Below are 58,004 nucleotides of genomic sequence, written 5' to 3' on the forward strand. Positions count from 1 at the left end.
AGGTTGAAAATCTTGCAAAGAGGAGTTGAAAATCTTGCAAGAGCGTATTTGCTTCAAAGCAGTTCCCCATATGTTCTCCTTGTAGCCAGGGAAGAATCATGATTATATTAAAAATGTTTAAAACCTTGGTTTACATTCAGCCTGCAAAGAGACGGGGAGAAGATCAATGAAGGTGAAGCACAGGGCTGCAAATATAATGTTTCATTTTCTTTGTGAAGGTCTGCCTCAGACTCCTCATGACTTATTTGAAGCTGCTTGTGCTTACCTCAGATATAAATTTGGCTTGTTGACTCTCCAGTCACTAAAAATTGCTTCAGTCCATTGATGAAATGATGAAGAGTTCCAGATGAAAGTTAAGCTGAAGAATGTGCCCCTTCATGATCATTTAAAATCTGAATGGGATATTACGAAATTAAATGGGGCAGAAGGTTTTTTAAGAGGGGGAATTTCAAGTAGAGGATGTGACTTTCCAAGACATTTTTTCCCAGCAGCTGTGAAAGCTCAGAAGAACTTCCTAGACAGGAACATATGAGGACAGTCTTTTGTGAGCCAGTCAGTGGAGACATTTGTGGGAAAATGGTGGATGCAACTTGAGTTCCAGAATATAAAAGGAAAAAGAAGCCCCTGTTAGAAGAGCCTGTCTAATTACTAAGTTGCAGAAATTATATGTTTATTCATCTGTTATTTTGTAGTAGGACCTACAATTAAATGATGTCAGCCACAGTTTAAGAAAAATGGCTATTACAACTGATGATTCATTTACAATACCTTCTTACCATCTAATGCCAGCAGGACAGCAGGCTGCAGTTGTACTAATGCTGAAAGCTGAAAAAGGAGCAAGGTCACTCTCTGGTTAACAGCATGTGAGCAAAGGCTTCAGCCACAGGAGAGGAGGTGGCAAAATAGAAGAAAGGAACCCAGCAAGTGGTAGGGAAAGAGAGAACCAACATCTGTCAGTGGCATGGGTGTGGAGAGCTTGGGAAGATGCCTTGGCTGAGCCAATCTATCAGGTGATGTTCTACCTCACAGTTTCCTGCCCTCAGCTTCTTACTGTGTGGTCCTGACCCTTCCCTTGCTGTGGATCTGGCACTGCTATAATGCAACATGAGCCAGTTCTTCTTGCCAAGCCAGCAGAAGTAGAGAGAGTTACTCTTTTTGTCAGTCATTAGCTGACATCTGTTGTCTGACAGTAGAGAAAAGCTCTTTAGAATGAGAGTGGTCAAACACTGCAACAGGTGCCCAGAGAGGCTTCCCCCTCCTTGGAGTTAGTGCTGGAACAGACAGGGTCCTGAGCCACCTGGTCTGGCTTTGGAGCTGGACTGAATGTTAGCTTGGCTCTGCTGGGAACAGGGAGTTAGGCCAGCTGGCCTCCAGAGGTCCCTTCCAACCTGATTTGTTATAGGAGGCACTCATGATCCCTCTATCTCTTATTTATTATTTATTATTTTACATTGAGACATCTCAGTGCATCAGTGTCCCTGGCTGAAGCTTTGTCTGTCAAACATCAGGATAATCCTGTCACCATTATGAAATTTCAGTGTAGGAATTTCTATGTTTAAATTGTTGTGAGCAAAGGGATTTCAAGAGGAAGTCAGTTCTTTTCAATTATAGATACTGTAAGGTAAATCCTATTATTGCTAAACCAAATATTCTAAAATCAGGTTTAAAGATGAATTTATGCTGTAAAAATTACTAAAGTAACATGTACACAATTGAAGTTTACAAGCAAGCTTAACTTTATGTTAAAGACACAGCAATAATCATACAATAATACACAATGTATTTTAACTGATTCATCTCAGTGGGTGTTAAAAACATACTCAGATCCTGTCTCTGCCTCTCTGAGGCATGCCTGTGATGCAGTAAAGGCTTGTAGATTTTATAGAACAGATAAAAGTTGTTGTTGTGCTTAGCAGTTGGATATTTTCATGGTAGCAAATCATATTTACATCCATAGGGAGGCCTTTTTACATTGGTAAAGGTGTGAAAAAAGGCCCAGAACTAAAATGAGTCAAGGCCATATATAAGTAATTTAAGGAATGAAGGTATAAAATCCTTCAACAACAACAACACTACCAAAATCCCTAGTAACAAATGGAAAAGCATATATATCTTCAAAAAATCCCAGAGTCTTATTCTGTATTACATACCTCACTCTCCATGGCTGTTCATAAGTGGACAGTGTAGCTGCACAGGGTATATTTACTTCCAGTTAAATGTTTCTCAACACTTCTAGAGTGATGCAAAAGGGCTGTATTGTATTAGTTTCTTCTCAGTTGTGCAGCCAGATTGTGAAATGTATAAGCCAAAACATACAAAGACTAAGAAACAAAGCCATCTGGATTGTTTATGGATGATTTGTTATGCCAAGGAGCTTCATAGTTTTTTAATAATTTTTAACTTTAATATTTTTTTTCATTTATTTATACAGACTGCCAGCACTACAGATTCAGGAACATCTGTCTTTTCTGCAATCCATAAGGCACCTGTTTGTTTTTTTTCAGTAGTTTACACAGGTAAGCTCAGGTAGTTTGAGATTCTTGTCTCTCAATCAGACTTTTCAGTAGGTATGTGCTTCCTAATGGCACTTCCGTGTATTTTGATGGGAACACAGCTATAGAATCCACATTGTGTTCAGAGAGGAGAGCAGACCATCCTGTAAATTGTCTGGCACCAGAGATTTGAGAGGTGCTGGACAGGTTATGTATGATTACCCCACAGTGCCCACCAAATGCATGTGTTATGCAGATAAATTTGCCTCAGGGTACTGCCTGCAAAGATTGTGTCTGCCCAGTGAGAATCTGTACCTGTACCACAGGCAGTGAGTGCAACCTGTCTGGCACTACGTGTTCTTTGCTGAGAGTTTTTTTCTATATTCACTGTGAGCTGTTCCAGGAAAGTACACAGCAGCACTTTTCTGGGATTCCCTGTGAGTTCCTGTCTCACAGGATGCCCTGTGACACATCCATTAAAAGTCATAGTCTGTTGCCAAAAGTGATGAAAGATCATCAGGAATTGAGGCACACAGGACCTCCAGTGTAACTCAGAAATTCCAGTTTCACTCCTTGAATTGATGTGTAGGACATCAGTCACCAACCTAAGCTGTGAATCAACCATTCATTCCTGAAACTAGGAATGAAAAAATAATTTTTGTTTGGACTTCATTTTGAAAAAAAAATCCCAATTGTCTCTAAAACATGCTGGGTCTAATCACTGGTTTACACCAACTTAAGAGTTCATTTTTCAGGCGAGGATCTGTGCTGCCTCACAGCTTCTATACTCAGTAAAAAATTATGTCTAAGTGGGAGTCAAATGCTGGCACCAGAAGGCAGGCAATTGCATTTTGGTGGTATTCTACATTTGTGAGTCCCTCTTTTGCCTGGCCAAAGCATGGGTGGAAGAGGAGATTCTGCCCTTAAAGCTCCTCATGGAGCAGAGCCAATAAGAATCTTTCAGTACACAATATAGTACAAAGACACATAATTATCCAGTTTATTTTGGATGATTGATTAATGCGGACATTGCTCACACACCCAGTGTATGACATTTCCTATTACTTGTTCATATCATTGGAGACTTAAAGGATATAAATACTTAGGAATTTCCCAGCAGTTGGGTTGCCGCCTGTCTGCTGAGCACATTAAAGGGGGGAAAGGGTGAGTTGTATTCCATTTATGAATGCTGCAGCTATCTGAGCAACTCTGAATAACATTTCTGACACTGTCAAGGGAAAATTTTCCACAGCAGTCTCAATACAGATTCAGCAATTCTTTCCCTGACACAACTAGACATTCAAAGGATGTTAACAAAGGCAGAGGTAGTGGGAAAGGAGTGATGGCACTGAAGGAAGTTTACAGTGCTCTGAAGCTGATGCTTCTTCCCATAAGACAAGTCACAAAAGAGCTAAGGCCTCTATGTATGCAATCAAAGTGAACATTTAGCAAACATCTATCAATTTCTGTATAAATTCATCACTTCCTTGGTTAATGTTTATACCTGGCATTGTAACAGTTGGTTAATAAATAGCTCATTTGTGTGAAGAACTGGAGAGATGGTAAAAACCAATAAATATCTGTAACAAACACCCATGCAAATTCCCCACCTGCATTTCTTTTTTGTGAAACACCTGTTGAACTGATTGCAAAGCTATTCTGTGGCATGACATCATTCAGTTCTATGAAATGACTACCAGTGGGTCTGCTCACAGCATCTATAATTAGCTCCTTACCTCTAAGTTTCAGTGATTTGAGCAGCACACTGATGTAAATGTTTTAAATCAGCTCCTGGAAATGCCTTTGAAACCAAGCAGCACCTAACATGGGCATCAGCACTACATATGTATGTCAGGCTTTTTCCTGCAGCTTAACCTGGGCCTTACAATTGTGGAAAACACTTGGAGAAAACTCCAGAGTGTTCTATCTGTGAACACACAGCTGTGGATCTCAAGGGATCCTGGAGAGGATGAAAGTTCTGCTTGCTCTGGGTTTGCTACCCCTGAATTACCTCAAAGCATCATTTAGCACTTTTGTAGAGATATGTTCCAGTAGATAAAAGCCAGGAATGGTCTCTCATGGGGAGGGGGAATCTTTCAGGAATTGGTAAAGCTTTAATGTCCACTGCTTCTGGGTCTGGCAGCAGAACTGCTGGACACAGTGCAGGAAAGGGGCACAGACAGAACCACCCTGCACAGCCTGACCAGGAGTGGTTTGTAACACCAGACCATACATCATACATCATATTTTGTATAGTTTCTAAAACTCTCGTCTTAGCTTCCAGTTCTGGGGGGGACAATATAGTCCCCAGTCACAAATTCTAACAGGAAATAATGAAGTAGAAGTTCAAAACAGACCACTTGCTTAAAAACCAGATACCTTGATTTCAGTGCTTCTGTTTCACAGGGTGTGTTTTCTTCTTCCCTTGGATCAGTCTTGTCTGACATTTGTTTAGCAGTCTGGTTAAATTCAAAAGAAAGAATAAGAATTCAGTGTGTGGGTTTTTATTATGGTCCTTTTAGACACAGGGGAAACAAATACACACCCACCCCACCCCTGCCCCGATCTTGTACTGATATGCTTTTTGCAAACTAGTCAATACTTTCTAATTTTGATCTTATAATTTCAGCTAATCCTCCAAATCTTCAGTTGCCACAAATCAATTATGTTTTCAAGTGAGAGATAGTTTGGAGCTTACAATTGTTTTGTGCGCAATATGTGCGTGTGAATGAGAAAATTAGATATTCATGTGCATTTGTAATCAATCTTCTTGGTTGTTAGATTTTTGATATGATTGATTGAGAACTATCTGCAGTCTAACTTGCAAATTTAAATGCCATTTCTTCCAGTGATACCAAGATCAAAGTGAGCAGAATATGCCTGACTAAGGAGTCTAACAAAACTTCTAAGTCTCTCATTTTAGTTGTTACCTAAATTACTCCAAATACCTGAGAAGCCATTCCAATTTGCTTTGAGTTGTCAAGAGAGAAGCTTAGGGGTATTTACATTCATTGTTTAGGTGTCAGTAGTACTTTTCAAGGAATCTGACAAAACATCAGGTTGTGTAAAAGTAGAAAAAGAAATTCAAGAATATCTGCACTTTTTTAGTGGGTTGTACCTGGCCCACCTGATAGGCAAATTTTTGCAAGCTCAGTGAAGTAATATGCAAAATTTTATCAGTCTATTTTTTGAAATAAATGTTTAAAAGCACCATTCTCTAAAACCAATCTACCCATGTGAGTCAAACTGTGGTAGTCCAGTCATGTTAAAAAAAGTGTTACCTGTTATTTATTTTCTTCCTCTGTCATCTACTTGGATCCTTCTCTTCTCCAGGCTGAACAACCCCAGCTCTCTCCAAAGGAAGGGAAAAGCTGGTGGATTTTTTTTCAGGAGATATTGGTGGAATGGGAATACTGGGACATGTCAGGAACATTTTGGGAGCCATGAAGAAGGGAGCTGACAACAGGTTAAGCGGTATCAGTGCTTTTTTTCAGTGTATTTCTGAAACAACCCACTTTTATTTGCCCTGCATGGATATGGATGGGTGAGGCAGGCAGGCTGTCACCTCCCAGGTACCTGCTGCATATTTTCTCTGTTGCAGTGAAATTCCATGTGAATTAGTGTGTATTATGCAGAAGTGGATAACACACACTAATTCATTTACATGTATTACAAATTAATGCAACACTTTTTGAGATTTGATCCCGTAACTGCTGTTCACATGAGCAGTCTCCTTAAATAGAAACCTCATTAAACACAAATGCAAGGCTCATGGGCAGCTACAGCAACACAGGAAATCCAATACACTTAAACAGAGTTGCAAACCAGGAGTTAGCAGGTATGATGCTGACTTAAGATGGAGTGAGCAGTGCAGGCCAGGGCAAAGTGCTGTATGTGATGCCCCAACCCTTCACACAAGGGACAATGGCATTTCTGACAGTAGTCAAGGTCATCATGGAAGTCCTCTGACCCAGTTACAGCGCAGAGATCCAGCTTGCCATACAAGTCCTTCAGTTTTTGCTCAGGCTGTGCAGAAACCTTGTTTATGCCCTTGGACAAGGCAACAGTATCAGACTTAGATTAGTAAATGTTTTGAATGCGAGCACAGCCCATGCCAGAGAATCTGGGGCTGGACAGAAGTGTTTAAAATGATTTTCTGTCTTGTGGAAAGCAACCAGAAATGCTCTTACCAGAAAAGCCAGCTACTGACAGCAGTTTTGAGTGGCTCTAGTAGGTTTGCATATGCAGACATACTTGTTTGCGTAGGACAAAGGGGAGTAGCATGTTGCAAAATATTTTAAGAACCAAAAAAAAGAAAGACACTGAGCTGAAGTGGACTTTTAAACCTCTTGAAAATGAACAATATGCCTTTTTAGTAAACCAGTTGTGCATAGAGATCAATGTACACAATTAAAAGACTAATCCTGCTGTAAGTTCACCTCAAGTATTTCATGAATTTCACATGATCCACCCACTTTTTTTCTGTACCTCTGCAATTACCATATCAGCAGCAATAATTCTCTGTTGTTCAAGTGCCAGATACAACATGGCTCTCACATTCCTGAACGTGGCACATTGTGCTGTTCTGTTTGTTTGTTGTTTCAGAACAAGGTAAAATTTTACTCACTTGCACACCTCACTGAACTTCAACCCACTCTTTGTCATCTTCCTAATCAGTGATTTGTCTTGATCCTTGGCTCTCAGTTTCTTATATTTAGCTTAAATTTTGTGTGAAATCCATGTTAATCAAATGACTTTTTGAACCACTTCTAGTTCTCCCCTCTGATCATACGTGTGAAGTGTAGGATCATCTAACTTATTTTTCTCCCTTCCACAAGCTAGAAAATATGAAATAGCTCCTTTCCAACTGCAGCATGAACATTTTCATGCAATATTTTAATTTACAGATACTCTTCAGCAATATAAAAGCATCATGAGCACTGTCTCAAGATGTTGCTTATGTGGGAAAGTGGCCAGATAAAGCAGTAACTTTTCTGCCTGTGTGTATGCACAAAACAAGAGTTGATTATTCCAAATTATCTTCTTTCGAGTCCATTTTGCTTGAGAAGTACATTTGCAATTGCTAAACAGAAAGAACTCCCCTTGTAGTTGTGACTTTACACATTTGCAACTACAGAAGGTGCTCATCTTGCCACAAAGTAGAATTTAGCAAATATGAGAGTAACTCCATTATCAACATTTAATTATACAGTGTATAGGGAGTAGCTGCAGATCAGGCTTCCAGTGTGCTGTGCTTTGTTCAAACACTGAATTAGGTTTTAAAAACCATCTTTCAAAGAACATTTGTTTTAAACAGAATTTCCTTTTAATCATACCAATGAGGTGATCAATCATTGTACTTGTGAGCATGTGCTGTTCATATGTTTACCAGGTTTTCCAGGTCTTCAGCTGATTTCTCTAATGTAAGAAAAAAACAACAAACCAACAACAATCTGTTATATATCCTAGTTATATAAACAACAATAAGATATAGAATATTAAATAAACTTTTTTTGGGTCACTCCTCAGTGACAAATGCTTTAACTAGTGGGTTTAAATGACAAGTTAAATGTGTTCTCTGCCTCCGTGTGAACAGAGTTGAAATTGAAAGACAGAAATTGAAAGACAGAATTTCTTCTATTTCCAGAAACATTTCTTGAGTATCATATTAAAGAATGCAGAAAAGTGCAATTTCTCTATCAGTTCCACAAAAAAAACCCCAAACCCCAAGGGATTGAAAGACAGGCTGTTCTTGCACTGTCTTTGCCCAGTGGCAAAGGAGTTAGCATCTCTATTAAAGCAATTAACATCTCAGTACATTTGGAAAACAAACAAGAGAATATCTTAGCTTTATCTTTGCCTGCATATCTATAAATGAACTCATCTCAAAGGCTCTGAATCTCTAAAGATTCCATGAATGTATAGTGAAGCAATTTCAGCAAAATGCCTGATACCAAAAGATTGCAAGATTTATTTTTATTTCAGGCAGGATTTCAGAGGAACAGATTTTGAATTGCCTGAATTAACACATTTACAGATCTGGGGAGAATAAATGCCCTGTTGGGATGTGTTGAAATATGAGCACATGGTGCAAAATCACCCTGTGAGTTATATCTCTTTTTTTAGTCACACTGACATAAGCAATGATTTTTAAGCTATTGCCTGATTGCTGAACTCACTTTATTTATCTTCCTCAAAGTCTCTCTGGATCTCAGAAGCACAACCCTTCTTTTAACAAATATTACTAATTCCATCAGGGACCTGCCAATAGTTATTGCACAAAACACTTTGTGACACTGAATGTAACACAAGGTAGGATTTCCTTGGTGGACATCACTATGGTTTAAATGTTTAAACAGCTAAAATCAGTTTAAAATGTCATAATCTTATCCTCTCTCTGTGCATATCTATATATAAATAATATCCAGTTCCATTCACAATTGTTCTTTCTGACAGACTCCCACTCAACTCACAAGTCTGAATTCACCCAGGAGGACAGCAGAGGCAGAGTGGAAAAGCAGAATGCAATGCTTAGTTTGAGTTGCTCCCTGCTAACACACAGATCCCCATAAGTGCTGAGGCAGGGAATTGTGCTTTATCCAGAAGCTGGGATCTCTGCCTCTTACGTGTCATAAAGCAGGATGGGCAGTGTGGGGCAATCAAGTGGGAAGAAAAGATGCAGCTATAACTTTAATTTGCTGGTTAAAAGGATTCTGGCCTTTCTGAATCAGCACCAGGACTCTCTCTAATCTCCTTCCTCCACTCATGTTGCAACAGAGAGTTGCCTAAGCGAGCTATGTTGGCTCTCTGCCACTCAATATTTCCCTTCACCGGGGAAACCCCCAGCTGGCTTTTAAAGGCAGCTTTATGGCCTGAGGACATTGCCAAAGGCAGGAGGAGGCACCTCACCACCCTCTGGAAGAATTTGAAGGTAAAGATGGGGGTGGGATCACAGGAGACAAGCTCATAGCAAGCCATTCCTTCCACTTTATTAGCTGATGTTTGACGCATTGATCATCCCTGATTTTTTACTACATTATTTCAAAGCAGAGTTGCCAGAACTGATTCATTGTTTTTTGGACAAGCAGTGTGCAAACTGCTTTGTCTTTGACAACATATAACCTTATAGAATAAAAAAAAGCTTCAGAAACTGCTTTGTCTCTGCCATCTAGCAAGCATATCCCTCCAAGAGGAAGGTCTGTGATTCAGGGGGAAAATCCCATGACAAAGCCTTCAGCCCTAACAATTGCATGTAAAAGAGATTAAGTCATGGGAAACTCTTGCATGAATAAAAAGAAACATGCAGCAACATGAAACACGCCAAGCTTCAGGTTTCACCGCCAGCTTGAAACGTGGGCTGTGCTGAAGAGCATTGTGTCCTGGGGTACCTGTGAAAAATGCATATTTTATGATTGGCTTTTAGCAAATATTAAAAAAAGAATATGTGTTGTGTTAGAAAGTAATGCTGTATTAATTCTCTTAAGTAGTGTGTTAAATATAGTTTTAGTATAACAAAATGTTAAAATAGAAACTATGCTAGGTAGGATTCTTTTTTTTTCTAAAGAAAGGACTCACAATGAGGTAGCAGCCACAGGACACCTGAATCTTTGAGAAAGAGAATTTATTGCTCCATTATCAGGATGGAGAAACTAACAACTTCCCGCCTGGCTCGGGTAGGACAACACCATTACCATTAGGAGGAAGAAATTGATGATGACCAGACAGAATCCTGTGTTTGATTGGAATTTATGCATGGTGTATAAGGTGTGTGAATACACAACAGGCTATTTTTTTTAATATGTGTCCTTTTTCGGGCTTATGCAACCCAGAAAAAGGTACCCAGACATCCGTAACTCTTTGTTTCTATTGTCTCATATTGTCCTAATTCAAATTGTCCAAATTATTATTACTATAATTGTATTGCTATTTTTATAACCGTTTTATTACTATTAAACTTTTAAAAACAAGTGATTGGCTTTTTTCACATACCTGTGTCCTTCCAGCGAGCACAGGGCTCACTTGGGGGCACAGACACAGGAGGACGGCCTGGCTTTACCTCAGGGATTCCGCAAGAGCCCACATGGAAATGGGGGGAGCTGGGTATTCTCCAGGAATTACAGGCTCAGTAGTGTCCAGGTGGCCTGGAAAATTCGGCTCTGTCTTCAAGACCTCTTAGGGCAAAGCAAGGCAAAAACCAGCAGAAAACTTAAATTTGTTGTTTTATTGGTTTGGGGGTTTTTCATCTAGCCCGTGCTAGGGTGGGAGCCGGCAGCCCTGGCCCCACCAGCCCCTGGTCATCTTCCCTGAGCCATTGCGGTTGCAGCAGAACAGCCGTGGAATGGCGCGAGCGGTAGAGAAAACACAAACAAACAAACAAATAAACAAACAAAACCCAACAAATTCAGTTGTTGCGGGGTGAGGCGGGGGAGCACCCGGAGCCTCCTGGGAAATGTAGTTCGCCCGGTCAGGGAGGTGAGGAGCAATCGCCGTGCCTCTCCTCGGCTGGGCCTGCTGGGAGTTGTAGTTTTTTCTGCTCCTATCAGGGCGGCTGCAAATAGCGACGGGGGCCGAATAAGACTACACTTCCCAGCGTGCACCGCTGTGCCGGCGCTACCGCTCCGCTGATCTGTAAACAAACATGGCAGCGGGCGATGGCGGCGGCCGCGGGCGGCCCTGAGGTTCTGTGAGCGCCGGTGTCTGCCGGGGCTGCGGGCGGGCGGCTCCGCCTGCTCCTCGAGCAGGGGCTGCGGCCAGGCGGATCGGGGCTGGCGGCACACATGGATGACAGCAAGGTAAGGGCCTGCTGGAGCTGGGGGCAGCCGGTGAGGCTCTTGGTGCAGGGACCCTTCTGAAATCTGCTCTTGGCGAGCTCTGCTTGCCGCAGCTGATAGCAAGGAAGGGTTACCCGCTTAGTTCTTGCTTGCAGCGCTTCGGTGCTGCTTCTGGTGATTCCTTAAACCTCCAGGCATGGACAAAGGCTGGGTTACCAGCAGTGTGGTGTGGTGCAGAGCCTCATGCTCCCAGCAGCAGCCTGGGTTGATTATAAATAGCACAAATGGTGAGGTACGAGGGCAGCAGCGTGGGCTGCAGCCTTGTACTGGATGCTGGAGCTTGGAGTCTTCCAGCAGTGGGAGAATCTCCTGAGAGCAGCACGGTGGCATCCCTGAAGGTGTGGGGTTCCTGCTGAGCGAAGATGAACATGAGAAGGTGCCCAAGGAATGGATCTTCCTCCACCCTCCTGCTTAAAGTGTCCCAAATGGTGTGCACAAATGGTGAGGTCGAGGGCAGCAGCGTGGGTTGCAGCCTCATACTGGGTGCTGGAACCTGGATTCTTCCAGCATTGGAGAAATTTCATGAGAGCAGCACAGTGGCATCCCTGAAGGTGTGGGGTTCCTGCTGAGCAGAGCTGAACATAAAAAAATGCCCAAGGAATGGATCTTCCCCTGCTTCTTCCACCCTCCTGCTTAGGGTGTCCCTAAAGCTGGGCCTGCAGGGACAGTGGCTGTGTCTGCTCACTGCAGTGCTGTGCAGGCTCTCAGCTGAGGCTGGGTGTTTCAGCTCCCTGCAGTGCTGGTTATGGCTTACCCACTGGAATTTTACTGGAACAAAATTACACAGCCTATGAAGATCTGCTTTAATTTAAGGCGAGAAAAAATGCTTGACACGATTTCTTAAGGAATAAAGAAATTTAGAAGTGATCAGTAATTTGGCAGTCCACAATCCACAGAATGGGTTGTAAGGCTCTGAAAGGTTTGTGGTGATCTGCTATTTGAACATGTAAATTATTTTATTTTATTTTATAAAGGCCTTGCCTGAAAGCTGTGAAGGTAGTTGGGGGAAATCTGCATCACTGATGTGTCACAACTCTGGGAACTGCATGAAAGTTTGTGTAATTTGGGCAGTAGTTTAGAAGATCCAGAAGATTTAGTTCTGGAGGTGTATATGAGCATTATCTGATTTTTATTTCCTTTTAATGTTCTTCTCTGAATTAGGCTCTTTTTATTACCCAACTTCCAAATTTTCATTTAAAAATAATTTTTGGTCTGCCATTATGTCATGTAGAGTCATGATAGTATGCCATTTTTTTCCTCCTGAAACATTTTTTTGACATATTTACTAAATAAAATAAATCTATTTATCCAGTCAGTAAGTTGAATCTTTGGTCTTTTTTTTTTCTTTTTTAAATTGATGTTGAGTTGAATAAGAAAAATCAACAGAGTGGAATATTCACTCTTCTTGCTGTCTTCACTCCCATGTACAGTTTTTATCATTCATGACGCTGCAGGTCACTTTGAGGAGTTGGTGACTCCATTCAAGAGATGCCATTTCCCTTAGGAGGGCTCTTCCCATTGCAGGTTGCTGTGTCAGGATGAGGCAAGCACTATTTATTTATTCATTACTCATTTTATGGCCACTGTGGTTACACTGGAGTCAGCATGCCCTTGAAATCTCCTAAAAATTCCACTGAGTCATGCTTTCCTCCTTGCTGAGGGGGTTGGCCTGTGAAAGGACTTTCCCTGCAAAATTCTACCAACTAAATTGTGTTGGTAGTGTAATGACCAGTCTGTAACTGCCTGCAGTCCAGTTCAGTGTTTGCCTTCATCTAAGTGACACAAAGAATTTAGAACTGAGCTTGCAGGCTGCAGAGGTTTCCCTTATTCATAGTGCACTTTAATTTAGCCTCTTGTCTGATTTAAGAGGACATTAGAAGAATGGTTCTTGTCAACACATTCCTCAAAATTGGAAGGAAATAGCAAGAAATAAAGGGAGAGGTAGAATATCTTAACATCAGATCTAGAAAAATGTCATGTTTTATTTCAGAAGGATGTTCTTAAAATATTCACACACACACAGAAAACCCCAAAAACTAACCAAACAAAAAACCCCCAAACCCCTCAAACAAACAAAAAAAACCCCAAACAAAACCCCAAACAAACAATCCCAAAGAACCCCCACCCAAAATATGACCTCCTTTTCTTCTGTAGAACTGCTTTTAACCTAGGGGCTGTTCAGGTTCTGGCCTCATTTCTTGCTGTGATTTGAGCTATTGGGTGTGGAAGGGAAGGAATTTAGTGATGGAGCTGTTACTTGCAGTTAATTCATGTTAAAACATCAGTTGTGCATCTCTGAAGTCTTTGGACAGAGGAAAAAGGAGAAGCTCTGTTATGGTGGCTTCAGCCTTTATAGGTGAAATTTCTTGGTTATTTTACAAGGCTACATATAACATATTAAGTATTTGTTATATGCATTGGGAAGCAGAGAGTAGGGACTAGGGTAAGAAGTTGATAACTTGTTGGTCAACATTAAAATACAGTTTTATACAGCTAACTGCAATATTTTGTACTAATTACAGAGTTTTTTACAGGTGACACTGACAAGACTTATTTTGGTAATTACCTTTTCGGTTTACACCCAGAAATGAGAAACAAAAGTTTGTAATGTCAATTTTATTATTCCAGTGAGCTTAAAAACAAGCAAACAAAAACCAGGCCACCACCAAAAGAGGTTGGGGTTGTTGTCTTTTATTACAAATATTCTTGTCTTGCACAGAAAATAGATTATATTACTATATTTGTGGATCCAGCAAGTGTTGATTTCTTGCTCTGGTGTTCATGCAGCTTTCCTTTCTGAGGGAACACATGCTGTTCCAGCAGGGGAAGGCTCTCAGCAAAGGGCTACACCCAAGGAGCTGGGTTGATTTCCACACAGGTCTTAGCAAAACTTCTTTCATCCTTATAACATACATTCAGCATTGGTGAGAACTAACACCCCACTATCCATTTATTACAATGTCCAAACATAAAGCATTCTCATTACTGCTTGCTTGGAAATATAAAACCTTAACAGCTTTGGTTATAGTTTGATAGGAGCAATTTCAAATCATTAAATGTTTGAAAAAGCTCCTGCTCAGCGTTGCTCAGATGACACATCTGCTCATATTTGCAAGGAGCCATAAAAATGGAGGAGATTAAAGTCTCTAAACAGTTTTATTTCATTGTTACATTGGGCTGGGAGGATACACATGGTAGAGTTAGCTGACCCTCCCTGAGCCCAAGTTCTAACAAAGACAGGTTTAGAAAAGTGCCTGGTTTCTGTTAGTGAGAACTGAGAGGATGTGTAGGGCCCAGTGGTGGACATAATTCCTGTGTGAGGCTGTAAGTCCTTCCTTGGGGAAGAGCAGGACTGTCACCTGTTGGAGTGGCAAGGTGGCATCTGAGTGACTGCTGCCCTGAACTTTAGCACTTGCCCATCTGGGTGCCTGCATAACACTTTATGAAAACTTTATTTATCCCTAGCTCATGCTTTTTTAAAACAGACCTTGCAGCAAAGACAGACAGTATTCTTGATGCCTCTGTGCTGAACATGGCATTCTTAAGACATGAAACACTTTGTATGGAGGGAGTTTCAGGATTAATTTCTGTTGACACATCTGCTTAAGACTTAGATTGTGTTTGCTCACTAAATAGTATCTTACATTTTTGGATCATTATCGGATGCAGTTTGTCTGCCAGTGAAAGTAAAAGAATGGTGTTGGGCATATAAAATGTCATGAAATGGAGGAATAACAAGCATGCTCCCTAGCTGGGTTTTGTACTGCTACTGTGAGTGGTATGCTTTGAATTGGAAGATCAGAAAACTTAATCTTTATTAGGAGACTTTATTAGTGACTGGCTTCATTTACTTCTGATTTTGTAGAAATGTTTGCAAGTGGGAATAGATTCCCTCTACTGTAACACAGCACTTAGGTATTATTTCTTACTAATAATTTTTATAGTTTAATATAAATTGTGTAGATGATCACCAGTTCCATGCTGCATTAAATTCTGCAGACCTTTCCCTTCAGCTGCCGATGCATTGCAGAGTCTGCCTAAGATGGATCTCAAGTGCTGGTTGATGGAGCTGCTTGTTCATTGGTAAATAAACTCAGAGCTTCTGGAAGATGTTGACCTGGTCAGTGTGATCAGCATTGCCTGGGCTATTGCTTTAATCTGCTAAATTGATTCAAACTTGCAGATGTCATGATGAGACCAACTCTACCCCAGTCTTCTATCTGAGGGGCTCAGCTCCTCATGGTTGTGAGTGAGTGAGGAGCTGATAGAGTGTAGCTGCATTATGTGTGCATCTCTTTCCTGTGGAGGACCCCTCTGCAGTGCATTCTGCAAGGGTTTTGGAGAGATCTGCTGCAGGCTTCTAATAAAAAAACCCAGAAGTCTGAGGAATTTTCTGTATCAGGTCAAGTAATTGCAGCTATTTCCAATTCCAGGTCAAATAACTTTGTGCCTGAGGGAGGCAAGAATGAGGTTATGAGCTAAGGGGGGTATTAAGAGGAAATTGTGGAGTCACAGAATAGGCTGAGTTGGAAGGGATCAATTGGGATCAACGTGTCCAACTCCTGCCCTGTGCAGGACACCCCAAGAATCACACCATGTGCCTGAGAAAAGAGTTATGTTCTTCTGTTTTCTGAAGTCTGAGTGAACTGAGTTGGAGCTTGGTCAGATCTCTAACTATTGCATGCCTTTATTAATATTTCTATGAAAATTTTTATGATTAATGTTGTTCTGAGTCTTGATTGCATATGAACTCCCTGAAAAAACCCCAAATCTCAACTGCTGAATGCTAATAGATCACATCTCTTTATTAACTGCAGAGGAATGCAAAGGGACAAAAAATATTTGCTTGGTCTGTTGCCATGTTCAGCATCAACTATCACTTCTGCTTTGTCTTCTTTCTGTCACATCAGCACAGAAACTGAGCAGGCAAGCAGGACTAGAAGCCAGGGAGATATAGTAATGCTGTAGGGGGGCAAAGGATTTCTCAGGCCTTTTTTTCCCTCAGCTGGGTTGCTTAAAGTTACAGCAGGAACTTCTAAATATTGGTGAGGAAAAACTGACAAGGATGCAGGATTTGATTAAATTGCTTGTAACTGCTGCCTTTTCAGGGTGATGTGTATTTTTTGTTCACATAGGAGTGTGATGTGTGCTGGGGCCCCAGTCTTGAGTGGCAGCTCACTGTAGTTCTAGAGGGTCAGAACCCAGAGTGGCCAGGGCTTTTTGAGAGAGCTGCACTGTATGTCTCTACAAGACCTTATCTAGCTCTTGAATTCAAAGATTTACTTTGAACTACCTTGCATTAGCACAGAAAAAAGCCTCAGGTGCTAAAAGTCTTTGAGAACTGAAGTGCTTTGGCTGTAGTGTGTATAATGTAATATCCACCAATCTTCCAAGTGCAAGTAATAATAGAGAGCAAATTGTGAGTGCCTACAGCCCCAGCTGGGAAAATTCTGTGTAGTTCCACCTTCTGCTGAGCTGGGCATGTGGATCACACCATCCACAACCAGGAGAGGACGGACCTTGCCATGCCTGAAAGGGGACAGTCACTTTCCCTTCCTTAGAGCTCCTGCCCCCTGCCTTGGCCACATCTGGTTACTTTTATTTTTGAACTACATTCAATTTTTTGAACTAGAAAATCTTATGGGGAGCACCTTGATGAAGTAAAGAATTATTTAAACTGTATTCAGCAGTTCAAGTGTAAAAGAGCTTCATTTTTTTCCCCTTTCCTCTTCTGAATGTATTGTGTTTGTTTCATTATATAGATGTCCATTAAGTACTTTCTGTTCTTTCATTTGCTTATGGTAGGCAGCTACTCCTGAATAAATCAGGAGGGACAATACAGAGAGGGTAGGATTATGTTGGCATGTGATTGTTGACTCACTTTCCAAAGAAAGAATAGGCTCAATTGTATAATCCTTTTTTTCCCTCTTCATTCTGGCACGTCAACTCACTATGTTATTGTTTTTATTGCAGCTTGCTAAGTTTGCAGAGCAAGTGACTTCTTTGAATGTTAAAAATTACTTGTTTTGTAGCTTTTCACAGTAAAAGTGCTTTTTTAAAAATTATGAACTCTGATATTTTAAACACTGCCTGTTAGAAAAAGTCTGTCTGTGTGCAGGATGGTGAAATACTAAGGCAGCAGTGAAATTCTTGTATGCAGGTGTGTGTGTTAGGTGTATTTCTCCACACCCCCTCCAGTCAAACAGTGTGGTCAGAATGCAAATAAAGAGAAATTCTCACTTCAGAGGGAGCTGGGGTGTGTGGCTGATGTAATGTTTACTGGGTGATACTGCCCAATGACCAGTGAACTAATCTTCAGACCATATTTAAGATTTTCTTGTGCCATGCCCCCATGTTAAGAATAAAATATTTGAGTGGGGAAACACAGAGTAAACTGGGGTTTGTTTTTTTAATTTTTATTTGTAGCAGGAGAAGCTCTCAGACCTGTAAAAAGGAGCTACAAAGAAGAGGGGAAAGTGATTACAAAACCTTGTTCCATAGTGCATGAAACTAGAGAGTTACATTTGTGCAAGGGAGAGTTACATTTCCAGACCTGCTAGAGCACCAGCTGTTGGTGATATGAAAACAATTTCACTGCAAGCTGATTATGCCTCCTCAATAACCAGATGCCCTCATAGATACCTGAAATAGTATGTTCAGTTCTGGGCTCCCCAGTATGAGAGAGAAATAGAGCCGCTGGAGGGAGTCCTGAAAACTTCAGAGCTCAGCATTCTTATTTCCTCTGTTGCTCCGGGATGGATATGCAAGATTTTATACTTGAGACTCCTAATGTTTACTGTCTCATGGTTCCAGCATTACCTTTGCAGAACAGGATCTTTACTGTGCCCTTCCTTTCCAGGTGGTTGGAGGCAAGGTAAAGAAACCAGGCAAACGAGGTCGTAAACCAGCCAAAATAGACTTGAAGGCAAAACTTGAAAGAAGTCGTCAGAGTGCAAGAGAGTGCAGAGCCAGGAAGAAGCTGAGGTACCAGTACCTGGAAGAGCTGGTTTCAAGCAGAGAGAGAGCCATCTGTGCTCTCAGAGAAGAGCTTGAAATGGTAAGGAACTATCATTTAACCTAACCCTCAGTATTGTCTGGGACCTGTCCTCATAAACACTTGTTCTCGGTACCACAGTGACTGACAGTGGCATTTGGCTGGCCAGGAGGTATCAAAACATCAGATGCATCCAGCTGTTTGCCTGCTTTGGTGTGTAGAATACAAACTCATATCACAAGTTATCTGCTGGTTCTGAGCTGGAAGCAAGCAAAGGAAGTGCCATTACATTTGAGTGTGTTGTCTTTGAAATGTCTGCTTTTGAAACACCTTTGACTGAGGTAGATTGTGGGAAGAGGTGTTGAAATATCAAAGGGCAAGCATATATCCACAGAGTGCCATTGCTTCTCTGTTGGGGAGGAGGATTCTTGCAGCATGCTCTCTGTGTAGGTGATTCTAGGATGTGTAAGATGAGGGTTTTGGCCAAAAGAGCGGCATTAACCAAAGAGAACGTTTCATCTGGAAATACAGACACAGTGTTGCCCTGTTTTTTTAAGATTTTCTAAGTCTTCTGATGCTGACATTCTTGTAGAGAACTTTCTCACACGCTTTCTGTAAGTAACTCATTGTTTTGCATTCCTTTATGGAGGAGGAGAAAGTTGATGGACTGTTGGTCTGTCCAGTGTCATTGGAGAAGTGGCACTGTCACCCTCCAATCCACTGTCACTCTTGGAAAACTATAAATGTTGGAGTCAGAAAATAAACTTTCTTTTTTTTCTTCACCTTGAGAACTGCGGTGTGCGCTTGTGTTCTTTTGTGTCCTATAGTGACAACACAGTGGTGCCATTGAAACATCACCAACGCTGAGAATGCTCTATTGACCTGACTTTAGGTTTGTTTGAATGGGCAGGGCTAATCACTACAAATCAGCAGGTTTAGGATCAGGTGAAAAGCCAGCCAACTGTCCACAGTTTTTTGATGTGCCTCAGGGTTTGGCAATGAAGGATTTAAGATGAGAGAAGTAGGAATAAGGCACATGTGCTTCCACTGTGCTTGTGCAATTGGAAAGGACCTCTCAGTAGTCCATGAGCCCCAGAGTCATGTGAAATATTTGTTTTTAATAGGCCATGAACTGGAACGGTATTCTCGCATGCCAGCAGCGAGAAATCGCACAGAGTGTTCCATGTTGTTTAATAATTACAGCATTCTGTCTGGGGCTGCCTCTGAGCAGCAGTTTATTGACTGAAAGAGGCTTTGCTGGGGCCAGGTATGCAGCCATGGCCACGTGCTCAGCTCATTAGGGCTCTGCAGTTTCGTAAGAGGCTTCAGCTCAGTACGTTCAGACCTTCCATGAATGAACAGGAAGGTAAAGATTCCAGCCCTGGTTTGTCTGCTAATGTGATCCTGGCACTTTGCTAAGGCCTAATGTGTTTGCATATTTCAGTACAAGCAGTGGTGCATGGCCATGGACCAAGGGAAAATCCCCTCGGAAATAAAAGCCCTGCTAACTGGAGAGGAGCAAGGCAAAGCACAGCAGAACTCAACCAAACTTGCCAAGGCTGCAAAGACAGAGGCAAACAGCAGCAATCCCTGTAAGTATCCAGCCTGTGATTAATTCCTGTTTTGTTGCATCTTTTGTGGTGTAGGAGGGTGGCTGTGGTGTAGGAAGAAACATAAGGATGTGCTTTTGGGAAGAAATAGTTGATTGAAACAAAGAGCTTAGTGGGTGGTACAAAGACTCTGTGTAATGTTTACATGGACAACACAGAAATTCAACTATAGAGGAAGCTGGGCAATTATTTTAAAAGACTCTCTGTGTTTCACCAAAGCCTGTGGAGACCTGTGAAGACCTTAATTTCTTACAGCATTTTCTCTTTTTTTTTTAATGCAAGCTAAATGGAGCACATTAAACATAATTGAACTTTAAAAACTTTACCAAGAAAACATTATTCTAGCTGCAAGCACTTCAAGAGAGAAATGCTGGACCTGGGATTTTCTATGGAGTCTTCTTTCTGACTCCTTTGTGCTTGTGCAGGGAATGGAATAGGTTTCTTCTGGGAATTGGAAAGTGAGAAGACCATGTGATATAAAGTCATATTCCTGATATATATATATATATGCAAAGGGAGAGAATTAAGGTATAGCATGGGCAATTCTAGATCTTACTTCTAATTTTGTAATAGTTTGTGCTACAGGCTAAATTACACTTCACTGATTTTTTTTTTTTTTAAAATAGGAGTTTCTAGCTTTATGTTTTTAAGGATCAACATGAAAACCACTTTTCCAACCATAACCATGTTCTTCCCCTGTGCTTCATTCTCAGGAGGCTGATGCAGAACCTTCCATGCTGCAGCAGAGTTGGCTTGGGAGCTGGCAGGAGGAAGAATGCTGTTCTGAAGAGTGGCTGCATCCCCAGGTGCAGGGGGAAGGATCCCAGGCTGTTCTCTTCTCTTTGCTCCTCCCCACATGAAATTCTTTGATTATGGTGCTCCTAAAGCTTTGTGGGTGGGACTTTTGGAGCAGCAGGTGTTGGTGTAAGTGGAGCCTTGTTCTTCCTTTCTCTACACTGCCCTCCCCAAATACGGCTATGGCAGCTTTGGGGTGTTCCCAGCACAAGAGTGAGGCTGCTTTTATGTCAGAGCCCAGAATTAGGCTGGCTTTGTGTTTGGTGGTTATGTGGTTGTTAACTGTTGTGGGAGTGTGGGAGGTTCTGTAAAAGAAAACCAAGAGAAGGGTCTTGTGACAGCTTTGCTGAAGCCAAGCCCAGTATTGTAGGTTGAGGAGAAGGAGCTGGATCAAAATGTTTCAATAAGATTGATAGTAATGTCATTTGTAACCTAAAGGCAGGTGTTGCTCTTGTCATCCATGTTTAATGCAGCATGTCTTTTGTGTGACTGGGATTCTTAAAGAGATACTAGATACATTTCCTGCTTGTCCTGGTTTAGGGCAAATTTGGGAGGAAACTTCCAAATTGGTCCCTCTAGAAAGCAGATTCAAGCAACCGCTCCCCTCAAGATTTCCTTGGAGAAAAGTGGAAAAATCTGTTTATTTAACAAGCAAAGTATTCACAAGCATAAAAAATGAATAATATTAAACAAACCTCTCCCTGTTCTGAAGAGATGGCAAATTCAGAAAATCCTTTTCATGGGGTGTGGTAGGCTTGCTCAGTCTCTCCTCCTGCACTGGAAAATGCTGCATCCCAGGCCATGGGGGGCTGCAGGCATGAGCTCCTGGTGTTTTTCTGGGTTTTCAGTTCAGAGCAGGGCCAATGAGTTCCACGAAAAAGAAGCACCACAGTGTGGGGAACTTCTCTGCCTCAGCTAGCTAAAGAAGCTGACTGAAGGCAAAGGAGAGCTCTGTCCTGCTGTCCATGCTGCAGACAGCACAGTCTGTGAGAGGCAATGAGGGGAGCAAGTGCAGTTTCTGCAAACAAGCTCTGCTCTTCTTCTCCTGCCCTTTGCTCTCAGAACCAGTCTTGAAGGTGCAGAACTTAATATCCAGCATAAACAGAACAGACAGCTGGGGCTCCAAGCATCATAAAGTCACCCTAGGGCATCACTTCTGCCCATCCTTCTTCCAGCGGGTGCATTTTCCACACACTGTGCTCCTGGGAAGACAGTCAAGGCATGTCCCTGCAGCCTGCTTCCAGCAGGGGAGCAGCTGCCATTCCCTCTCACCCACTGTGCCCTGATACCTTTCCATAGCTGCCTACATTTTGGGCCCTAGTACCTTTCTGGACAGCAGCTTAATGTGAATTCTGCTCTGCTGTCCTGGTTTCCCAGCCAAAGACATTGCCAGGAACTGGTAGCAAGGAAAGCAAGTGGAATCAGTTTGGTTTTGTAGTAAGAAAGGTGATGGCAAAACTCTTGTGGGTTAATGACCAAGACATGTACTCATCCCAGTTATTGACAGATAACCTGCCACTTTCCTCAGACTGCTCTTTCTCCTGGATATGCTTTTTGTATTCTCATGATGCAATGTGGAGAGTGGAGCTCCTGGGGTTTTCAGAGGGTGTTTGGCTTGCTTATTCTATTTTGTTTATGACAGTGTCTTTCTCTGTATTTTATGCAATGCATGGAACATTTTTTAATCTTCTATTTTCAGCATTGTTTCATAGAATAAATATTATAATGAATGACTTTGCTAGACTGAGTATTGCCTTTTTTTATTGAACTAATTGGGTCTGTTTAGCATTGTGTCAGTTCAGGATGGGGTGAAAACACTGAATATAATCAAGTACCATATTTCAGTGTACAGCGCAATTGTTTTCAGAATTCCATCCTAAGCACCTATATGTTGAACCTTAGCACATGATTTTAGGTTTATTCTTTAGACCCTGCAACCAGGCACCCAGCAATTGCTAAAAATGTTGCACAGACACACAAGACTATTAAGAGAGGTTGAGTCTCACTGAAGTAGAGATGGGGAGGATGTGAGAGTTCATATTGTGTTGTCCATGTCCTGTCCTGCCCAACCATCCCCATCATCCACCCTCTATATCTGAAGATCTGTGCTGCAGTTTGTCCTGAAAGATAGTGATAAAACCAACCCCTACGTTTGGGATTTTTGTTGACGTTGAATCCTTACCTGTTCGCTTTTCTGGATTTTCTGGAGGAAGAAAAACCCTGAGCCAAATATTCCGAACTATAGTCTGCCAACCTTGTGGTTGGACTTTATAATATGATCATACTGGAAATGGATTATTTTGGGTTAGAGTTAGTGTTACACAGTCCACTTTCAGATGTAAACAATGTCTTGTAATTAAACACATGTTTCAAATGTTATGCAGATGCTTAAGTGTCTTTCAGAATTAGGAATGTAGAAAACATGGCAGAGCAGTCGTGATGTGTGACCAGAGCAGCTCTGCCCATCACTCAGTAACGTGACCAACCCAGCTCTGATCTTGCCAGAAACACCCTGCTTACTTTCTTCCCTCTTTGTTTCACATGCTGTGAGACCAAACAGGAAGCCTTTCAGCAGAAAGGTTTCTTTTGTGGAGGAAATGGAGAGTGGGAATTTCTCATTGTGGTGAGCAGCAGTTTCTTCTGTTCCTTGTCATGGTGGCTCCTGCATCTTGGCTTAGTCAGCACTTGACATTACAAGGCTGTGTTTGGCAAGCCTGGCCCCAGCTCTGTGGCACAGATAGTGGTGGCCATGTTCTGACAGGTTTCTTTGTGCAGATGGACAGGAGGTCTGTTACTGCCTCCATCATCCTTGATTGTCTGCAAGCAAAAATCTGTCACTCATAGTTACAACTCTAACTGCACCTTTTCCATCTGCACTAGATGCTGTAGTCCATTACCAAATGTAGGATTCCCAGCAGCAATCATTCATTCAAGTTCTGTGGCTTCCATCATGTAGCAGTTCATGCTGTGTTATGCAGTTTTTGGCCTAGCTGGGTTTCTGGGAGTCCTTTATTTTCCCCTTGAAAACCAGCAAGTGTTTGTGGTTCATGCTTGTTTGCTGCTCTAATGCTCATACTCTTCATCCTTGTTGGGGTGGCTCCTAGGAGTGATACAGGCAAGTCCTCTGGTCAGGAATCTCATCTAATTCCCTAAATAATGGAGGGTGGTATAGTCTTACCCTCTCTGTGTGTAGGCTGTGTACAGCCTTTCACATGTTTCTCCTCCAGTGAGTAAGCACAGCTGGTTCTCTCTCACAAGCACTGAAGAAAGGAAATGAGCCTGGAAATGCCTCATTTTCCCACTTACCATGGAAATCTAATCTTCAGCCAGACTCATTCAGCAAGCTAAAGGTGGGTATCTCTTGGAAACTGTCCACAGTCTTAAAATATGCTGTCTGTACTATTTGGTGTTTACACCAACCCCAGAACTCCTGTTAGGGTTAAGTGTAGTAGGCTGAATTCGATAGATGATGATGGACTAAGCACTGCACTAATCCTTCTGGGGAGTGTAAAGCAAGGATAGACCAGATAGTGGCAGCTTCATAAGAAAAATGTGCAGCAAGTCTTGCCTTTTTGTTTGCTGTATATGTGCTGCATGCACAGAATCCTGCAGTGAAAGGGATACATTTAATTGACTCATCACTTAACTGAGAACATTTTGTAATTATGTGTAAAAAAAGAAAAAAGAATGTAATCACGGTCTCTTTTCACAATCTGATAATAAGTGTTTGTCAAAGAATCAGTATCATGCTAAGTGCTTTTCAAATACTATCTTAACTTATATCAGGGGTTTATTTTAATGTAGTAGACAAATTTCAAAAAGCTTCTCTCTTTCTTGAAAGCTGAAATCTGGCCAACTTTGAGAGTGCCTGTGACTGCTTGTTTTTCCTTTTCTTTCCCTTTTACATTTTAGAGTGAAGATTAGCCTACATCAGTAATGAATCTAGTTTTTCCTGAAGAGCTGGAGAGGGTTTGGGATCATAGCTCCATTTGCTGCTTTCCAAGAAATGGTAATCTCTATAAACTAATTACCTATAAAATTACTGTTTATATAAGAAATAAATGTTTGAGACAAGTCTCAAAATGCAGAGAAAGCAGAGGAAAAGCTGAAATTAGAACAAGTCTTTCTCATTGGGCTCAAGAGTTACAGCAGGGGTGACAGAGGATGGATGGGCTGGTGTAGAAATCCCTGTTCTAGGTAAGCAAGGCAAAATACCAGTTTGTCAGTTCCTGCTCTTTGTGTCACTGAGCATTAATTTCTCCAAAAGTTGTAAATTAATTTCTTAATTAATTGAGTCAATAAATTAATTTCTTACATTACTCCATTGTGAATATGTATGATAAAACATAAGTTTCTAATCCACAGTGAAACCTGAGGTGTCCCACACTGAATAGCACATCAGTGGAGACTAAAATTCAACTGATGCTGATTTTTGGAATATGCAGATTTTTGTATGTAGATCTATCATGGCCTTCCAGATATAGGTTGAAATATCTGAAACAGCCTGTGGAGTTAAGGAGGGATTAATTTAAAACATTTTGGCCCATGAACATCTCATGAACATAGCCCAGAAAAGGTTTCATCAAAGTAAGTAAAGCAATAGTGTTAATTTTCCATTTAAATCTGGAATCATATCTGGGATCTCAGATAGTGAAAGGGGAAGGAGGTATTTTATAGCTTTCTAATTAGCTAATTACTCTTGTGACATGTCTGTGTGCAAACCTTCCCAAGGTGATGGTGCTGCAGGGATCTCTTGATGACAGCAGTGTTACTATTCTCACTTCAGCAAGCTGCATTTGTCATTACTTTAATCTTAGGGTTCCTCACTTTCTGAAGTAAAATAGTAATTAGCTTTTTAATTACTGGTACACCAGTGGGAGCCAATGTTGTTTGAGAAACAGCCAATTAACCAATTAACTCTTTCAGCTTTTTGGATTTACGCAATCATTTTTTTTTTCTATTTTTTTTTCATTATCCACTTAATGTCGTCATTTCAGTCCAATGCCACTAAATGAGTGGCATTGTTAATGGAAATTATATTGTCTACACATGCTGGCAGATAAAAAAGGCTGACTGACAGCTGGAGAACAATTATAAAGGTTGTCTGATTTAATCCCTCTGCCCTGAGCTACTTGTGGAATGAACACAGTTGCAGTTCTGTGAATGTATTCATAAAAAAATGTATGCAGAATAATGAATGGCCTCTTGTGATTGCTTGCATTCACCTTGCATTTTTTTCTCAATCATCTCCTTTGCATGAATCAGGACATATAAAAAAACCAAATGTGTTTATTACTAATACAGCTTAGCATTGATCTGTCATAAATACTACCACCAGCTGTAAATTTAAATATCACCTCTTAAAATTATTTTCTTTATTATTTTAAAACTTCTTTCCCCCCGTCTTTTGTTAGCATATAACTATTTCTGGATATCAGTGAGAATTTTATAAAGTATCAATTTCCAATTAATTATAAGGGATAGAGAGAAGTGCAGGGATTGACAAGGATGTTTCTAAGTGCTAATTTCTTCCCTGTGTGCCATTTTTCTGCCATGCTTGGTTACAAGATCTACATGAAAGTGGTAAGACTGGAGGATCAACACTGGTGCACTCCAGTTTTGTTTCTGATGTCAGGAGCCTTCCAAGGAGCACGGAGAGCCTTTGAGGACACAATTTTACTGTAGCAAGGGACAGGGAAAGCTTAGCTGGTTATATTTGTCAGGCTACAAGAAAGAACCAAGTGTGGGGGCCAGTGCTTGGCAGCAATTGTTTCTCCTGGATAAGGTGGCATTTGGAAGCCTGGCCCCCTGCAAACTCCTCTTCTGCCCTTCAAAGAAAAAGGGAACTTGAGTTGCTTTTCAGTAAATATTTCCCTTGAAGACCAGTCTCCAGTGATTCGTTACCTGGTTAGGAATTACTTCTGGCAGTAAACATGTTACATGTGCAGGATGTGATCTTTGAAGATGCTGCTGTGGTGGTGGCCACATCCTCAGCATGCCTCTTACAGGAAAAAAACCCCTACAAGGCCAAGAATGAAGATTGTGACAAAGATGCCCTGAGTGAGTGTGAAAGACCAAGTCAGTAATGTGGCAAGAGCTGTTTCAGAGTTTGCAAAAAGCCAGAGAGGAGAGGTGAGTTCCCATCATCTAGTTGATGCAATCTGGGCTATTCCTGCTGCATTTACAGCTAGCTGGTGACTAATCTAAAATCTTGCTGACTCTGGATATTTCTTCATCATTTTCCCTCCTATGTTTGGATCAATATGGGGAGGGACTCTGTGGGTTGTGTGTAGAAGTGGAGATGGTAAATCTCCAGGGCTGAAGAGAAGAGCTGCAGTGCCTTTGGAAATAGGTGGGTAATTACATCCATCTGTATGTGCCTTCTGCTGCCCAATTCTACATGGCTTCAAAAAAATTCAAGTCCTTGATCAGTCCCACTTCCCCAAAAGCATCTCTTCCTTTTACTGGTGCATGCAGAGAAAAAGCTTGTGTCTGCCCAGGCATGAGACAAGAACAAATCTAATTATTTAGTGGTATAATATTTCTTTTTCTATTCCCCTGCAAATGTAGGAAAGCTGGTGTAAAATGGTTGAGATGCTGCACACAAAGGAATTACTGCCATCTTTGTCACTTCTGAATATTATCCAGGGACCAGTTTCATGAAACAAATTAAAGACTTTGTGTGTGTTAGCAGTAGTGTAGAAAAAAAAAAATCTGTGGTTTAGTCCAGACTGCTCATCAGGAGGTGACATTTATACAACAATCTTCCTGTAGGTGTGTTATGTTTTACTAGAAGCCAGTTCAAATAAAGCTTCTGTAATTTATAATGGCCTATTCCACAACACTTGCTAAGTTGAAAAGAGCCAACTAATAAAGACATATTGACTTACAGAATCACTTAAGGAGTTAATAACCCTTCCTTTGAGCATATGGGTCTGGCTTTAATAAACTTCAGATCTGCTTTTTGTTCTTTTAAACAGGAAGGATCTGATATTGAGAAGGGCTGAGCACTCAGAATTTCAGCTGCAATTGATGACGTGTGTTCAACACCTTGGAAAACCAACTCCTAAATCAATGTCAGTTAAATCTGAATTTAAATGGGTTGAGTTGAGGAGACTGAAAAAACTCTGGGGATTCTTAAGTAGGCATATGGAAACCCTTAAGTCCAATTATTGGTGATAGCCATTTTGGTGTCACCTCCATGAGGCTGGTGGAAAAATAGGAACAAGTGAAGTGAGTCTCTGCTTCTCACTGGAAATTTTTAAAGTATACTTAACTGAAAATGCAGCTTTCTGCTGAAATAAAAAGGAAGGGACATAATTGGACAATTTGTAATGGGAATTCCCAAGGGCAAGCCACTTAATACCAAGTATAAACAGCAGTGATGGAATTTCTACTTAATGTGTGTCTGCTTAATGGAAAAAAAATGCCTAATGGTTGGCATTGTATCATGTTCTTACACAGGAAACACTTAAATCTAAGGAATGGATGGGCAAGAGACCCAGGAGTGCTTTTTCCCAGAACCTCCCCTTTGTAGATGGGCTTGAGATGTGTTTGTGGAGTTTATTCTGTTTGTTTTGTGTCTATATTGATCAGGCAAATCCTACAGAATTTTTGATTTCTTGCTTAGATAATTCATGCTCTGTCTCCTGTCTCTGGCACCTCTGGGGCCTTGGCAAAGCAGGGGATACCTGGCATTTGTGCTACCAAACCCATCTGTCCTAAACCCACCTGTCCACCTGTCCCTCACCTGTCCTGAAATCATGGAAGCAGTGAGAAAGCTTTCTCCTTGCTGTTATGTTTTTACCAGTGGAGTCTGGGTTAAAAGAAGCCACAGCAAGCAGAGCCAAGCTCACTATGCTACAAGTGGGATTGGGATTTTAGTGATGTGGAAAGGTGGTTTAAGAGACTCAGCCTCCAGACTTCACTCATGGTTGCAGGGATGGTTAGAGCCCATGATGTCAGTGCAGAACTACCAGCTCTTTCAGCCAGGGGACATTGTGTCCCTACCTGGTGTGTCATGGCAATCCTGGACTTTTCCTGGCCACCCTCTGTAGTGAAAAACCTTTTGGAAGATGGGGAAACATGTAGACTTGAAGAAACAAGTGTCCTGTGTGCCTCTGGACTCTGACCTAGCAGGAGTGGGTAACCATGAACCTGTGGTCCTCTGTCACCTCAGGGCTCATTCTATTCAGTTTCTTTATTATTTCTTTAATAAAACTACTAACCAAAAGAACAACTGTTGTGTTTCAAACTGCAATCCAAAGTTGAAAATAATGTTGTGAAATTGCCTGCTTAGCCTAGATCTGATTTTGCTGTGTCAGAGGTGATTAAATGTCAAAGGAAAACTAAGCATATGGTGGTGTTTCAGCAAAAAACAGCCAGGTCAGAATCTGAACCAGACAGAAAATACTGATCTTGACTCACTTTCAAGGTCCTCTCATCTCCTAATTCATGGGAGTTTTTTGCTAGTGGCTTTAATGAGAAATATCAGATCCTTATTTAATGGGGATTTCTGAATTTGTGAAACACATACTGTAAGTGTCCCTGTGGTCAGTGAGGGTTCTTCCAACCCTACTTTGTGTCATAGAGGATGAGGAAGGAAGTTTTTTACCAGACATGTAGGATTATTTCTCAGCCAACAGGGCCCCCATATGGACATCTTACCTGTGGGATCTCAATAGGATGGACAACCCCAGCATAACTGTATTTGCAGGGACGTAGGGGAAGGAAGCCTGGATGGCTTTGGGTGGATTTAGGCATTTATGCACCGTGGCCCATCTTGTAAAGGGATTAAAACAGGCAGTTTTTCTTTCTTTTCCTTTTCTCCCTACAGACAGAGAGTGTAAGGACTCTTGTTTTGCAGATAAGCACTGCTTGTGATTGTAGGAGAGGAGTTTCCCAAAGCAGAATGCAGTGACCGAAATGAAATGGAACGAATGCATCAAACCCAAGGCATTTAATAAAATAAAACATCTCTTTTCCACCCTCTCCCCCTCCCAACCCCCCCACAAAAAACTGGGTTAAAAATATGTAGCTATACATTGGTTCCAAAGGAGAGAAAATTCCTTCTTCTGGGGGTACAGAGTTACTTTTCCAAACAGTGCAGCCCACTAGACAAACGTATTTGGGGGATTGGACGGAATGGGCCAGGCAAGCTTTCTTTCCTTGGCTTCTCTGTTAAAAGCGTCATAGGTGGAGTCTTTGGTGACACTTTTGGCTGTAGCTGGAATATCTGCAATACCAACGTGATTTTTTTTTGCTATCCTGGAACTGGTGGTGATGGTGTATGCATTGCTTCTGTAGCATTTCATGGCAGACATGCAAAAAGTTTCTTTCATCCCTCTTCTGAAGTTTGCATTATAGATGGAGTAGAGGGTTGGCTTGGAGGCTGAGGAACTGAAAGAGATCCAGGTGATGGCCAGGAAAAGCAAGGAGCTCTTTCTGTAGTCTGTTTCCTGTGGGTGCCACAACTGTACCATGAAGAAAGGCAGCCAGGACAGGAAGAACATCGAGTTTAACATTAAGAACATCTTGATGGTTTTCACTTTTGCTCTCGGAACAATATTTGTTGTTCTCCTGACAGTCATTCCATCCGTGCCTATTCTCCAAATGTACTTAATGACTTTCTGGTAAAAAAGGATAATAAAGAAGGATGGGATCATAAACACCAAGAGGAGGTGGATGATACTGTAGGCAGATCCTTGCCAAGAACTGGGGAGAAAAAAGTTGCAGTGCTGGTCGCTGTTGGAGCCGTAGAGAAAACAGGCCGGTGACGCAAACAGAGCACCACAGAGCCAGGAGGCCAAAATCATTTTTTTGGCTTTCCCCCTGGACACTTTGAAGCTCAGGGGGTAGACAATGGTGTAGAATCGATCCACACTGATGGCGAGGAGCACGTAGAGCTGGACCCCGGGTGTGAGGTACTGGATGTACCTGACCAGCCGGCACACGCCGCTGCCCAGCACCCAGCGCCCGCAGCTCAGCTGCAGCAGCAGGAAGGGCGCGCTCCCCACGCTGCTCACCAGGTCTGCACACGCCATGGACGCCACAAAGTAGTTAGTGGTGGACTGTGTCCTCCTGCTCCTGTGGATCACTAAGCAAACCAGGAAGTTTCCCAAGACAGAGATCAGCCACAGCACTCCCCAAACCATGCTGGCAGCTGCGATTTCCCCTGGCCTCAGCCCATACTCTACCAGAGAGTGGTTCCTGCTCAGGCCGGCTCCTGGGAATGGAGGTTCTGCCATCTCGTAGCCAGCAGGAGGGGAGGAGGCTTTGGGGCTGCTCGTGTTCTGCATCAGGAGCAAGGTAAAGAGAAGAACAGGACCACTGCTGTTATCCATGCTGCGAGAAAACTCGGCTACGTCTTTTGCTCAGGCTGCAGACAGAGAGGAGAGAAAAGGTTCTCTTCAACAGCTGTGCATGAAAAGCCCATCTTAGCCTACAAAAGAATATTCTCAGAAGCAGAAATATATACTGTATATTCTGTAATATTCTGTATATTTCTATTGTTTACTGTATATTTCTGTATACTGTATATTGTATAGAAATATATTCTATATTTCTCTGCTAACATCGAAATGCAGCTTCTGGGTTCCACTGCAGGCTGTGTCAGGGGGATCCCACCCCATTCCCTGGCTGGTTTGAGGTGGCTGCCAGCCTTTCATGCCCTTTCACATACTTTCACTTTTTTCCTCACAGCCCCACCCCACATCTGCACCATGTGCACCATGACCCCAACCCTGCCTTCGTGGGAGGGATCAGAAGGGCAGGACTCCTTGGCCAACACAGAGGGTCCCCAGGTAAGAAGAGGCCACAGTCCAGAGAAATTTCTGGACCATTACCATGTATGTCCACAAGCCCTGACCGGACCAGGTTATAGCCCCCTTTTTTGTGTGGTTTTCCTTGGAGCAGGATGTCTGTGGTGGGAAGCCCCTCTCTTGGGGCTGGGGTGCTGCCCAGAGAGACTTCCTGGGATTGAGCACCCTCACCACCAGCCCCACACCTCTGGAAGAATGACTGTTCTAATCTGGAGTGATCCTTAGACCCTTGTGGATGAAGTCAGCTGAATTTCTGGAGCCCTTCAGTGAGAGGCCTTTGGGTTGTGCACTTTGGGCCATCATTCTTGTCCATGGAGTAATGATGTCCCCAACTGGTGACACCAAACCTATCACTTGTCAAATGTCACTGCCTGTGAGTTACAGTTTGTCTGAGGGTGTTACCTGTGTGAAATTGTTCTCCTGCACCCTCCTGGCAGACACACCACAGATTGTGATGGGTGTGGCCTCCCGTTCTATGCCTATATTTCTAGATAGTTTCCAGTGTTGAGCTTAGCCAGATGGTTGGGTTGGTTTTAGCCTGTTGCAGGGATGAAATGAAAAAAATAGCTAATTTTAGTGGCTATACATATGCAAACACCCTGCTGCTGTCTGATGTCCTTTCAGTCATCATATTGACATGCAAAGCCTTTTACTCACTAGACATACAAAGCCTTATCTATGAATCTACTGTGAGAATGCTGAACTCCAGAGCTTGATACTGTGCAAGATAAATCAGGATTCAGTTAATGACTGGAAGATCAAGAAGTTCATCCAGGAAGCCAAATGAACAAGCTCAAAAAGCCACCACCATCCTCCTCAGCTTTCCAAGTGATGCAGATCCCCAGGTTTGCCTTCTCATGGGCTTTTTCCAATGCTTCACTGATGCTTTTTGCTGTGCCTACTCTGGCTCTGCATCTACCACCTATTATTTTCTCCTTGTCTTTGCACTCAGAGTGAAGCCTGAAAGCACAGAGCCACAGGATGAATTTGGGATCTTGTTCCTTGTGCTGTTTTGCATGTCTCCTTCAATAAAGCAGTGCAAAAAAATCATCAGATGAGGAAGAGGAAACTAAGTAACAATTTCTTAGTGTGGTTATAGAAGATTTTTTTTCCTCTAGCTTTTTAGAGCCTGTACTTACTGTGGCTGTATTGTCAGTGCAACCTGCTAAATTACCTGTTAGAATTATCTGTAATAAAATAATACACGTGGAGGCTATTAACTAGATAGAAAGGAACATTATGGGATAATTTTCTTCCTTAATTTCCCATCTTGCCATGCAGAAGTATGTGCCATTTAAAAACAGCCAGCTGTACAAATTAAGCCTCATAGAAGAATAATCAGATAAAATGTCTTGACCAGTACTGAAGAACAGTGGAAGTCTGGTACAAGAATGAAATGGCCTTTCCAAGCTGTTAAAATAGGCAGAGTTGCTAACATTGTTTTTGATATTTCTCCTTGTGAGCCAAATTTGCTCCTCATGTCTGCTCAGACCTGACACATTTAGTTTTGCAGGTGGGTAAACCCCAAAACAGTTACAGGGCTGCAGTGCCCAGGAAGTACTTTTTGGGGTTTTTTTTGATGCATCTTGCCTAAGAGTCAGCCCAGCCACTGCTCACAGGAGAGCCTGGGTTACCTGCAAACACCCCTTGGAGAAGAGAGGAATTGAGCAGCCCTGGGCAGAGAACAGTGTGTGACCCCAGTGGGGAACAACCAGTGGGTGCCCAAAGGAAGGAGAATTCCAGGAGATGAATCCAGCTGCCCTGGGCTGGCAGAGGAAGGAACACAGGGGTGGAAGAGCTGCCCATGTTCAGCACAGATGGTTCTCATGTGCTGCTGCTTCCCTTGCTGTCAGTGGAACAGGAGAGGCACCCAGCAGAGGGACAGCTCATGCTGAATCTTTTGATTCTTCTTTGGAAAACTCCCAGGTCATTTAGCCCACTGCCCACGAGGCACAGGTGAAAATATAGTTGCAATTACAGGGAGTTTAACTAACTTGAGCCTAGGATTTCACTGGTTGTACAGCAATTATTTGCTTTATTTTCAGAAAAGTAAAATGTGATCTGATTAACCACTGTACTCTGACATTCCTGCATTCCTAGTCATAGGTAATCTTTTCTTCAAATGGACCAGAAATGAATTTCTTTTATTTTAAATAGTCTCTATTCAAGCCTATTTTCCTTATGTGGCACTGAGATCAGGATCATGCTCTGATTTAATACTAAGAATCTGAGTGTCTATGGTGCAGCATATATTTTTTTTCAGTGAGAAATTCTGGTTTCTATGAGTCTGTTTTTTATAGTGGAGACTTGAACTTTTGCATTATGAGTAATGCTCTAAAAGGAAACAGGATCATAAAAAGCTCAGCATAAGCACAACTCTTTATGGATCTGAGATGCAAATAACTGGAGATACCATGGCTTGCTGCATTATTTATCCCCAATTCCCATGTCTGTATTTGCTACATTGTTTGCTGAAATACAGTTTAAGTGTTAGGGAACCATTCAACTTGCAAATATCAGGTCCATAAAAACCAGTGATGAATTCTGTCAACTCCCTCTGCCCTGAAGGTCCATAATTAAAGATTTAGAAGCACAACAAGTAGAAATTATGTATAGCAAGTAGGTGAGCCCTAATGACAAAAATACTTGTATTAATTTTCCCTTTAAATCAATATAATACTGACCTGCATGGCTGCTTTCCAGTAATTGTGAGTCTGTGTGGATTCAGCAGTGCCAAAATTCCCACTTTGTCTTTCAAGCATTTTAGAGTGGGAATCCTTTTAAAACTGGTATGAGGGAGCCCTTTCTGTATTTCTGTTTAAAAACCTACTTCTTTGTGCATTAGCTTTGGAAAAGAAAGAGCATGAGAGATGACTCATAACCATTGAAGAGGGATTTCCTGGTGCCACAGTTCCATTTTACTGACCTTAATTTGCAGTTTGGAAACCAAATAGCTCCATTTTGAGCTGATAGCTCTCCATAACAGATCTGTTACTTAGAGATTAACTGTTTGAGCCACAAAAACTTCATGCAAGCACTGCCACGTCTACTTGGCTATTGCACAAAGCCCCTATGGCACAGTCACTGTGTGTTTGCATGTTCACTGTCCTGTCTAAAATTGCAACACCTATTGCAACTTGGAAGAGCAAAATCTACTAAGATTCTAAAAGGAATGCAGTAAATGGGATTCTTAAAATGTTTAATCAAAAGAAAAAGCATTTTGTTTCCTAAACAGTGTTTTTCAAGATTAGAAATGCAGCTAAATAAGCACATCATTGTATGTTACTTGACCTAAGCACTAGCAGAGGGGCATTTTTATTCAACATTTTTTACCTCTCTGTATCATAGCTGCAAAACACCAGGCAAGCGTTGGCCCAGCAAATTATTTCAAAAGCATTAAGCTGGTCATTTACTTCATAAAATTCCCTCTCTGGAGAGTATCTCGGGAAGAGCTGCCAGACTGGAAGAGAAATGCTTCATCTAACTGAGTGTAATGAACATTAGGAGTGTGAGTAAATTGAATCAGAGTGGGGGAAGGGGGGCTTTTGTCTGGCTGTGAGATGCTAGAAGATGACATCCACCCTGCCTAAATTCAGATGAACTGCCCTGTGAGTGCAATGTGTAGAAATCCCTTTGTAGAAGAGTTTTAGCCTCTCTCTGTCCCTTGCTGTGCAGAGATGCTGTTGTGCATATTGAGGCCATTTAGTCCTGCTGCTTCCTGCAGAGGAATGCAGATGCACATGCTTCTGCCAGCACTCAGTTTCCCTGCTCATGAAAATCCTCAGCTTTTTGCCCTGCTCCTCTTACCAAGGCACTTCTATTCTCTGGGCCTTGCTCTGAAAATCTGTCCATGTGAAGTGTGTTCCTCCTCACTCTCTGCATTCCAGTATGTGGGGATAGAAAACATCTGCCCCTATTTTATTTGGAGAATAAAATATTTTGGGTGCAGCAAAGCCTTTGAGATCCATACCCACACCTCACATGCTGCTGCCTGCTCTCTAGCTTCACCCAGCTGGTGGATATCCTTGTCCCACAATGTGGATATCCAAGGATGACAGGGCTGTAAGCAAGGATTGGCTCATGGATGGAGCTCTCAGTGCAGGTGTGGACATGGCTCAGCTGATGGTAAAAGCTTCTGAGCTGAACTGATGGAGTAATTCCAGTTCTGGCCCCTCAGTTTAGGAAGGACATTGAGATGCTTGAGTGCATCCAGAGGGGGCAGTGAGGCTGGAGAGGGGCTGGGAACACAAACCCTGTGAGGAACAACTGAGGGAGCTGGGGGTGTTTAGCCTGGAGAAAAGGAGACTCAGGGGTGCCCTTATCACTCTCCACAACTCCCTGAAAGGAGGCTGTAGCCAGGTGGGGTTGGGCTCTTTCTCCAGGCAGCACTGGCAGAACCATAGGACATAGTTTCAGTCTGCACCAAGGGAAGTATGGGTTGGATATTAGGAAAAAGTTTTTCATGGAAAGAGTGATAAAGTTCTGGAATGGTCTGTCCAGGGAGGTGGTGGAGTCACCATCCCTGGATGTGTTTAAAAAAAGACTGGATGTGGCACTGGGTGCCAGGGTTTAGTTGAGGTGTCAGGGAATGAGTTGGACTCAATGATCTTGAAGGTCTCTTCCAACCTTGTGATTCTGTGGGTAAGCTGATCTGTATTTTCGCATCTTACATCAGGTTGTGAGGGCCCAGCCTGTACTGAGGAGTGAAGTCATGGGAGCAGAAGTATGGATGGAATCAAATAAAAGAAGGAAATATTCTAATTTTCAGCACATCTGAAGAATATTTGCTGTATGTTGGAGGAAATTCAGGGCACCAAGGCAGAGTCAGCCATCGGCCTTCTTTGGCTCTTCAAGCTCTTTTCTGACTGTTTTAACAAGATATTGAAACTAAGGACAAGGATATGATACTGCAACAGCTGCTAGGATTGGAATAAATTTTTATTTCTTGTGCTGGCTGCTTGGGGGAGAATCCTTTCTGAGCTTCATCCTTCTAACTGAGCTTAGTGAGGAGTGAGACATGCAGTAGCTAACTGGAACAAGAACAAGGCCCATCTCTTCCTTCAGGGTCTGTCAGCTCACACCTGGAGCAGTTAACTGGTTAAGGGCAATTCCACAAGGTATGATTTTGATGAGCAAGCAGGATTCAAACCCCTACACAAGTCCCAGGTCACTGCATTTTGGCTGAGTCTCTTTAATAGATGTTGCTGTCTCCTTAATAGATGTTGCCATCTCCTGAAGTTCATTATGGTTTTAAATGCTCTGGGAGCAATGGCTTTTCCCTGCATTTGGAATGAATATTTCTCATGTATTTACTGGGGGTTAAGACTGACCTAGAGGAAGTTACTGTAGGTCTGTTAACCTGGGGTAAGCTGCTAAAACCCAGTAATTATTCATGCACCCAAACCTTGAGATGTTTATTCTCTGTTGGCACTGCGAAGGAGCCCTTACTATAACTGCAGATACACCCAACATCATGCTCTGGTCCAGGTACAGGCAGTGGTAAAATGTGAGCCAGTGTTACTCAGTGTTACTGCTCAGTGTTACTCAGATGAACACCCTCACCTCCTCAGAGGACACCAAGCATTTTAAAAACAGGCACACAACGGTTGCAAGTCTCTTCTTGGAGATGTAACTCTTGCCCCCAAAGGACAACCCCTCAGGTTTAAGTGTTTCAGGGCTTTATTTTATCCTCCCACTGCTGGGATTATGCAAAACTCCAGATGAGCCCTAAATGTCTAAAAATGATGATCCAAAAATGGTGGCAGAGCCCAGATCTGTGCCCAGTGTGACTGTGGGGGCACAAAAAAGTGGGAGCAAGCAGAAGAAGGACTGACCTAATTTCCAACTCTGCTGTCACAGCTTCCACCTACTGGAATTGTCCAAGGAGAATGTAGAGAAGCTTGAAATACATCTCTGGAGGCTTTTTGTCCTCTCTGATGGGGACTGAGTGTGTCCTTGGGCATGGCTAGCCTGTACCCTTCCGTGATTCAGAGGTAGAAATATAGCTGCTCTCTCCCACGTGCTTGCATCAATTTTTGGCAGCACCAGGCCCTGCCCACAGCACAGCACATCCTTCTGCTCTGTGTGAGGAACATGGTGCTTACCAGGGCTGCTTTGCCATGGTGGGTGTTGACACATAAGCGCTGGTGAATCTCATGCCTGGCTGGTTTCTCTGCCCATCTCTTGAAAATTCTCACCCTCTCCCCCACAGGGAAAATGCACCAGCAGATCTCTCACCAGCAGGGAGCACGAGCTTTCCCCCTTGGAGAGCCTGAAGAATTTTTTTTTTTACTGTTGGTTTTGTGTGGAAAGGTTGTGTAGAAAGGAATTCTTGACAGGACATGTTGTGAAAACGGATTTCTTGTCACACAAGATGTTCATGTGGCAACAGGATTTTTGCACTGATGTGAATATTTAGGATGAGAGTTCCTATCATGGGGCTCTTGACCCTTCTTTGGTAATGTGGAACTGGTGCTCACAGGGCAGTGAGGTGACAGGGAGTGGGGTGGCAGTGGTGGCTAATAACCAGAGATGCCTGAGGTGCTTCCAGGAGGACTTATCAACAGGAATGAGAGGAGCAGACCTGCATGAGCAGTAGAACAGCTCTCACACAGGCCTCTGCCTGAGGATACAGCCATTAGGGACAGCATTTCAGTCCTCCCACACCAGCTGGGCTGGAGAAGCTGGGAGGGCTGAAGGCCATGCACAGCCCAAAGTTGGGTTGGAAATGCCTGATGTGGAGATGATTGTGGGAAGGGATCTCTCTGCTGGCAGGGCTCAGGGAGGATAAAAGCAGCCACTGAGGAAAAGTGTCAGCCCCTGATCTGGAGATGCCTTCATGGACAGGGTGCCAGTTGCAAGAACTCTGCTTCCTCCCATTTTTCTAGGCAAGGATGGAAGCTGCTGGAATGCAGAAATCCCAGGCACACAAGGGCTGAATCGTGTTTTGGTGCTGGGAGAACTGGTGGGGAGGGTGAGCCAACTCCACCTGAGGATGCTGGGGATTTGTTCTGCATGGTCTGACTGAAATTGCTCTCTGTCAAACACTTGAGAGAGGGTGCCTGGTGGGGCTGCAAAGGAAAATGCAGGTGGAGTTCATAGGGTGAGACCCAGGTGTGGAATTGCACAGCTCTGCAAACAGAGGACTCACAGGAGAGCTGGGGCAGGGAGAGTCTGCAAGCTCTTGCTTTGAGACAAGGAGCACAGCTCCCCAAAAGGGTCTAAAGTGTAGAGATTCCTCCCCTCACTGACTCATCTGAGACCAGAATGCTTAAAATAAATCAGAAATCAAGCTTACTCATAAATCAAGTTTCAAAAAAATCCCATATTTAGACACCCAAATAAGCTTTTATGATGCCTCTGGGTTGGCAACCAGTTTTTCTGCAAACCAAGCCACTTGTTTAAGTGGTTAAGAGTGACTTTAACAACAAACCTTCAAGAACCACATCTGAGAACCTTTGCCAGAAAGAACTGGCTATGAATCCTGCCTCATACACACAAATGGCCTTTTGAAAGCAGAAGGCAGCTTTGCTTCCCCCTTACTCCGTGGAGCCAACATACTGTTTGACATGCTGGAAGCCAGCTGGATAAATGGGAAATATTGCTATGCATTCTTAGAGAGTCTGTGCCTGAATTAGCTAAAGCAGAGCAGCCCTCTTGCCTGTGCTGGCTAGGGATAAACAAAGATTGCTCTGCCTGTGGGCTTTCCCTGAGTAGCTGCACCAAGGCACCCACAGGGAAAAAGGGAGACAGGGCTTTCAGAAAGGATATTTTCAAATTAATGACTGAAAAATACAAAAGCAGATGTTCCACAGCAATAACGTGAGGAAGGAAGAAGCTGCTTGAATGTATGTAGAGACAGAAAAAAACCAGGTGAGCAGATCGGTCTGCTCCATTGCTGTAAAGTAATTTTCTGTTTTCGCTGAACTGATGTCAGGAGGTAACATACAAGTAACATATTGAAACAAATAAGTAACATAATTGAAAGATAATGAATATACATAGAGAGAATGTAGATTTGTCCAGAAAATATAGGTAGTTATTCTGCAGTAATTCTACACACTCCCCTGCTTTCAGCATAATAAGCTTAAAATTCAAGCCCCACAGAATATTTTCTCCGGAGGAATGAGTCCTCCTGGCTAATCCCCAAGTGATTTAAATGCACATCAGATAAATTACTGGGAGAGATCGTGCAGGGAGAATTGCCCCTTTAGCTACAGCAGCCCCAGAGCACCCACATACCTGCTCCAAAGCATAATCCCAGAGGCGCTGCTCTCCTCCTCGTTATCCCAAGCGAACTCCCGCTCATCCTGGGAGCCCCGCGCTGCCTCCAGGGCTGCAGCTGCTGCCGGCGAAGGGAGGGCCGGGCTGTTCCGGCTCTCTCCCGCGCCGGAGGGGAGGATGACGTTGGGCAGGGCTGCCCGCTCGCTGCCCGGCTGCTCTCGGTGCCGGCGGGATGCGGATGGCGCGGCCCGGCCGCCGCTCCCGCCCCGTCGGGGCATCAGCACCGCGGACAGCGCCACACCGGGAGCGCCTCGGGGACACCGCGGGGACACCGGGGGGACACCGGGAGGGCCCCCGGGCTGGGCCGCCCCCGGCCCGCGGCGGGGCCCGGCTGCCGGCGCTGACGTGCCCGTTGCCATGGCGAGGATGCTTTCCTCCCGCCATGGTCGCCATGGGACCCCGCAGCCTGAAAGGAGAGGAGAGAATGAATGACGGGAGGGAGGTGGGGAGAATGTTTAACTAGTTTCCTCCGGGAATTGGTGCCTTCTTTCTTTTTTCTTCTTCTTTTTATTTTTTTAAATTTTTTTTTAAATTCCCATGTGGATACTGAAACTTCAACAGCCTGGTCCGTATCCCTGCTCTGCCCCCGATATAAAATTCAGCACGTTTTTTTATTTTTTGAGGAATGGCACTGGCACAATTTCCTTATGTTCTCTGTCACATACACTTTATTAAGTGTATTTATATACATATATATACATTTTATTTACCAAGCTGGAATAATAACAACCCCCCACCCTGAATTTTAATCAGCTTTCTCTCACAAACATTTTTCCCGCAGCTCCATAAATTGTATTACACTGGAAGGATGAGGAAGGAAGGGATCTTTTTAGCCCTGGCAAACTTTCTGCCCATGAACTAAGCAAGAAATTTGTTTGGAGTATGGATTTCTATTATTTCGGTGTTTCTGGCTTGAAATGCATTGGTAAACTGAACCAATAAAGGCTGGGCGTTCTCCTTTGTTTTCCCTCATTTTTCAGTGGAGAACTCCAAGTATATTTTAATAATTGTTTTTACTAGATGTCTTTAGTGGAGAAAAAGTCCAGTTTTTTATTGAACCTGTCAAGGAAGAAATAACCCATGTGGTTTTCTCCCCCCTAATTGCAGCGGTGTAGTTCAGTTTCCTGTATTTTACACTACTAACAGTGGAGTGGGCACCCTGGGAATCAGGTCAGAAACATGGAATAATAGACTGGGCTAGAAATAGGTAAGGTGTGGGCAGAGTTTTTGACTGAATGACATGGAGAGAATCAACAAGAATTGTCTGTTCATCTTCCAGTGGAAGAATTTGGAAGGGAGCATCAGATGAAGGGACCTGGCTCAGAACACAAAGAAGGGGAGTAGAGGGGAGTTCCTCAAAATATGGGTGCAGCCTCCTGGGGTTCCTTGCCAAAGGATGGCGTGAGTGCAGAATTTAATGTGAAATTGAGAAATTGAGGAGAGATTGAACAAATGTTAGGAAAAAAGCTAAATAGAACTGAAATATCTAAAAAAATAAAACATACAGCTTTCACAAAATCATCTGAGCTCAGTGCATTGGAGGTTGGGAAAACTCCTGGAGAAAGGACTGTACTGAGGTCCAGTGAAAGGTATTTTTATAAACAAACCAATAATTTTATGAAGGAGCTGGGAGTGTGACTTTTAAAATACACCCACAATGCCTTTGTCCTGTTAGAGAGTGACAATGGTGATGGCAGTACACCAGCTGCATTACCAGGTACTTCACACAGGGCTTTTCAAAGTTTGGTGAGTTTTTTCCCCAGCAAGTTGGGTTTTATGGTTGTGGGGGTTTTTTTGTTGTTTTTTTTTTTTGTGGTTTTTTTTTTCTTCCCTGTGATTGTCAGTGTTGGAGGAAGATAATCTTAATTTTTGCCTACTTTCCAGCTTGGTTTTCCTGACAGTGCAGGAGGGTAAAGGAAAATTGTCTGACATCTGTGTTGGGAAATTGTTTCCCAGGGAGATGGAAGCTGCTTGACTGACTCACACCTCAGTTCCTCCAGTTCAGGGGTGGAACATTTAGCAGCTGTAAATGCATCATGCTTTGAAAGAAAACAACCCTGACAGTTGTTTTGGGGTTCACTTTGTCCTACTTGCCCCACAGACATAAGGATGAGGGCTTGAAGCATTTAGTGATACGCATTTTTCATGAGCTTTGCTTACATTATTTTCTCCTGTGGCTGTTGGGTCAGTCAAGCCTTTATAAAATTCCCAAACCACCCGTTATTCCAAATCTGATATCAGTTGTTGGTTATCCCAAGTGATTGTTGCTGGTTATCCCAGCCACTGTTGCTGTTGATTATTTTGGAACTGCTTTTGCAGGGCTTTTTGTTTTGTTGTTTTCACCTGTTTAAATCCCAGCAGTTGTTCAGAGAGTAGTGAAAAATGCCCCACAGCTGAGCTAAAACCATATCTTTAACCATATCTTTTCTTAGCTGTGCTCAGACCCCTCTGAGATCTGACCTTGCCCCTCTGGGGTCTGAGCACAGACATGTGAAAGGAAAGTGAAATTCTGGGATAACGAGTTCTGGGAACACCTTGCATGAGCTTGGTGTGGAAAATAGCAGCTTGCCTGGAGGAAACATGACTCACCCTCACTGGTGTTTGGGAAAGCAGGGGGATGTCTGGGTTTCTGTTCAATTAAAGCTTGTTATGATCTCGCTTGCTTTGCCTCCTCCCCAAGCACCGCACGCAAAGCAGGATCCCCTGGCCCTTGGGGTGAATACACTGCACTGTGCATCCTGATGGATGCCATTCCTTGTGACTTACATGCACAGAGAGCAGCTGGGATGAGTCAGATCTCTGTGGCTGAGGCTGCCACAGCTCCTGTATTCTTGAATTAAATGTGTTTGAACAGAGCAGGGCTGATATGTAACCATTCATTGCAGCAGCAGTGAGATCTGTGGCAACTTTAAAGAGGAACTCATTCCCTGGAGACATTGATCCTTTGCCTCTGCTTCAGAGAGAGTTTCCAATCATGTGGTGATGTCCAAGTCAGGACAGGAGGCTGAGGACAGAAAGGATTGCTGGCAATGCCAGTCAGGGAATCCTAAACAGGGAGGGAGCTCTGGCATCACAAGGAGCTCTGACAAGCCAGGAAACAGGGATAACCCAGTGCTAAGGAAAAGAGAGTCACAATTTATTATTTCTGTGTGCATTCTTGGCTGAACGTGATTGATTTGATTGTTGGGGTTGCTACCTCCTGCCCAGCAGAACAAAATCTGTTTTACTTTCCTGATAGGGCCAGAGAGCCCAGGATGGCTCAGACATGGTCAGTGTAGTTTGGGGGCCTTGCATAGAGCAGAGCTGGGGGTGTGAGCTTGCCTTAAACCAAACCAAAGACCCCAAATTCATGAATTACTCTCATCTGCGTACCTCCAGATAAGAAGCCTGGATCCCTGCAGGCTTCCATGGCTCTCCTTGGCAGAACTATCCCCACCAGAAGTTGAACAAGCTTATCAATAGGCAGGATTAGTTCCCCACAGTGCCAACTCCTCTTCACCTGAGGGGCTGCAGAGATGGCAGCTGGCTCTACATCCACACTGCAGAAGGAAATGCTCTTCCCAACAGCAGATCTGGTTTCTCAGGGATGTGGAGGGTGAGAGGAGTTGGTTTTTAGCTGCTGTGGTGCATGCCCTGGCTCAGATCAGGGTCATGTCCAGCCCTGAGTGTGTGCTCCAGCTTGGCACAGCAGCTCAGGGGTCGGCCTGGCTCAGTAGGACAGATATTTAAACACATAATCTTACCCAAAACTGTCCCTTGTGCCACACAGACTTGTGCAGACATAAAGGCATCCTGCCACACCCTGCTGTCAGACAGCAGCCTTTAGTTCTCAGCCTCTTTCACCCAGCTAAGACTTCTATAAAATTTTGCCCTGTGAGACAAAAATGAAGTAAGCATTGAAGAGACCAAGCCTTCCTTGCAGCAGAGGGAATTGGTCTCTTTGGTGCTGAAGTGTCTCCTGAAAATAGAATGAGAGGCTTGCAATCTTGACAAGAGCAGTGGTGAGATAGATTGCCAAAATCTGGGCTAAATGCTGATGAGCTCTTTCTTATGCTTGGGGGAAGAGATGTGGTAGAACTGTGAATTGAGCCCTTATCACCCAGGACAATGTAGAGAACACGCTTCTCACTTGGCATAGGGAAATTAAGATATAGGGCTTCCTTGAAATTCTGAAATGTTACTCTTTTGAATAATCACCAAGATTCTGCATATAAAAATTCCCATAAGCATTTTTATACATTCACATTTAATGCATTGGCTATTTTCAGGTGTTTTGCAGAAAATCCTTGCCTTAGCTCATCTTTGGTGAAGGAGAGCAAGGAATCTCCATAACTTTCTCATCTTATGTACTTTCCTTTCTCTTGCTGCCCTTTTAAACACAAAGACCCTTGTCTATGCTGTGATGGAGTCTGTTCAGCAGATCTGGCACTGAGCTTGGGAATTCCATGTGCTCCAGCTGTCCTTGTTCACGCTCTGATCAGGGCTGGTTGCTGCTGATGGCTGGAAAGCCAAATCCACGTGTTCCCTCCAAAAGATGCAATGGAGTGGCTTTACAAGGAAAACACACCCAAGGAGTGCTGCAGGTGTGTTTGCTTTGAGCCTGATGGCCATCTCATTAAAACCATCAAAAAGGCTCCCCCTGACTTCAGGAGGGAGATGATCTCCTCCTCTGGAGTCATCTGTTGAGTTACACAAAGGAAACAAGGCCAGGCTTTATAATGAAGTTGTTTAACTTATTCCAGGGTTAATAGCTGATGGTTTAGTCCTTGCAGAGGTTGAAGGGTTGCTCATGACAAGTGATGAACCAGCCCTGAGTGGTGCTCTGCCAGCATCCCTGACCATGCTGCTGATGGGCACGGCATGCTTATCCATCAGCCTTTTATGGGCTGCCTATCACTGGCTTTCATGGCTTCCACATCACTGTGAACCTCAGCTGGGAAAACAAGCAACTGCTGTGCCAAAGAGCCGAGCAAAGCCTTTGGAAACTCACTTAAATGATTTTTGGCATTTGCAGAACGCTCGGTTGGCGGATTGAACGTTGTGAAATGTATTTCTGGGAGAATATGAGAGGCGCTCCTGCCACAGGGCTTCCTAATGTGCAGAACGAAGCTCCCTGAGCTGCCCTCCCGCGCTCCGGATCGCAAATCGCTGCTGCCCTCCCGCGGCCCCGGCTCCGCGTGTCCCGCAGCATCCCTGAACGGCTCTCAGCATCCCCGAGTGTCTCGCAGCATCCCTGTACACCCCAGAGCATCCCTGCACATCCCGCAGCATCCCCACGTGGCCCTCAGTACCCCGCACATCCCGCAGCATCCTTGCGCCGCCTGCAGCATCCCCATGTGTGACCATGTTCGCAGGGGTCCGAGGATGAGGGAAGAGACGAGGATCTGACTCCATGTTTCAGAAGGCTTGATTTATTATTTTATGATATATATTATATTAAAACTATACAAAAAAGATAGAAGAAAGGATTTCATCAGAAGGGTAGCAAAGAATAGAAAAAGAAGGAATGATAACAAAGGCTTGTGTCTCAGACAGAGTCCGAGCCAGCTGGACAGTGATTGGCCATTAATTAGAAACAGCACTATGAGACCAATCACAGATGCACCTGTTGCATTCCACAGCAGCAGATAACCATTGTTTACATTTTGTTCCTGAGGCCTTTCAGCTTCTCAGGAGAAAAAAATCCTAAGAAAAGGATTTTCCATAAAAGATGTCTGTGACACCCGCGCATCCTGCAGCATCCCTGCACCACCCGCAGAATCCCTGCATGTCCCACATCATCTCAGTATGGCCCTCAGCATCCCCACACAGCCCTCAGCATCCCCAAATGGCCCTCAGCATTAATGATTGTTGTTTTAATTATTGTTTTTCTTTTCCTCTGAGGCTTCTCAGCTTCTCAGGAGAAAAATCCTGGCAAAGGGATTTTCCAAACACTGCTGTGTTGTTCTACTCAACATTAGTACATTGTCTGTGTTCTTACCCTCCTTGGACTGACCTGCAGCCACTTTTCCAGCTAAGTGAATTTAGGGGGCAATGCTGCTTTTATAAACAAGCTGTGATGCCCATGGTGAGTATCTTTCAGATCTAGCCTGAGTAATTGAACGGGTGCAGGTCTAATCAAGTTGTCCTGCTCTGGGCTGGAGGTGGCTGCCTGCAGCAGGGTGATGGATGTGGCTCAGTTGTGCAAGCCCTGCTCCTGAAGTGCTGAGCTAATGAAAAGGCAGTGGCAGTGATGGACTGAGTTAGAGGCAGATGGGAGTTTGGATCTGCTCCTGCCAGTGCTCTCCTGTTATCTGCAGTGAATCATGCACAGCTGTGGCTGCTGGGAGATGAGCTCTGGGGTCTGAGCTAAAAAAAGGAGCAATGAGAAGTTCTCAGCTCCTGCTCTTCAGCCAGGAGAAAATTATTTTATATGGTGAGTGAGATGTGCTGCCTTGTGCTAAGTTACTCAGAGGAGGGAACAGAATATAACTCTTACTTCTCTTTAATGACTCCTTGCAGGGAGCCAGAGCCTGTCAGCCTGAGAACAGGAGCTCTAAACACTCCTTCAGTCTTCCAAATCACAGAAATATAAGTCTCTTAGAGATGCCTCAGTAGGTGGTTTAACTACAGCCTTTAATCCTCCTGTGCCTCAGCTCCCTCTTTTTTGAGATACAGATACACTTGGCTGTATAAATATCTCAGGGATTGTGATATTTTCTGCTGTCTTGTTACTGTGGTGGCAAAATACAGAGGCAGGGCATCACTCTTTATTGTTAAATTTCCAGAGCTGATGTTTTAAATGAGTGTATGTTTTGGAAAGAGAGTGAGGGAGGGCTGGAGACAGAGGGGACTTGCTCAGCATGGGCAGGGAATGGGCAGAAACACTGCTCCCAAATCTTCCCCTCTGGTCATGGGGCTGTGCTGGTGGATTTTGAGGGGAAAACCTCAAATGTGGGACTTCCAGGCAGTATCTGCTGCAGCAGCACTGAGCTTGGAAGGTCTGGAGCTGAGGAACAGAGGTGTCAGAAATCTTGTCAAAACCCACCAGGAATCTGCTCAAACAACCTTCATAAAATAATAAATGCACCTTGACATTTCTGAGCATGAGGGATGACAGGAGATCACAGAATTTTGGGGTCCTGCAGCAATGCCCTTACAGGCCAGCAGTATTTTGGAGGTTTTGTGCTGTACCTATAGAAGGTACATGTGATTAATCCACTTAACTTGTGGGTACCAAATGCTTGACTTAAGGAGAGAAAGGATCTAATGTGGGGCTTAACACCTCAAATGGAATTCCTGGCAAGCCTAGGCATGAGATTTTCCTTTCAGAGATTAGATTGCTTGGTAGAAATGGAAATCAGAAGACCAGGGCATGGTTAAAGAAGGAAATAAGGAAGGGATGGTGTAACTTCACATTTTTCTATGGGCTACTTCACGCTTTCCTATGGGAAGATAAAAATGAATTTTGGTGGAAGGCACTTATTGTAGTGATGGGAAAGAACTGTGCCTTGAAAAGTTTCCATCCCTCATGATATGAGAGGGATGGAAATGGAGGATAAGTAGAAATAAGAGGCTCTGAGACCAGGAGAGTATATTTATGAAGTGTAGCCAAGTGAGGAATAATACAACAATGAGAAAGAAAAGAGGTTCAGCATTCATTCATACAACAGCTCATTCTTACTTTTTTTTAACATCTTCCTGGCATAACATTGAAGAATCACAAAATAAAATAGAATCACAAAATAAAATTACCGCTTCATACTATGTTTCAGCTTCTATCTGGGACAACACTTGTTCTGCTTGTGATACAGAAGTCTCCAAAATCTGGCCTGTGTTGGTAACAGCATCTCTGCAGGTGACCAGAGGGGAGTTTGAGCAGCTTTTGGCAGCTCCACAGCCCAGGCTGAGCCTCTCCCTTCAGCGGAGCTGCATCAGGGGTGCTGCACCAGGATTTGGAGCTGTGCTCACAGCACAGGATGAGCTGCTCTCTTTCATCCCTGGAGAATTTCCCCCAGCGCTGCCTTTGTCCTGCTCTGCACCCCCAGCCCTGTCTGCCCTGATGGAGGAGGAAGATGAGGGGTTCTCCTGTCCTGCTGCCTGCCTGGAGGCTGGGATGAAGCTCTCGTTGCGCTGCATCCCGCGGACATGGCTTGTGCGGCAGGCTCGGCAGAGGGAGCCCCGCGTCCAGTCCTGGAGCTGGGGAGGGCGCAGAGCCGGTGCCGCTCGCAGAGGAAGATCGCCCTCCTCTTCCTCCCTCCCCGGGGAGCCTGAGCGTGCCGCCGGAGCGGGAGTGCCCGGCAGGGTCACACAGATCCCTGTGCCAGCGCTTTGTGCTGGTTTTTGGTGCACTCAGTGATGCACCATAAACCAGCTTGGGATGCACCAAAAACTTTGGGATGCTGTGCTCCCAAACTCAGCTCTCCCACCACATCCCCGGGGCAGCCCCATTCTGCTGGAAAAGTGATGGAGGAGGAGGAGAACTCTACAGAGAGCCTGAGAACAGGAGGTCTAAGCACTCCAGTCTTCCAAATCACAGAAATAAAGTCTCTCAGAGATGCCTCAGTACATGGTTTAACTACAGCCTTTAATCCTCCTGTGCCTCAGCTCCCTCTGTTTTGAGCCACAGATCCACTTTGCAGCCATGCTGGCTGTATAAATATCTCTGCATTATCCAAATTTGTTTGCTACTCAGTTGTGACAGTGTTCACAGGGGTTGGAGGATGAGGGAAGAGACAAGGATCTGACTCCATGTTTCAGAAGGCTTGATGTTTTATCATATATTTTACATTAAAACAGTACTAAAAGAATAGAAGAAAGGATTTCATCAGAAGGCTAGCTAAGAATAGAACAGCAGAGAATGATAACAAAAATTTGTGGCTCAGCTCTCTATCTGAGCCAGCTGGACTGTGATTGGCCATTAATTAGAAACAACCACATGAGACCAATCACAGATCCACCTGTTGCATTCCACAGCAGCAGATAATCTTTGGTTACATTTTGTTCCTGAGGCATCTTGTCTTCTCAGGAGGAAAAATCCTAAATAAAGGATTTTCCATAAAAGATGTCTGCAACACTCAGTGGAGTTCTGTCACTCTGAAACTGCCCAAACATCCTGCTGCCTGGCACTGCCTCTGCCACCAAAGAGCTGGCAGAGTGTGTGCAGCTTGAGGAGGGAGGTGTTTCTCTTGTGTGGCAGCTCCTGTACAGCCCCCCTGTGTTAAATATTAACCTTTTACTGCTGATCTTCCAGGCCATTTTACTCTATCTCCAATTCTCTTGACACACAATAAGAATATTTGGAGTGTAATTTGAATTTTCTATGCCTGGCTGCTTCACTGTTAATTTTTTAATTGAAAAATCAGGGTTTCAGCTAAATAAATATTTTAAAGAAAATATAAAAGATTTTTGGTCAAAAGCTATTCTGTTTTAACTTTCATCTGCAAGGCTTTCATATTTGTGACAGTTGTGTGAAAGCCTTTACTTCTCATGTTAACAGATTTTTTTCCCCCAACAACAATTAGGACTTTATCTTGGAAACTTCCTGTTTTCCAAAGAGTTTTCTGTTTGAGCAGCCCGTGTGCCCAGCCCTGGTTCAACAAAAGCTGTTCATGCTCCAGGCCAAGAGGCAGAAGAGAGGATGGGCAGCACCGGTGATTTTGGGGCTGTGCATTGCTCAGGACAGCAATAGTTAAGAGAAGCTGACTCTAAAAGAAAACAAAGAACCAACCTCAGTGATGTATGTAATGCACATTTCTTGCTTCTTTATCCCAGAACTTCAGGGTCTGAGACATTCTCAGGTGGGTGTGTTTGTTTGTTTGCACATCCGTGGCTTAGCTGAGTGAAGTAGTTGCTGTCACTGGCAGGCAGGAGGTGAAGCCCAAAGCATCAGACATGGTGTTCCTGTCACTCATTTTTGTTTTCCTCACTTCTTGCCTCTCTTTTCCCTTTGCAGTGAAGGGGGAGCCTGTCCTTTATGGTGTCCCAAACTGAGTTTTGACACGGTCAGCCTGCAAATTGAGCTAAAACTGGTTTGCCTGTTCCAATAGGTAAGACTGAAGAAAACAAGCCCTGCTAGAAAATGCGTTGGCCTGCCTATGATTTTAAACACAATTTGGCTTGTAATTTGATTCCCTTTGAAACAGGCCAGCTGGTAAAAGTCCAGCTCCAACAGGCGCTGGAGAGGAATCTCGACAAGTGAACATGCTTTTAACACACCCTGCTCCATCATTCATGAGGACCTGTTGCAGAACAAGCCATTGTGCTCTCCAGAAGTGCTGGCTGGAGCACACCAGCCACTTCCCAGTCTCCACCACCACCCTCTGCTCTGAAATAAAGAGGAACAAACCTGAGGAGCAGCTTGTGAGCCTCTGTCTCATGTACAGCTGTGACCTGACTGAACAGGACAGTTCAGTCCTGTTAAAAAACCTTAAATAGCAGCATCTATGGTGCTGTGATGGATAAATCTCCTTGCAGAGGGTTCACCCTTGATCAGAGCAGGTCAGCCATGACCATCATGGAAAATTGCTGTCCTGAGAGGACAGTGAGGACTCCGAAATGCTGGTGGGAGAAAAGAGGGACCTTGAATCCCCTGCCCCCTATGGATTAATACAAATTGGTTTTCCTTGCAAGTACACCAGGTCTCCTCAGGGGATCACAACAGCTTTCTGAAGTTGAACTGGCTGAGACCAGGGGCTAAAATCCTCCTGGGCTGGCAGGCAGCTCATCCCTCAGGGAGTAACAGCTTCATGTCATTCCCTCCTGGGTATGGAGAGCTAGCACGGGTTTCTCTCATAGGACAGGGTGGGAGCACTGATGTGGGCTGTATGGGAAGCAGAAAGAATACAGAGGGACTGCTTGGATAAACAGGAGGGAACAGCCTTTTTCCAGTGCCCTGCAGGTGCTGTGCTCCCTTGGCAGAGGAAGGACATCTCTGCCAGCTCTTCACCATCTGCTCCTCTGCTCCTCCACCAACCCAGCCAACATGCAGTGCAAGGATGTCTTTGGATTTCACCCATGCCAAAAAACCACCCCAAAACCCAAATCAAAGTTCTGTAGGGCTGATTTGCCCCCTTGACTGGACCCCCATGCCCTCCACATCCCCTGCCCAGCTGGGCAGACCCCCATGTCCTGTTGGCAGGCCCCACAGCTGTTTGCTTCGGGGTGAAGAGCACAGCACTGCTGGAAACCCCCAAGGGGAAGGAGACCAAACCAATCTCTGGGTCCTAGAAAATGGGAAGATGTGACCAACAATTCCAGGAGAAGACAGGAACATTTCAAAGTGAACAGCAGTGCACAGCACCAGCCCAGATGACTTTCTTTAGCCTGGTGGCTGCGTTGAGTCATTCATCATATTCTGAGCAACCAGCCACGCTTCAGCAGCAATTACTGCTCTGTGACAGCTTCCAAACAATGCTCCCTGCAAGCTGTGCTTGCTGTCAGAACCTAAAAAAACAGAGGGTGAAAAATCCCAAACGTAACCAAACCAAAACACTGCTTTGCAGAGAGTTTGTGCTTTTCTTTTAAGCTCAACAGGTGTTCCTGGTCACCCTGCAAAACCGCAGGGGAAATATCTGCATGCCACTGAAATGAAGCAACTCGAAGCTGAACTCTGTGAAGATAATCCCATCTTTTGCTTTTGTTTGGTAGAAATGAATGGAGAAAAAAAAAAATCTTCAACTCAACTCTGGTTTTTCATGATGATAGAGTGAGGGCTTTCACCACCATCCCAGTTTTGGACTGCATCTGATACAGGCTCATGGAGACAGGGGGCTGTTATTAGAGCTGGGTGAATAATCTACAGCAAGGGACTGAATGGAAGTGTTTGGCCTTTTATCTGTTTGTAAACTATCTGAGAGCATGCCTGGATGTTCTTGAATGTGTTTGTTGTTTGAGATAATGCTGCCCGTGATTTCTGCGAATAATCATTTATTTGTGGCTTGCCCACGAGCATTTAGATAGTCAAAATGTCATTTTTGTTCTGTGATTACATGAGTGCAACCCTGAGGCTTCCACCAGTCAGGAGTGGTAAATTCACTTTCTGTAAAACCCTATTGAGATCTTCCTGGGAAATGTGATTTCATCTGCAATATTTGTGGGGGGAAAAAAGGGAGAAAAAAGCAGTTAAGTAATGGAGGGAAGGAGGGGATTGGGGGTAGTGTTCAAAAAAATTGTTGACCAGCTCTTGTGTTTGTCTTGATCCACAGTTCCTTGGTTATCCGAGTGGTTGGATGGTTTTGTGGTAAGGACACCTTGGGGGGTAAATTGCAAAGGGGTATTAAGGAAAAAATAGTCAATGCTATAGACAGGCTAAGTACCTGCACCACAAATGGGGGCAAATTAATTAATTAATTAATTAATTAAAAAAAAAAAATTTGGGGCAAAACCAGTATCTTGCAAAAAAAGCAGGGCATGAATTCATTTTGGGTGCCTGTGAAACTTTCTCCTGCAACTCCTTCAACAGAGGCTTGTTGTTTATCCATTGCTTTCTGAAAGCAATGCACTACAGAAAATTATTTCCTCTGCAAATATTTCCTGACTTGTGAACCCTCTGCTTCAAAAACAGCTTCTCATTGAACTATTGTATGTGGGTAAGCATTTCCAAAACATGAGATGTCTTTTGGCCGCCCAAAGAGCAGTGTGGGCTCCACTTTACCTGGTTACAGGCTGCTTAGAAAGCTGATGGACAGCACATCAGAGATGGTAAAATCTAAAGTAGTGTGGGCAAAGGTGTGAGCAAAGGTGTGAGCTTGGTTTTGGGAGATGAAATAGGCTGTGACCTCATGCAACTCTGCTCTGTTTCCTTTCCCAGGCTTTGTCTTTACCACTTAAAACTGAGAACACGTGGGGTTTTCTACAACAGATGAAGAAAAGAAAATTAAACTTTCTGTAATGGAAGGGGGAGAAAAAAAATAACACTGTTCTTTCTTGCAGCCTTCCTGCTCTCTCTCTCTCTCTGTGTCATTTTACTAGGTATTTACATCCTCTTCTGTTCTGCCCCTCATTGTGACTCATTTATTGTTCCTCTACCTTGTCTTGTTCCTTTTTCCCCAGGCAGATTTTAGTGGAGGGGAGTCATTTGAGGGAGTAAATATCTGCATGTCCAGCCTGGGACCAGTACAGACTGAAATAAGGGTTGCACTGAAGATGAGGCATTTTTGTGGAAAATGAAAACAACAATAACTTTTTCTCATATTATTGACATTTTTCAGAGGGCGTCGTCTTTGGTAGAGTGAACTAAAGCCAGAATTTAGGCTTTGGCTATTGAAATGTTTAGATGAAAATTTGCCAAACTCCTAATTTATTTTTCCAATTCTCCAATTAAAGAAACCCCCTCCAATGATTATTTAAAGTATCTTGCCCACACAGCTCCCTCCTTCCCCTGCTTGCTTTTTTTTTTTTCCATTTTAGTCAAATAACCAATTTTCCACTTGCACTAATTCAATACACTCGTCTTGTTTCAGAAGCCACATTGCAGTGATGCTGAGAAAGGAGTCCAGAACCAGCTGATTTAATGCTTTGCTCATGGTGGTTTGTATAAATCCTTTTTTATTTTGCTTTCCCTGTTTTTGAGCTGCATTTGCTGGGGAGTGTTTTATATGCCCAAGTACAGAGAGCACTCTACAATCCTGCTTTAATGCTGAGCTGTATTTAAACCTGAGCTGTGGCTGCAGGGGGGCATTGTGAGGTCACCCCATCACCTGATAGCTGATGCTGGATGTTCATGCATGCATGATCTGTAGCTTTTTCCTCCTGTGGAAGAGAAAAAAAATATTTTAAAATTATTCTCAAAGAGTTAGGCTGTCATTTTGGGTTCTACATGACGTGTGTGTGTGTGGAGGGTAAAGGAGGGTTGAGATTGATTTGGGCCTGACAAAAAATATTATGAAAGGTTGGTAGTGAAGTCATGGAGCTCAAGACCAATAATTAAGCTGTGAAGGCTCCATCCTTTCCTCTCCTGCAGAGGAAATTAATTAATGTAATTTACTTTGAAAGTCTCAGGTTCTGTTTTTTAAGTAAGGCCTTGGGGTCATGCTTAAAACTGAGTGCTGTGAAAGGATGTGGTGATGGGATCCAAAGCTGTTGTAAAGGACATGCAAAGACAGAAATCAGTGGCTAAAATGCTCCTCAGGAAGCCCCTACAGATCTTGTGTGCTGGCACTTCATGACCCTAGAAATGCTGTTGAGCTTGGCAGGACTGGCCCAAAACCAGCAGTGCCTCAGACCAGGATGGAAGTTTGCTGACCAAACCATGAGGAAGAACCCTTGACTGTGCTGTAATTTACTGTTTTTCACTGCTAGCAAAGCTGGGGTGCATAAATCATAGTGATTAATAAAGGTGCATAAATCATAGTGATTAATAAATCTGTTATGTCCTCCTTTATTTCCTATTTGCAAACTGCCCGAGCGTTTTTCTCAACCGCATTTGTTATTCAGAATTTTTCCCTCAGTAATTTCTGGAGATAATTCTTGTGTTTTTATCTTGTCTGGGAAGTTGTGCTGAGTCTGACATTGGAGCTGTTTTTATTAGAGACATAAATCTTTCTTCTGTTGTTTCAAAATCGCATTTCCCATGCTACCATTTGCAATTACAGATATGAAACTTGCTTTCTTTGACTGCTCTTCAACATCCATTTATCACTGGCTGCTTCAGCTGCTGCTGAAATGCTGGTAAACTGTATCACCCTCACATTTGGGACCAAACACCATAAACAGAAGCATGAATTTTCTTGCACAGAGATTAAAAAGAGTGAATGAGCATCTGTGAAATTTTGGGATGGGGTGGTGGGTAAAGAAAAAAGAAAGTGAACGTGGACTTCTATTTGGATTCACTACTATTTCACTGCTGTTTCATTCTGTGCTTTAAAAGAAAGTGTTGGCTGCCATGGCTTTTTGGAGGGGAAAGAATCCTGAAAATACACCCTGAGAATGGCAGCTAGGTCAGGAGACTCAGGGAAAGCAGAGGAGAAATGTTTTGTTCCTTGCTCATAACTCATCTTAGGCACTAACCTGCTCAGAGAGCTTTGGGAAGGCAGAAATGGAGATTACTTGTTTCTGGAGTCAGGATTCAGTTAAGAAAAGGGTTCTCCAAGACAATTTTCGTGGCAGTTGGTGGAATAAGAGCCTCTGAACCCAAAAACAAGCCAATGCATGCATGCAGAAACATTTGCAATTGTTTAGTGGAACAACGACAGCCTTAATAGTACAGCATTAGGCAGAGGGCCAAGAGGCAAAAAATATTTGTAAATAGGGTTTGCTAATTTTTTCCACTGGCAAACATAGCAAAAGAAGGAGGGAGGAGTTAGTCCTCTGAAGAGACAGGCTGGAAGCACAGGTCCCTCTAGGTTTTTGAACAGAATCCCTCTGCAATCCACATCCCAAATGAAAATAAGAAGTTTGTCTCTGGGTGTTTGTGTTTTTGTGTAAGAAGGGGTAAGGAGACATTGCTCCAGCTCAGAAACAGGAGCTGTGGGGTGGCAATAAATAGAGAAGAAACTTTCCCTGAAAGGATGTCAGGGACTGACTGAGAAGCAGTCAGTGCTGGATATTTCCTCCTGGAGACCTTTGGAAGACTCTCCCACGTGTTGGTGGTGAGGAGCTGATGGGGTGGCTGTGTCCCTACCCCAGCTCTCCTTCTTCCCTCCATGGCTTCCTCCTGGCTCTGGCTGTGGAGGGAATTCCCATCCTGGAGTGACTGAGATAAATGGATTTGGGAGGTTGGCAGCAGAGCCAACCCCTCAGCAACTGGGCCTGGGGAGGGTTTGCTGTCTCCCTCTGACAGGTGGCTCAGAGGTGTCCCTTCCACCACCCCTTTTCATTTAGAGAGAAAATCCTCTGTGCAGGTTCTGGCTGTTCTGTGCCTGTTGCTGCTGCTATTCCCACCTGCGTGGTGAACCTGAGATGTGTGCTGTGGGCAGAGAAACACAAGGAGGCCATCAGGGGTGTCACTTCTATAGAAACCCAGAGACTGAGCACAAGCTAACAGAGCTCTTCCAGTTGGTTTTTGGTTGCAAAGAGAAAAACTTTTCACAGGAGTATCAAAGGATGGGCTGAACTTTTGTAATTTGTCTCCATTGTGACACTTGCTCATCACATCTACTTTTGCACCCACCTGTGCTGCTCCTTGCCACAGCAAGAATAGGCTTGACTGAGATCCAACTTTACTGCAGAAAAGAACAGGCTGTAAAAAAAATCTTTACAGATTTTTCTAAATTGAATTATCTCCTCAAATTCAACATCCTGCTGTTAATGTTCCTCCTTGACCTTGAAGCACAATAATTTGTCTCTTTGACGTGCACACATTTCACTATCCAAACAGGTGATGCTTGTATCTTAACTGGACAAACTGAAACCTTTTGAGGTTTCCTTTTGAGGTGGAGTTTATCTGAAGGCTGAAATCAGTTTGGCTTCAGATTAGACAAAACTCAAACTGTGAATAATTTGTATCTAAACAGTGAAAAAAGGGATCTTGCAACACACACTGTTCATGTGAATAATAGAAACTCTTACAAAAAACTACAGGTGGTTAATGATAAACTTCCAGTTAACATTTACCTAAAAAAAAAAACAGGCATCTTAAAGGTGATGAGAAGGAACTAATGTTTTACACAAATAATGCCAGTAGTTCAGCAGAACTCTCTAAATCAGGATCTGCTATTCTCCCTTCCTCTGAAAGAGTCTGACCATGTGCAAATGAAAAAAAAAATGAAAGGAAGAAGAGTCCAAGGCAGGGAGGTTTTGCACACATAGCACCGATTTCAGAGGGGACTGGGAGCAGAGGAAAACCGAAATGTGTTAACCTAAAATCATCACAATGTCCTGCTGGCATATTTAGGTTTTCTGTGAAATGTTTTGCACCACAAACTCCTTACTTACACAAATGCCGAGAAAATGTGTGACTGTGTGACCGAACTTTGGGTGTCCCTTCTTTATAAAACCAAGCACTGTGCTGCACCCTCAGTGGTGTATGGGAGTGAGGAGTGGGTTCTCTGGGCAGTCAGACAGCTTGGTGAAGGTCCAAGCACAGGTTTTTACATACCCTTTTCCACTTCTTTGCTGCATGCCTGAAGACTTCATGTTTTACCCATCTGCTTGTGGGAGCACGAGCCAAACTCCCTCTCCAGTTCACTGATGTTCACTAACTAGGGGAGCATGCAGCATCTTTGCACCTTCCTGGTTTGGGAGGAATGAGGCAGGGTGGTTAAAACACCTCTGGCCTCCACCAGACCTCTCCTGTTCCTCCAGTTTGATCTGGGGACTCTGCTGCTTGTGTTTGCCTCCAGACTTGGGGCTGCAGAAGCCTAGAACTAGATCCTGTGAGCTCAACTTGTACTTATTTAACAATACATTTAATAAATATTGAAAGAGGGAAAGCTCATGGGCTGACCCTGGTGTGAAGGTTTTGCTCTTTTCAGAGAGCACAGAAAGTTGCTCACAGGGAGATTGGGAAGGAACCCCCCAGCTCGCTGCTTTTGTGGCTTGTGACGGAATCCCACTGAAAACAACTTGTGATTTATTTCAGCTGCATAATAATATTACAAAGTAATAAAAATAAAGGCATATTTAATGATGTCCTTCCATTAAATGGTATGCCCTGGCTGTCTACCAATGGCTCTACAGACCTACTGGCGCCTGTGTCAAGACTCTTTTCTTTCAGCATGGGGAGAGACATTAAATACCATGATAGAGTCCTATGTACCACCAGGTTATGCTGCACAATTAATTCCTATTAGGCAAGTCATTTTTTCCTTTTCTTGGCCATTGCTACTTTGTTATGCTAATAAATATGCTTGTGCAGTGGGACCCAATTTAAACAAAGATTTGACAGTGACTTTGCTGGACACAGCCAGGATGGGACATCTGGGTCTCATCACAGCCAAAGGTCTCTCCCCTCACCCTCTCATCTTCACAGCATATCAGTGCTCTCAAGCACTGTTCTCTTCAAGTCTCCAGAATGCATTTGTTATTTTCATTATTAGCCGGAAAAAAAATCAGGCAATCCCCGTTTAGAAGAGGACAGGAAGAAGGATTTTCAATTGTAAAGGACACTAGAGAAAAAAACGAGGAGAGGAATTACTACAGTGGGATAGAAATCATTTGTTGACATCCTCGGAAGCATTTTACAAACTGCACCAGATCATTCCTCGAAAACGAGCACAGAGTGCTGCTCTCTCTTGGTCAGGAGCACAGGGCTGTGCTTA

At 43.4% G+C, this 58,004-nt stretch overlaps 2 protein-coding genes across 2 annotated transcripts; one reads left to right on the forward strand and one right to left on the reverse strand.

Moving 5' to 3' along the window:
• The first annotated feature begins 11,066 nt into the window (after window positions 1-11,066).
• CREBL2 (cAMP responsive element binding protein like 2) lies at window positions 11,067-22,456 on the forward strand. The gene is made up of 4 exons (XM_064736972.1): window positions 11,067-11,284; window positions 18,183-18,380; window positions 19,762-19,909; window positions 20,641-22,456. Coding segments are annotated over exons 1-4 (363 nt in total). The 5' UTR covers window positions 11,067-11,269; the 3' UTR covers window positions 20,643-22,456.
• Window positions 22,457-29,666: 7,210 nt separating this feature from the next.
• LOC135456484 (probable G-protein coupled receptor 19) lies at window positions 29,667-39,922 on the reverse strand. The gene is made up of 2 exons (XM_064730346.1): window positions 39,784-39,922; window positions 29,667-31,100 (listed from the first exon to the last, which is right to left on the reverse strand). The coding sequence occupies exon 2, from the start codon at window positions 31,063-31,065 to the stop codon at window positions 29,836-29,838; it is 1,230 nt and encodes a 409-aa protein (XP_064586416.1). The 5' UTR covers window positions 31,066-31,100; window positions 39,784-39,922; the 3' UTR covers window positions 29,667-29,835.
• Window positions 39,923-58,004: the final 18,082 nt, after the last annotated feature.

The sequence above is a fragment of the Zonotrichia leucophrys genome, chromosome 1A (assembly GCF_028769735.1).
Source record: "Zonotrichia leucophrys gambelii isolate GWCS_2022_RI chromosome 1A, RI_Zleu_2.0, whole genome shotgun sequence".
Taxonomy (NCBI): Eukaryota; Metazoa; Chordata; class Aves; order Passeriformes; family Passerellidae; genus Zonotrichia; species Zonotrichia leucophrys.

What these genes read in the sequence shown, in the direction of transcription:
- CREBL2 (XM_064736972.1), top strand. An exon ending in TCAGAGAAGAGCTTGAAATG is followed by an intron (nt 18,381 to 19,761) that starts GTAAGGAACTAT and finishes TGCATATTTCAG; the next exon opens with TACAAGCAGTGGTGCATGGC.
- LOC135456484 (XM_064730346.1), bottom strand. Translation starts at nt 31,065, where the DNA reads ATGGATAACAGCAGTGGTCCTGTTCTTCTCTTTACCTTGCTCCTGATG.